This window comes from Macrotis lagotis, chromosome 4 (genome assembly GCF_037893015.1).
Source record: "Macrotis lagotis isolate mMagLag1 chromosome 4, bilby.v1.9.chrom.fasta, whole genome shotgun sequence".
Lineage (NCBI taxonomy): Eukaryota > Metazoa > Chordata > Mammalia > Peramelemorphia > Peramelidae > Macrotis > Macrotis lagotis.
The window spans coordinates 152,978,011-153,037,947 of NC_133661.1; the positions used below are offsets into that span (position 1 = coordinate 152,978,011).

The following is a 59,937-nucleotide window of genomic DNA, read 5'->3' on the forward strand; positions in this document are numbered from 1 at the left end:
GTCTATCAAAATCTCATCCCCCCCCACCCCCCCGCATCATCTAACTCCACCAATATACCCTCCAGGATAACCGCAACAGCTCTAAGGATCCAAGGTTATTTGAAAACTGTAGGGACTTTTCCTGTTGACTCTGCCCCTTTGGGTTCTTATTGAGTAGTTCATTCATTGGTTTCTAGGGTTCTTATAGGTTGTTCAGTCAGATCAAGACTTGATCCTCATTTTTCTCCAGGAAAACTGACAACAATAACAACTAATATTTATATAGCATTGTGAGATTTACAAAGTGCTTTACAAATATTATCTCATTTTTATCTTCATCAACAACCCCAAAGACAAGTATTATCATTATAGTTGAGGAAACAGGTAGATAGAGGTTAAGAACAAAGGGGCCTATCTTTTGATGAATGTTAGGTCTGCAGTTCCAGCTGGGTCATAGTCCTATGATAGTTTCTAGGCATAACTAGAAACTCCTATACTTCCTGCTTCTGGGCTTCATCTCTTCAGGGCCACTTAAACTACCATCTTAGCTCCAATCCATTAGGGTAAGATGACAAGTATATTGTGAGGATTTTACTTATTACCACCATACCTAGCTAACAAAATCTGGCCAAAGTTCCTTCCTTCCTTCCTTCCTTCCTTCCTTCCTTCCTTCCTTCCTTCCTTTTCTTTCTTTCTTTCTTTCTTTCTTTCTTTCTTTCTTTCTTTCTTTCTTTCTTTCTCTCTCTTTCTTTCTTCCTTCTTTCTTTTTCTCTTTCTTTCTTTCTTTCTTTCTTCTTTCTTTTTTCCTTTTCTCCTTTTTCTTTCTTTTTTGTTATTTTATTTTTATTTTCAAGTTCTATATTTTCTCTCTCTCATCCTGCCCCACTCATTGAGAATGCAAGGAATATGAAAAGCACCATTCATATGAAGTCATCCAAAACATTTCCACATTGACCATAATGCCAAAAATATTGAAAATTATGTTTCAATCTATGCTGAATTTATCAGTTCTCTCTCTGGCAGTAGATAGCATTTTTTGTCATTAGTCCTTTGGAATTGTGATGGATCATTATATTGATCAAAATAAAATTTTTTCTTTTCAACCTCTATGTCTAGGTGAAATTATCTAAGTTAAGGTCAGACCTTCTCCAAATCCTGTTTGATCTAGTAGGGAAATTAATTTAAGCCAAAACAACTGGTAAACTAAGAAGGCAAGGTTGTTACTTTCTAACTAACTGATCTACATTCCTACCTTTATTATGAAGATCTATTCTCAGCAAACCAAATATCAGAATAGGTAAGACCATGAGCATTTATATAGCACTTACTGTGTGCTGGGGACTGGGCTGTGCTTTATAAATTTTATTTCACTGGATCCTCAGAACAAAGCTGGGAGGTAAGTACTGTCATTATCTCCATTTTACAGTAGGGGAAACTAAGGCAATAAAAATAATAGCAATTATATATCACCTATTATGTATCAGACACAATGCTAAGCACTTTTCAAATGTTATCTCATTGGATCCTAGCAACAAACCTGGAAGATAAGTGATGTTATCTTCAGGTTACAATTGACAAAACAGACATACAGGTTAAGTTACTTGCCTAAGGTCAAACATCTAAGTGTCAGAGGCAGGATTTGAATTTAGGTTTTCCTGACTCCAGGTCCAGGGCTGTATCTATGTGCTCCCTAAATATAACTTCTAACCATTAGAAAAATCTTGCTATCTTTCTAAAGGTATGTTGAGGAATAAGTAGTAAGCCAATCTATAATATAAGATTTATATGGGCACTAGTGGCAGATGACTAGGGATGTAGGCTGATTTCAGATTGTGACAAGAAGAATGCCAGGTTATGGGGATGAAGAGAAGAGTCCAAGGGAGGTTCAAACTCAGGTGTACTAGACTCCAAGTCTAGTGGAAATCATTGAAAGTTTTTGAGCAGGGGATCAATGTGGGTAAAATGATATTTTAGAAGTTAAACTTGGTCATATACATTTATAAAGCATTAAATGGAGGAGGAAGTCAGGTAATTATAATAATGTGGACAAGAAATGAGGACCTGGTCTGTAGTGTGGGCACTGGAAATTGAAAAGAAGGAATTGATTAGACAGACCCTTCAAAGAAAGGGTCTATTGTTCCAACACTGATAGTTCTATACATCCCACGTGCCATTTTCTCTACTGGAATATAAAATGTTCAGTTTATACTTTAGGTCACTTATCTGACACAGCCAATATGGAATCTCTACATATATCAGACATTGATCCTTCTGAGCTGATAACTTGAACAGTGAACATCCCTTAACCTCAATGTCTGGCATCAGGAGATGAGTATTCACTCTCAGTTATATGTTGTTTTTTTCCCTCTTCTTAGAAATCAGAAGAAGAATTCTCAGGATAAAGAAGGAGTGGAAATCAGGACCCCTTGTGAAACCATAATCAATAAGGAGGAAATTGTGATAATGAAGGATGACAACAGCTTGAATATTTTAAAGGAAACACTACTCTCCAAAAACCAAAACCCAGAACAGGCAATGATTGAATTGAAAGAAAGAACTGATGTAGGCATTTCACCAGAGTCAACAAAAGCTAAAATCTAGTGAGATTATGGTGAACTGAAAAATGAAAATAAGGGAAGTCTTCAACACCAGGTTCCTACTTAGTGGATTACGTTAAAACTACCAAAGTTTTCTCAAAGACATCTTGACAGCCAAAGACATAAAGTAAACAACTATGGGCCAAATATTTTGTACTTATGCAAAATTAAAGGATAAATCACAAATTAAAATGCTGTTATTTTCTTTAAAAATACTTTATTAAAATGTTTCCAGAAGTGTTCAACAAAACTTGCATATGTATTCAAATGGTTAAATGCACACAGACGTGAAGAAAACTGCAATGAACTGTATGTACAGAGAGGCACAGCAAAGAGAATCCTGACCCCAAGGACATGTATTCCTGATGAGTCTCTTTCATATTGTCCTTAAGCTATAAAGGCAGGGTCAAATAACTTATGGGAAAATAAGAGTTTTATTGACAAAACCATGTTTTAAGGATCCAAGTTTTATCTAAGCACAGCTATGATTTGGCATAATGCATTTCTAAATCCAAACCAGTTTAGGAAATGGTACTTTGTATGTGTCATCAATGCATATTTTTAGTTCAGGGTGTTATTTCCCTTCTTTCTTTGTTATTTTTTACTAGTATGACTTCAGTGGGAGACTCTATCCTGAGTATGGCTATTGGAAGATTCCCTCTGGGGTCTGGAGAGTAACTGAAAGATAGTAAAGAATAAGGTGCTGGAAATGACTGCTTAAAAAAAAAATCAGAGCTTTATATATCCATATAAAATCAGCCTACAAACTCTCCCAGAATCTCCTAAGCAGAAGTGAGGGCTCTTCTTTCTTCCACATACCCTTTTCAGATTGTTTTTATATCTATGAGCTTTCTTGTTTTCCCTTCAAGTCATCCTTTGAAGATCTATTTTAACCCAAAAATGGAGGGGCACGTGCTGTGTTTTAATTAAGCACCTACTATTTGTGTGGCACCATACTGTCTGGCTCTTTATGGGTATGAATGATGAGTGCTCAGTGTGTGCCCACAAACCAGAGCTCCCCACACCATGGGCAAAACTCAACAGCTGCTCTTCCTCTGCTTCCACTAGGGGTCTCTGTGCTCTCAGGAACATCCCTCAAAATTCAAAGTATCTCCCCATCCCCACCCCCAACCCAGGTAGAGAATCAGAATCTTAACTTTATAGCAAACAGCATAGCCCCTGGCTGTATTTTAGGAACCACATCTGGCCACTATAACTCCTGAAGTGATGGAGGGAGGCAGGAAGTGGGGTGGGGGGCTGGAATAAACTCAGCCTCAAAGGCAGAGATTCCTCAAGTTTCACTCAGGGTGTTTGTGAGTTCTCTGCCTTTGCCTTCCATCGGCCCAACAACAGCTGTTATCCTCCAAGGTCACAGCTGTTAAGGTTGCCTTGGAAACTGGAATTACATGGATTGCAGGAACAACATCTCTCCTCTTTCTCTCTCTCTCTCTCTCACACAAACACACACACACACACACACACACACACACACACACACACACACCAACCTGCCCTCCTGACAAGGGGACTCTGAACTGCTTTGTGGGGAGCTGCCCCAATCAAGCTCAACTAATTCAGTGCCAATAACCCTGGAACTCTAAATCCAAAAGTAAATTGGGAGGGGAGGGCTGGGAGTGGGAACCAGTCAGTCGGGGGAAGACTCAGCCTCAAAGGACTGTCTCTTATCCTCGCAGTCCGAGCTGAAGAGCACAGTCCTATTGGCGGCCCCCTAGGAGTGCTCCCACCCTTACTACTCCCTTCTCCCGCTTACATCGTTGCTCCCCCTGGGATGGGATATGGATGGAAAGGATCTCAGAAAATCTTGAAGCCTTTTAGTAGGGTCAAGGTGGGAGCCTTGCGCTTGCTTTGGGCCCGGGATGACTTGACGGTCACCAGCTTGGCCTGGGCCACAGTTGGCATCTCCTTGTAGTTGACAGTAGAGAGGGTGTTGAAGGTGCAGCTAGGCAGGCCGTGCTTAGCAGTGAGAGGGGCCTGATGGAAAATGGACCTTTCCTCAGAGATGAAGAGGGGCCGGGTGGGGGTGGTCTTCTCTTGCTCCCTCCGGACCTCCCGGATGGCTTCATGGAATACGTGCTGCACAGCTTCAAAATCCAGGCAGGCAGAGACTTCATAGAACAGACACCCAAACTTTCCAGCCAGAGTCATACCCTCTGACTTGGTGACCTGCCTGATGCACAGAACAGAAAAGAGTGAAAATATTCAAGAGCAAACAGCCCTTCCCCAAAGGGGGGCAAAACCTGGGCCCACTAAGGTACCCTTCATCAGGGACTCAAAGCTCTAATTCAAGTGAGAACTCTAACTTTGGTCTAGACAAGGTCTTCTTTAGCTATATGCCTCTGGTGTGAGTGCAGACTGGAATCTTGGAGGCAACAGTACTGAAGAGAAAAGTGCTGGAGTTTGAGTTAGAAGACCTGTTCTGCTGCCGATTACTTATGTGACCTCAGTTAAATTACTTAATCTCTCGGGGCTTCAGTTTTTTCCTCTGTATAATGAAGAACTTGAACTAGATGATCTAAGGTCCTTTTGTCTCCAAATCTATGGATCCTATGAGTCTATTGAGGAAGAGGAAGAAAAAAGATGATTTGTGGGTCATAGATGGAGGTCACTTAGTCACACTTTCTCCTTTTTGCATATGAGGAAACTGAGTCCAATAGAGGGGAGGTGACCTAAGTTCCCATGGATAGAACATGGCATAGTTGGGACTTTAACATAGGATCTAATGCCCTTTCTACCAAATACACTACCTACATAGTTCTTAGAGTTCAAAGATGAATTGCCAGTGTCTAATTTATATCTAGGAAATGAGGGTGAGAATGAAGTGGAGGATGGTGGGAGAGGAAAAGAATTCAGAGATGCATGAGGAGGCATATATGAATTGATTCTGAGTGAAGCTGAAACCAGGAAAATAATATACATAATGACTATAATAATGCATATGAAAAGAACAACAAAGAAATAGTCCTCACAACTCTGAGCCTGGGAAAGATCCCTAGGAATAATGCAGCCCACAATTATGTGTAATTGTAATGATCAAGCTTGTCTCCAAAGGAGACATGAGAAAATGCACTTCCCTTCCTTCAATGGACAGATAAGGAAATATAGTGTGGAATACTGCAAAAGTTGTCAGATCAAAGTGATGGGTTGATTAGTTTTGCTAAACTGCTCTGTTCTTATTCTATGTCTTATTTTCAATAGTTGTTACAAGGGATGGTTCTCTGGCTAGGGAAAAGAGGACAATAATTTAGGAATGAAGATGTAAAAACAAAAGATATCTATAAAATAAGTTAAATATAGAACAGAGAGGCAGAGTTTATTTTATTTTATTACTGTTCAGTTATTTTTTAGTCATGTCTGACTCTGCCTGACCCCATTTGGAGTGTTCTTGGCAAAGATAATGGAATAGTTTGCCATTTCCTTCTCCTTTATAGATGAGGAAATTGAGGCAAAACAGGTTGATTTGCAGAGGGTCACATAGCTAGTGAGTGTCTGAGGTCAGATCCTGACTGGAGGCTAGATATTCTATCCACTGCACCACCCTACTCTTCTAATCTCTCCCTTATTTACCTCTCTATTGTATCCAATTCCTGAGAATAAGGACAAAGGGAAAGGGGAGGATGAGAATGATTGATGACTGACAACTGAAGCAATGATAGAAAAAAATCAGCTCAGACTGAACAATGAGTCTGACCTGAATCCTTACCACCAGCAAATAGGAAGGATGAGAGGACAGTAGGAGATTAGGAAGAAACAGTATATAACTCTCATTTGCACCTAATAGGCAACCTAAACATCTCCAGGGGTCTGATTTTGCCCCCAGAGAACAGGAAATGGTTCTGCTTCCTCTAAAATAAAGCAAACAATTCCAACTTTTCTCTCCTATTTTTTTTTTCATGAAAGAGGAACCACAAGAGCTATGGGAATAGGGTGGGGAAGAGGGAATGAGAAACAAGAGAGGAATGAGCAAGAGAAAATATTAAGAAACTGCCCCCAAAGATCTTTGGGCCAAGTTTTCAAGGTTAAAATTCCTCTGCCTGATGACTGAAGATTTCCATATGCTCATCCTATATGCTTCCCAGCCTAGGAAAGATCACTAAGAATAATATGGGGATGATGTAGACCTGATTGTAGAGAAGAGAAGGAATAAGAAAGAATAACCGAAAAGTCTTATGTCATCTATCACTTGACATCATATTTAGCCAAATCTGGGTGTAGAGGGGTTTGTGAGCCCGAGAATGGGCCTGCTGACCCACTAACCCTTGTTCAACAACAAGGTCTGAGATAGGAAGGGGGCAGGGAGGTAGACTGAATGAGTGCCTGCTGTTAGACTGAAAAACAATCTCTGCCAAGAATGTGCCCTGACATCAGAAATTCCTTCCTTCATTCAATGAGCATTTGACATGTTTGGAGCAGAAGAAATCAGAGGGAGAGGAAGAGATCAATAGAATGACCAGCTCTGAATGAAATGACCTCAGTTGTATCCATTACTGAGACAGGATCGTTAAACTGAAAATAGATATCTTTATATCCCACATGGGCAAAGCAAAGTTGACTCCTATTATATGTGAAAGCCAAATGGCCCCTGAGCTGAGCTGGTTCATTAGTGAGCTGGTCCATTAGTGTGTCAACACACACACACACACACACACACACACACACACACACACACACACACACACACACACACACACACACACACACACACACACACACACACACACACACACACACGGGGAAAATAGAACTGTGACAACCAAGAGTCAGAAACCAGTTAAAAGAAATTCAGAGGATTCTAGAATTCTAGAGTGAAGGCAATCTTAGAAATCATCTAGCTTGCAGTTCTTTCCCAGTATAGAAATTAATCCCCTCTATAATATGCCTGAACAATAGCTATGTAATTTAGCCTTTCCGAAAATGCTCCAGAGAGCATAAATTCATGATTTCACGTGGCAGCACATTCCCTTTTAGGACAATTTTAGTTGCTGAAAAATTCTGCCTTCTTTCCTCCCTCCCTTCTTTCTTTCTTTCCTTCCTTCCTTCCTTCCTTCCTTCCTTCCTTCCTTCCTTCCTTCTTTCCTTCCTTCCTTCCTTCCTCCCTCCTTCCCTTCCTTCCTCTCTTTCTTCCTCCCCACCTTCATTCTTTCCTCCCTCTCCTCATCTTTCCTTCCTTGTTTCCTTCCCCCCTCCTTTCTTTCCCTTCTATTTTTCTCTCTTTCCTTTCTTGTCTTCCTTTCAATTTTCTTCTCCATTTCCCACCCATTCTTCTTCCCTATTCCCTATTCCTTTTTTTCTTTTTCTTTTTTTTTATTGAGTTAAAATTCATCCTCTTGTGTTCCCACCAGTTGGTTCTAATTCTGGTCTCCCCAGACAGGAAAAGCACAGTACCCTGGATTAATAATAATTGTCATTTACATAGTACTTTAAGCTTTTCAAAACAGTTAACAATGTCTCTTCTGATCTTTACATCATTAAGCATGTGCTGGGATAAGGAAACTCAAACTGAGATCTGTCCAGGGTCATAGTTAGTCAATATTTTAAGCAGGATTTTAATTCAGGTCTTGCTGTACCTCTAGGTTCAACATTCTGTTTCTATGTTACCCTATGCTGCCTTTCCCAAAGCTACCTTTTATATGAGATTGCCCTTTCAAATATTTCAAAAGAGTTTTAATAACTTCCTGCCCTTAGACTTCCTTCCTTCAGACTAAACATCTCTAGTTCCAACAACCATTTTTCACAGGACATGATTTTTAGATCTTTTTCCAACTTCCTCTGGATGCTGCTTATTTTTTAATGTCTTTGCTAAAAGGTGGAATCCAGAGCTAAACATAATACTTAAGATATGGTCTGATCAGAAGAGAGTGCCAAAGACTATTATTTCAGAGAAAGTGAGGTATCAAAATGGATAAAGCACCAGCTCAGGAGTCAGGAAGATATAGGTTCTATTCTGGCTTCAGATTCTTACTAGCTGTGTGAACTTGGGCAAGTCACTTAACCCATTTGCCTTGGTTTCCTCATCTATAAAATGGGAATAATAATGGCACCTGTTTTGCAAGGTTGTTGTGAGAATCAAACAAGATAATATTTGTAAAGTATTTGGCATTTCTAAATGCTAACATTATCATTGTTGTTATTATCTCTGATCAGAATGCCATACTTCTAGCAATAAAACCTACGACTGCTAGTTGTGGTGTTTTTTGGTATGTCTGTTTTATGAGGAAATCAGGGATAAGTGACTTACCAGGGTCACACAGCTAATAAATGTCAAGTGTCTGAGGGCAGATTTGAACTGAGGTTCTCCTTAGTCCAGGGCTGGTGCTCTACCTACCTGATGCTAGTTTTTTTTTTTTTTTTTTAGGTGACTGCATCATAATTTTGGTTAAGTTTGAGGTTAACTAAGATACCTTAACCCTTTTCACATTCATTCAATTCTGGGCACAAATTGGATTATGAACCTGAGATCAGGTTGGCTGATCCATGAATTCTTTTTTTTTTTCCTTAGGATTTTTTGCAAGGCAAATGGGGTTAAGTGGCTTGCCCAAGGCCACACAGCTAGGTAATTATTAAGCGTCTGAGACCGGATTTGAACTCAGGTACTCCTGACTCCAAGGCAGGTGCTTTATCCACTATGCCACCTAGCTGCCCTTGATCCATGAACTCTTGATCAGCCATAAGCCCTGGAAAGGGAGGGGAGCAGGGAAGTGAAATAAATGAGTAGCACAAGGCCAGGTTTTCCATTTTCAAACCTGGGTGATTGACTTTTTGTTCTAAATTCAGAACTTTACATTTCCTCCAAAAGATTTGTGTTATTGATTTCATTCAAGAATTTTAGTCTATCAATCATGATTTCAACATCTGTATTATCAGCAATCCTTCATAACTCTAAGCTATCTACAAGAAATGTTTCCATCTGAAAATTTGATGGACATGACTTCCCTTCTTGACAAAATGGGGGATCACTGTACTACCAGCACACCTGATTGATGTGTTAATTTTCCTGCCCTGTTTTACAAAAAAAAATTCTCTATTGCAAGATTCACTGGTAGTGGAAGGGGAGGGATATATTCAGGAATAAAGATAACAAAATAAATGATATCAATAAGAAGTTTAATTTGATGGGCATGCCTGTTTACATCCTTATCAAAGTCACTAATAAAGTTGTTGACCAGGAAAGGACCAAGATAGGAGAGACTTTGTCACTTGTTACCTATGTGAGTTTGGGCAAGTTACTTCCTTTAACACGTCTTAGTTTCTTAATCTGTAAAATGAGAGGCTTAGATTTTCAGCTCAAATTTTATGTATCTATTTAGAAAAGAGCTTTGTAATGCTTTACTGGTGACCTCTCTGGGTTAGGGAGTAATATCTCTTATTTCTGGAAAAATCCTTAGAGATTGTTGGATTCAGAGGATAGCAAATTATGTATGTGACCCATAGGCCAAACTCAACCTGTCATCTGATTTTGTACAGCTGGTGAACTAAGAATGGTTCTGACATTTTTTTTTAGGTTTTTTCTTTTGCAAGGCAATGGGGTTAAGTGGCTTGCCCAAGGCCACACAGCTAGGTAATTAATTATTAAGTGTCTGAGACCGGATTTGAACCCAGGTACTCCTGACTCCAAGGCCGGTGCTTTATCCACTACGCCACCTAGCCGCCCCATACGCCACCTAGCCGCCCCTGTTCTGACGTTTTAAAATGCAATTACTGTTCATTGTTTACTCATATTCAACTCTTTGTGACTCTATTTGGGGTTTTCTTGGAAAAGATACTGGAATGGTTTGCCATTTTCTTCTCCAGCTCATATGACAGTTGAGGAAGTAGGGTAAAATGACTTGCCCAGAGTCATACAGCTTGAGACCAGATTTGAACTTAGAAAAAGAAGGAATCCTGACTTCAGGCCTAGTAGTTTATCCACTTGGCCACCTAACTTTCCTTAAAATACAATTTTAAAAAGTCAACTTAAAAATGTACAAAACCATCCTATCTCACCAGCTGTACAAAACTAGAGGGCAAGATGGAGGTCAAATCAACCCTTGGTCTAATTTAGTTTCCTTTTGTTTCCATGAGGAAACAGACCTAGAGAAGACTGACTTGCCCAAAGACCATGTTAAGTAGCAGACCTAAAATTTAAACTCCAATTACCAACTCCAAATTTTCTGTTTGTACCGATACAATGTAGCTGTCTCTTCACAGAAAGCCAGGTGGCAAATCTAATAGTACCATCTATATATCCTGGAGGATAACATGATAGATTTAGTAACATGCTTGGCTAAAATCAAGTTACACCCTGTCTATGGCATTCTTCATCCACTAAACTAATAATCCTTTCCTAAAAGGAAAGTGAAGTCATATTGCATTATTCCTAAAAGTCTGCAAGGTTTCTAAATAAGTTTTTTAAAATTTTATTTTTTATTTAAGGCAATGGGGTTGTGACTTGCCCAAGATCGCACAGCTGGGTAGTTATTAAGTGTCTGAAATCGGATTTGAACTCAGGGCCTCCTGAGTGCTCTATCCACTGTGTCACCCAGCTGCCCCTAAATAAAACTTTTAAAAATTTGACAGAATTTTCAAGCTCTCTACTTTCTAGTTTCCAGGATGCATTCATTTCTTCCTTTTGCAGACTAGAACAATATTAATGCCTTTAAACATACAGCATATCTTTGCATTTGCTACAATTTCTTCCCCTGGTCTGAGTTTGGTTTTTTTTTGACTGAGTTTTTTAAATTTATTTTTAATTTATGAATCTTTTTCTAAGGCTTGACTATTATTATTTTTATTTATTTTTAATTTATGGAATGATTTCTTAAAGATTACCTACAGTGGCTCTGGGAAGTGTATTTGTAGGCTCCTGAAGCAATCTGGGACATAACTTGTCTAGACCCAGAGATTTAATCCCATATAAGGTGGGGTTCTCATTTCTTACTTGTTTTCTTCCATACTTGATCAGTAAATTTTTTCATTAGATTACTTAGTGTATCTTTTCCAGTCAAAAGAACTACTTATTTGACAATTGGGTTTTAGGGGCTCAAATACTCATAGTAACTAGCAAACATTGAGGAGGTGGGAAGCAAAATGAATGAATGAATGAATGACTATTAACTCTCTTGGGGCATAAACATACTTCTGCTCCTTCTCACCTCCCTGTCAGCACCTGGGACACTTGGAGAGGGTTTTGTCCACCAGATTCTTTACAAAGAGAGGCACTATAGTATACAGGTATTTACACTCATAACTAGATTTTATGCCCTTTGATTTTTTTTGACTATACAGTAGACATGGTGAAGACAGTTACCTCAACTATAATCTTGGATTTCCCTGTCCCCTCCCTTCACAACATTTCTGCCTCATATGAGCATCATGTTAAATGCTGAGTTGAAGTTTCTGTATTGGATTTTTATCTTCTTCAGATGGTAGAGACACTGCTATATAGCTACAGCACTAACCTCCTGTGCTCAGTGGCCCTACCTACCTAAAGTGGACTCTGTTTGAAGCAGACAGAACTGAAACAAAGGGTTCTGCTCCTTGCCTTGTCTCCTAGGTGGTAAAACTCTCTGTCTGAATGATGAAGAGAGACAAATAGATTATGGGTCCATACCGGTACTGGGCCATGTCCAGCTTGTTTCCCAGAAGCAACACAGGATAGTCATGCTGAGTCTCCTTTGCATGGTGGGCGATGATGTCCAGGTATTGACTACAACCTTCAAAATTTCGTCTGTCATCTATACTGTAGACAACTAGGAAGGCTTGTGCCCAGCTAAGGTAGCGCTTACAGTTTCTGGGAACATCCTGGGGGTGCAAGAGAAAAGCAGATGAGACATGAGGTGGTCTCAGGTCTCAATCCTAGATTAGAAGGGGCCAAGTCCTGAGTTGCCCCTGTCCTATCTCTCCTCCCTTTGGGCCTTTGTACATTGTTCCCCAGCTGAGACTATTTCAAAGGGACATTTGAATCTGGATTTGGCTTGGCATGAAAAGGGCTATTGTGCCTTTTCCTGCCAGAGAAGAGCAGACACCAGATCCTGAGGGCCAGCAGCCAAAAGCTCTAATGTCACTAACCCTGAGACTTGGCCATCCATGGACTTCGCTAGGTGGCTGACCCATTTGTACATAACTGCCTTCTTGGAAATCTTGCTTGGGGCAGACAATTTGCAACTTTGATTTGTTTTAGGAATATTTTCAAGATTTTTATTCACAAAGTCCCTTTGAACAGCACAGAAAAGAGTTTGACTGCAGAATCACAGAATCTTGGAGTGGAGAGGGATCTCAGAGGATATTGAGTACAATCCACACCTGACCAAGAATTCCCTGAGAAATAATTCATTTGGACTCTCACTAAATTCCAATCAGTATTGATCAGTTTGATATTCTATGTAAATCATAAAGGGACAGATTAAGTTCTTATAGTGGGCCTTAAGCTTTAATGTAATGCTCATTACTTGTTTACCAAGGCTCACTTGAGCAAGAATGAGAATGCTGACAAAGATATCTCCATTCTGTTTTACTCAAATTAGGTCCAAACCCAGCATGGGTGAGATACCTTGATGCTTTGGAAAGTTCCCCAATTTATTTATTTAGGTTTTTTATTTTTTATTTTTTCAAGGTAATAGGGTTAAGTGACTTGCCCAAGGTAATCATTAAGTTCTCTGAGGTCAGATTTGAACTCAGGTCCTCCTGACTCCAGAACTGGTGGTCTATTTACTATACTACCTAACCCCCCCCCCAATTTATTTTTGTACATCTGGACTATTCTCTATTGTCCAGCACAAGGGAATGATCATCTTTTGATCACTTAGTGGAGATGCCCCATGCTTCACCCAACCTGTGACCCTCTCACTCCCCTTACTGATATGTCATTTTTGGTCCTCAAGGGCAAAGTCTATCAACTGATGAGATTTGATATTTTGCCTTATCTCTATGGAAATGCATCATGCTTTGCCCTATATGTGAACCCCCCCACCCAATCCCACACCTGCTGATATGACACTTTTTGACCCTCAAGGACAAGGTCTATCAAATTGATGAGATTCAGTATTTTGTCATGCCTCTTTTGCACATTTGGGAATCAAACCCTATAAAAACAAGGTTCTAGGAAGAAGGGGGCATCATAGATCATGAGGAATATCTAAAGTTCACTTAATTAGAAGGTACTTTAATAAAGTACCATTGTCTCAGAACTCAAAGCTCTGCCTCAGTCTCTTTTATTATGGGTTGGACAATTTTAATACCGACACCCTACTACAACATATTCATCACCCCAGTGAGGTCCTCTCAGAGGATCACTGGGGTCTCTAATCATTCAGCCAATATTCCATTTAAAATGGCATAGAACTTTAGAGTGGAAGGGGCCTTTGGACATAGACTGGTAGAGATGGGAGGGCCCTTAGAACATAGAATGCTTGAACTTAGAACATTAGGTCTCAAAGGGCCAGAATATTCAAAGGTAGAATGTCAGACCTGGAAAGGGATCTTAGAGACCTTGTAATCCAACTGTCTCATTTTAGTAAAAACCAAAGTCCATAAATTATGTCATCACAGCATCCCCAAGGTGACAAAGAAAGAGAAGGAAACAGGTATCTGAGGTTCAGGTAGGGTCAATATCTTGTTACTTATGTCACATATGTGGTAGCTGAAAAGGACCAGCCCCTGTGCTCTGATCACCACTATAGCTAACCCCCAACATTTCACCTTGGGTATGAATTTTGTGATAATTTCTCCCTCTCACTCCTTATCCAGGACCCAAGGCTTCTTAGAGGATGGGGGAATCAAATCCTGGTTTAGTCATTTATTGTCTATGTGATTCAGGGTAAGTCATCCCATTACCTTGAGAAATATGAGTTCCCTTTAACCAGTGACTGTCCACAAAAGGTCTAATGACCTCACTGGGACTTGCTTCTTCACCTATAAAATAATATGCTTGAGGAGCAGCTAGGTGGCTGAGTGGTAAGAGCACTGTCCCTGGAGTCAGGAGGACCTTATTTCAAATCCAGCCTTCAGACACCTGATACTTACTACCTATGTGACCTCGGGCAAGTCACTTAATCCCAATTGCTTCTCCCTTACCTCACAATAATATAGTTTAATTAGTTAAACTATATCAATTAAATCAGTTCTAAGTTTCCTTCCAACTCTGAATTTGTTGTTCAGGCTTCAGCCACACTTAGGACAAGCCAGTACTCAGATGAGGTCTTCAGCATTACCTGATCTGCTGTGTCCATCACTCTCAGCAGGACTGGTTGTTGGTCGACAGTCTCTTCTGAGGTATAGGTGTCTTCTGAAATAGAGAAGTATTGGGCATATCAGTGTGGGAAGGTGGGAAGGATTGTAAGGAGGGAAAACCTTTACTCTCTTGCTTTCTCTCATATGTTGATAGATGCATTTCTTTGGGGTGTCATCCAGTCACTGGGTCTATGGGACTGGAGCCTGATGTTTTCTGTTGATATGAGGTTACCACTTTTCAGTCATAAACAGGTGTTCTGCCTTACTTGTATCTCTTCAGAAAGGCCCTAACAGCCATGCCAACTAGAAAAGGAATTTTCACACCAGGCATTCCCTAACCAATAAAATGATAGGCCCTAGTCCAAACTAAAAGGGTCAGTCCTGCAAGAACTTCTCAAAGGTTCACATCGCTACCTGTCCTGCCCTATCACCAAGAAAAATCACACCACGTGACATCAGGCTCATTTCCGTTGAGCAAAGTCCTTTCTGAAAGTGATTCCATGCATTCAAAAGGGTTATGATTTCACACCACCCCCCATTGCTCTTGAGACTCCAAGCAAAGTGCCCTTCAGGTCACTGTTTGGACTTGCGTGATGAGGGACTGAGTCAGGTCCTGGAAAAAACACAAGCTTTGCTAACATCCAACATAAATCATTAACAATCCTCATCCGTGACCTGCTTGGGGGCTTGTATAAATAACTGTGATTATTTGACAAGAAATTCAATGGAAAAAATGCCCCCAAATACTTCACTATATTTGGACCAAGAACAGCTGTCCTTAGATTTTCACATCTCATTCAGTTTGTTTTATTTCCCTGCCAAAATGACCCAGTTAGCTCTTCTTCGACCTCCCAAACACAGGCAAGGTGCTCTGTGCAGTCTCAGCAAAGACACTCAGCCAACCCTGTTCCGAGATGCTTATTTCTCCATCCCTCCCAACATGCTCAGGGAGAAAGAGGGGAGAGACAGAGACAGAGACAGACAGCAGCAGAGACAGACAGAGGCAGAGAGACATAAAGAGACAGAGATAGTGACAGAGAGACAGAAACAGAAACAGAGTAGAGAGACAGAGACAAAAGTCCATGGATGAACCTAGACCTAGCATCCAGCATCTGATCATAGATCTAAAGATGAAAGGTGTCATGGAAACAATGTAAAGGCTAACAGACTGCCTTCCATGGGGGGTGGGGGGAGGGAAGCAAGAATGGGGGGGAATAGTAAAACTCAAAATAAAATCTTAGAAAAAATTAAAACAAAAGACACACAAAAAGATGAAAGGTATCTTAGACTCCCACCCCATTTTACAAATAAGGAAATCTGGACTCAGGTTGATAGAGTAGACCAATAACAGTAGCTCCTTCTCCCACCTCCAACATCTTTTAGTGGACATTATATCACATTCATTTAGCACCAAAAGCCATATAGTTTCATTTTATTCTCACAATTCTGGGAAGTAGGGTTTTTTTTTTAGCTTCATTTTTAGATGGGGAAATAGAGACTCAGAGTTAACTAAGTTACTTATCCAGGGAACGTACTTCAGACACATCTAGTATTTGAACCCCAGGTCTTCCTGACTCAAAGTCCAATGTTCTCTCCATCAGTCCATAACAAGATCTATGGGTCACCTGACTCCTCCTGGTCCCAGGAGCTTCCAGTTTCATTCCTGCCAGTCTGACTCCTAGCTGATTTCCCTGCTCTGGTCTCTATTGACTCTAATTTACCCTATATAATGTACATCATCACAGATAAATTTTTCTTTTGTTTAGAACTTAAGCTAGAATTTAGAGAACACTAGAGCTTCTAATAGAATGTCAAAACTTATCTCCCTCTTTCTGTTTTTGTCGTTGTTGTTTTTCATATGAGCTAGATTTGAATTCAGAGTCAGCATTCTATCCACTGCACCACCTCACTGCCACCTTGCTTCTCCTTCTGCCTCTCTTCCAAGGTTCACGATTTCATTTCCACCACTGGAACTTTGCATATCAATTAATCTATTAACAAGCTTAATATATACCAGACACTATTAGATCCTAGAGTACAGACAAATAAAACAGTCACCGCCCTCAAGAAGCTTACATTTTCAGGGCAGCTAGGTGGCACAGTAGATAGAGCACCAGCCAGGGAGTCAGAAGTAACTGAGTTCAAATCCAACCTCAGACACTTAATAATTACCTAGCTGTGTGGCCTTGGGCAAGCCACTTAACCTCATTTTCTAGGGGTAAAAGAGATAATATGTGCAAATATAGCTTGTATACATAAGCTACATCCAAATAGTTATAATTTTGGTGGTAAGGGCCCTGACACCTTTTTTTGGGGGGGGGTAGATTAGGAAAGGTGATACTTCATATGAACCTTGCAGGAAACTAGGGGGTCAAAAAAAAGATTTTAGGTGGGGGGGGGGGGAGAATGTATTCCAGGCATCTCTAAGAACAAATAGGAGCCAGTAAAGAAAGTCCTGAGGTATAAGGCCAGATTGATGGGATCATTGAGTATTTGAAAATGGGAAAGTAAGTTGAGATCTGGCTGTGTAGGCTTTATATGTCATAAAAAAAGACTCATATTTGATTCTAGAGGTAATGGGCAACCACTGAAGTTTATTGAGTGGAGGAGTGCCATGATCAGGCCCCCACTTTTGGAAGCTGTGTGGACAATGGAATGCAGTAGGATGAATTCTAAGGCAGGGAGACCAATTAGACGACTATTGCAATAGTTCAGGGGAGAGGACCTGAATTAGGGTACTGGTCATAGGGAGAGAAGTTATAGATTTTGAAATGACACAATTGAGTAACTAACTGGACATGTGCTCTGAGGGACAGTGAGGAAGTGACAATAACATCAAGGTCATAAACCTTGGCAACTGGAAAGATGATGTCTCCTCTCTGATGTTCCTTTCTTTATTCTATTGCATCTATTGCATTCATTGTCCCTTAAGGCCCAAATCAAAATGAAATCCCTTGTTTGCCAAGAAGCATTTTATGAGGATTCTAAACCCCTGATCTTTTCTCCAGGCCTCTGAAGAACTGTGACAACTTACCATCTCTCCATACAGTTTGGGTTGTTTTTTTTTTTTTTTTTAGGATTTTGCAAGGCAATGGGGTTAAGTGGCTTGCCCAAGACCACACAGCTAGGTAATTATTAAATGTCTGAGACCATATTTAAACCCAGGTACTCCTGACTCCAGGTCTGGTGCTCTCTCCACTGTGCCACCTAGCCACCCCTCATACAGTTTGGTTTTTGATTAAGACCATGGAACTTCAGAGTCAGAGTAGTCATTGGAGGGTCATCCAATCCCCCCCTCTCCCCCCTCCCCACCATCTCATCAGCTCCCATGAACCCAAGGATTACCTCTCCATAGATGGCCTCCAAACTTACACATCCAGCCCTCATATTTCTTCCCAAATCCAGGTCTACATCATTAAGTACTGCTGGATATCTTCACTTGACTTGACTTATTAGCATCTCAAACTCAACATGTTTTGAACAGAAGGTATTATCTCCCCTTCTTCTCCCTAAATCTACCCCACCTTCAAATGCCCCTGTTTCTATTCTATTTTACTTCTCTTTTATTTTACAGTTGAGAAACTTGAGACCCAGAGACGCAAAGAAATTTGACCAGGGACCCATGAGTAACAGTTAGAATTTGAACTCAAGTCCTTGACCTCCAGAGTCACTATTCTTTTCCCTATACTACTTCATCTCTCTGTTTTCTGATTTTCTTCACGTGTTTGTTGTTTTCTAGCTAGGATACAAGTTATCTGAGGACAATGAAATGACCTTCTGTTTCTCAGTTACCAAATCATATTTTTGTTGTTGTTGTTCAGTCATGTCCAACTCTTCATGACCACATTTTGGGGTTTTTTGGCAAATATATTGGAATGATTTGCCATTTGACAGATGAGAAAACTGCAGCAAATAGGGTTAAGTGACTTGTCCAAGGTTCCACAGCTAGTTAATGTGTGAGGCCAGACTTAAACAGTCAGGAAAACTCTGGCTGTACCTTCTATCCACTGTGCCATGTATTGTATATGTGGATGTATTTGTATGTATGTGTATAAACACATACATACATATACACTTTCATATGTTACTATCACCTACTGGGGACTCTAGGTGGTACACTGGCTCTGGAGTGAAGACTGAAATTCAAATCCAACCTAAGTCACTAATTCTGTGAACCTGGGCAAGTCATTTAACCTTAATTGCCTTCAAAAAAAAGGAAAAAAATCATTTATTAGCAAAGTTTCTTAAAGTAACATTAACACTGCTTCTCAAATTTTCATGATCTTTTCCCTACAGAGATCTCCCACAAGTTTTTGAAAGCAGAAAGCAGATAACTATCCAAAGAGTCACAGCTCTTCAGAGATGACTCAGTGGAAAAAAAACAGACTCTAATTCTGGCTCTTTATGTTTTGGGGCAAATCGCTCAGCCATATCAACAGTTTCCTTAGCAATGAAATGGGTATAAAAATATTTCCCCCTCCTTTCCTTGTAAGGATCCTGTGAGGATCTAATAAGATAAGTATAAGTTATTTTCAAGGATACAGAATCAGCAGTGTCAACCAGCTTACATATCTAGCCCACAACACTCGAGTAGGTCTTAATCGGATCAAAATGTAATTGAGAAATATTCAACACAATAAATAAGAGTACAATAAAACATAGATAGTATCACAGTTTAAAATTCAGTCACCATTTGATTCACAGGGATTGTAGGCATCTCTTCAAGACTACAAAAATTATACTGATCTGCATAGATGGAAGTAGTTTCCATATAGGAAGATCCCTTTACAGATGACATTATAAGTTCAACCCCCCCCCCCCAAATTCTTATTCCCTTCTTCCAGGAGCTCAGTATTGGGAAGCAAGGACCCTGGAGCAGCTCCCTGCACCCTCCTGCTGAGCAAAGGAAGGCCAGAATGTCAGAGGTCCCCCTCCATGTTGACATGCCAGACAGAAGCATCATGGTATGGTGCTGACTTCATAGAGGACACAGGAGTACATGCCCAGGCTGAGAAAGTCACGGAGTCAGGGGGCCAGGATCAAAGTCAATATTCCCTCCCACATTCCAGTGCCTCATTCCCTTCATTCAGAACTCCAGACTTAATTGTGAAGCTCAAACCACCAAGGACAAATAAGACCTAGCATAACTGAAATCTGTAACTATGATGGGAAAGGGGACTTTTTTTCCTCAAAGAGAATGACTTAGATAAAGTTGACTCTGCCAAGAGTCTCATCCAATGGCACCCTTGCTCTCTTGCCCAGCTCTGTCCTAGGTAGAGGTGACTTGCTTCCTCTCCTTTCACCTCTGGCCTTATACAAAAGAACCCTTATATTGCTATTCAGGTCCACCCTGGCCAGCAATAGCATGGTCACACTTTCATTAAAATGTCCCAGGAGGTACTCTATATACTGCCTTCATATTTCCTCCTGTTTTCCCTTCCACCTCCCTGCCTTCTCCAAGCAACAACCCATATCTGGACCTTCTCCTTCTCTTTCCTTTATCAAGGTAAGGACACAAGCTTATTCCATGTCCCATTCCTTTAGGTCCCTGCTCTATTAATTAATCTTGAACAATCAATTATCATCTCTAGTAAATAAGAGGGTTGGAAGACGATTACTAAACTACCTCTCATACTAAACATTTTGTTATTTTCTAATTCAGACTACTGTTAATGGTGACTAATAATTAAAAACAATTTCTGGCAGGACCACTTGAATCTCACATCAATGAGATTGACATTATAGGTATTATCCTCATTAAAGGGCTAACACACTTTCCTCAGGAAACTGGAACACACTTTAAATATATCAAGAAGAAGGTAGAATTTGGAGGCAGGAGGCAGGAGAACCTGTGTCCAGATCCTACCTTTAATACCAACTATCTGTGTGATGAGCAAGACACTTCATCTCTACATGCCTCCCAGTATTCCCTAGAACTTATCTACTAAGTTATAAACTTTCAAAGATGGGTTTATTTTGCCACTAGTAGACAAAATATTCACCCAAATAAAATTAACAAAATCACAAATCCTTTCTTATATTCATTTTTGATTCAGAACTTAATAACTTGAAAGAGAATTCTAATAGTGGGAATTTCAGGACCAATTAAAAAAGATATATGGTATGACTATGAAGTCAAGTGACTGATTTTCTTGTGTGGCTTGTAAATTAGTTTGGGAGGAAATTTCACAGGAGGAACAAAAATGTTAGTAGTGATGGCAGCACTATTAGGATAATAAATGGAAGGAGAAAGGGAGTAGGCCAGAAGTCCTGGGTTCAAATCTCAATTCTACCATTTACTCTCTGTGTGATTTTTGGCCTCAGTTTTCTCGTCTCTAAAATGGGAGGGGGTTATAAACAGGAGCTACCATTTCCTACATAAGATTCTCTGAAGATCATATGTTGATTAATTTAGAGAAGATTACCTCTATAGCTTTGATCTTATAACATACTTATCAATAATGGCTACAAAGGGCTTTTGTTTTCATCATCTCATTTGATCCTGACAATAATTCTGTGAAACATAGTTCTATATTCATAGGATGTTAGAACTGCAAGAGGGCTTTGGGATCACTCAGTCTGACACCCTCCTTTTACAGTTGAGGAAACTGAGATTCAAATATTGAATAACTGGCTCAAGCTAGTAAATAACTGGGTATGGACATTACTTGGAAACTCTATGGTAGCCCTGAGTATACAAAGACCAAAATGACAAATAGTACCTACCTTCAAAGAGCTTACATCTAGGGAGATGGCAGTTCATACAATAGTTAAATATATAAATTAAAACATGTAATAAAAAGGAGAGAAAGCCCTAACAATTAGGAAGGTCAAAAAAGGATTTGGAGATGGAAATAGCAAACTATTCAGTGCTTTTGGCAAGAAAACCTCAAATGGATTCATGAATAGTTGAACATGGATGTGACTGAAATGATAAGAGGAGGAAGAGAAAAGGAAGAAGAGGAAAAAGAGGAGGAAGAGAAAAAAAAGAGATTCCAACAGGAGTTATCATCTGAACTAATCCTGGAAGGAAATTAAGGAGAGAGACAAGGAAGGAGGCTGGAGATAGTCAATGCTAAGACAAGCTGTGAGAAGTTTGCAAATCAGTCACTTTGGCTAGAAGATAGAGTATATTACTATGTGAAATAAAACTAGAAAGGTAGACTGGAATCAGATTATATAGGGTTTTAAAAGCCAAACCGAATTTGCATTTTATCCTCAAGGCAATGGAAAGTCACTGAAGGTTCTTGAGTGGGGCAGTGATGTTGTAAAATCAGATCTATACTTTAGAAAGATTATTTTAGCTGTTATGTAGAAAATGGATTCAAGGGGAAGTAATGGTAGAAGCAGAGAAAGCAAATAAGCTATTGAAGTAGTCCAGGTGAGAGGTTATGAGGGTTTGAACCAGAGTGATGCCCTTAGGGAAGAGAGCGGATAAGCTATGAAAAGGGCAGTTGATATTGAATTGATTAGAGTTGGCGATCGAGTGAACATGGTAGGTGAGTGAGAGAAAAGTTAAGACTGATTCGGAGGTTGTAAATCTAGGTGAGGGGAAGTGTTCTCAGCAGAAGCAGGGGATTTGAAGGAGGGGTAACTTTAGGGAGGAGGGGGTGGAGATAATAATCTCTGCTTTGTACATGTTGAATTTGAGATGATAAATTTGAGACTATCTAGTGAAGGTGTCCAGCAGGGACTGGCAAGGTAGAGCTGGAGTTGTGAAAGATTAGAAGTGGAATGTAGATCTGGTAATCATCTGTGGGATAAATGGATTTATGAGAGTTGATGAGATGACTCGAAGGGTGGGAAGGTAAGAGGGAGAAGAGGATCCAGGAAACACCTTGGGGGGGGGGTACTCATAGTTAAGAGGTAGGACATGGAAGATGTCCCAGCAAAGGAGCAATCAGAGACTTAGAACTGCAGAGAGAAGTGTCTGAAAACTAAGCAAGGAGATATACTAGAGAAGGGAGTAGTCAACATTATAAAAAAAAAAAACAACTCAAGGGAAGTCAAGGATGAAAATGGAGAGGGAGGATTTAACAATTAAGATAGTATAAACAGTTTCTATAGAGTTAAGGACCTCTGTAGAAGTCAGATTGTGGAGGATTCAGAAACAAGATAGGTGAGGAAATAGAAGCTATGGTTGTAGAGAGACAACTTTCTCCAGGAATTTGGCTATAAAAGGGAACAAGGATATAATATGATAGCTGAAATTTCTGAGCATCAGTTTTCTCATCTGCAAAATGGAAAGTTTAGACAAGATGATCTCTTAGGGTCATTCCTTAAAGTCCTGTTCTTTTTTTTTATTTTTGGTTTTTGTAAGGCAACAGGGTTAAATGACTTGCCCCAGGTCACACAACTAAGTAATTATTAAGTATCTGAGGTCACATTTGAACTCAGGTCATCCTGACTCCAGGGCTGGGGATCTATCCATGGCATTACTTAGCTGCCCCCAGATCCTATGGTTTTTAAATCAAGTCTAGTGGTCTTTAAACCATTAAGCTTCTCCAAGATCATACTCATTTAGATATATAAATTCTGATATGGTTGTTTTTTTTAAAAAAGCATTCTTCTTACTGTATAGTTTGTCTTATATTTTAAAAGCAAAGTCTTTCAGTCTTTAAAAAAGGCCCAGCCAAGGGAAAGAGAAGTTATACAGGTGCCAACACTGTCTGTGAGGTAGTTTGTTCCTTCCTCAAACTACTAATTTTGGTGAATTAATTTGTTGATAGGATTTTATAGCTGGGAAGTACCATTTACTTCAACACCTTCATGTTATTGATGAGAAAATTGTAATTCACTTGAGAAGTGAAATGACTTGACCAAAGTCACATAAATTAAGTGTCAGAGTCAGTGCCTGACCCCTACATCAGTTAAAGATTTAGAGTTAGAAGGGAATTTAAAAATCACATAGTCCAACTTTCTCAGTACACAGGTAAGGAGACTAAGGAGGACAGAGGCAACATGACTTCCTTGATTGTAAAATTATTAAGCACAAGGATTGCTTCCTTTTTTGCTTTTGTGTCTCCTATACTTTGCCCTGTGTGCCACACAAAGTAGCCATTAAATGCGGCTGATTGATAGATTGCCTAAGGTCTTTCAAATAATAAAGTAGGAGAGCCAAGATTTGAATGGATGTTCTTTGATCCCTGAACTAGTATTCTGTCTACTACACCCACTTTATCTTGATAATGCACCCTTCCTCCTCCAATCTACCTTTAGGGATAGTCTTGGGGGTGGGGTTGGAAATCAGGTCTCATTGGGGACTCAGGGATGGAGCTACTGTCAAAAGGAACAAGGGAAGAGGGAAGTGATAAATGAGCATCTTACCCAAATTGGGATCATATTCACTGATAAACCGCTTGGTCAGAAACTTCACGGTCAAAGCTGCAAGAGGCAAAAAACAAACAGATAAAGATGTTTTTCCAATTTTTTCCTGCCATCTTAGGCTCTTTTCCCTGGAAGTTGGCACATGAATGTTTTTAGAGAAACAACCAAGCATTTTGATCCTTGCGACCACTCACTCCCAAACCCCACTTCCCTATGATAGAAAGTCTACCTCTCCAGGGAGAAAAAGAGATAGAGAAACCACTAAAAAAGATTTGGCACCATTAAGGTCCTCAACCCACTCCGAAGGAATCAACAACAAGAGGATTACATGTCCCCTGTAGTAATACTCAGGGATTATAAAAAACAGGGAATAAAACACCAAGGGCAAATGATGGGTAGTGAGAGTTATGTAAAATCTGGACAAGCCAAGAAGCTGTAAGTCTCCCTAGTCCTTTACTTGGAGAAACATAACAGGGAAAGAGTTTATTGTCCTTAGAGAAATCATGCTGGGGTGCTCAAGTGGGAATTTGACTCAAATTTGCAAAGGGACCAAAAAGAAAAGATAAAAGTTGGAGATATAAAATCCCTCAGGAGGGTTATAAAACTTCTATTTTCCTCAGTTAAATTCCAGTCTGTGGTCAAGATAGACTGATTTTAAAATTCTCATCCTTCCTCCTTCCCAGGTCCAAATTTATTGGGGTAGAAATCCAGACTATTGAAAATCCCAATAGGAGTGTTTTTATTGTATATTCAATAAACTTTTTGGAACATAAAATTTTGGAATGAAATTGTCAGCATATGAAGTATATTTATCATTTAGCAAAGTCAACAGAGGTTTGTTCTGGATACTGAAATCAGTCATACAAGGTCAGATGTTAGCCTGGTCTCTAAAAAGAAGTAGTCTATTTTCTTAACTAAAAGTGGTTTTTAAGTGCTTCTTAAAACTCTTTCCCAAGATTTGAAGGCTCCATGATTTTTGCAAGCTACTCTTTAGGGAATTTGAAAATTTAAATTCTTTCATTAACATAACTGCTGGCAAAATAAATGATGCTGTCTTACTCTGTCCTTAGTTAACATTTGATTTTCAATGCTAAGAAGACAATCTCTTTCTATTTTAAAAAAATGTATTTGTTCTGCCTTGCCACAACAGGCAGTTCTCCAAAAATACAGAAAGGACATTCTCTCAGATAGGCAAAGCTGCTAGTGAGAATGAAAAGAATCCTTTTTGCAGAAAAGGGATTGGGGCTTGACCTATCATTGTTGTAGAAAACTTTCTAATGATGAAATCAATTCAGGGTAGCACTTTCCCTGAAAATTAGTTTTAGAGAATTGCCTAGAAGTTAAATGACTTGTCCAGAGTCACCCAGTCAGTAGGGATCAGAAGATTTGATCCAGGTGACCCAGGGGGGTATAATACCATGTCTGAAGGCAGAAATCCCTGAAATCAACTAATGCCTTCAAACACTTGCTAGCTGTGTGATCTTGGACAAATCACTTAACCTTTGTCTGCCTCAGTTTCCTCATTTGTAAAATGGTTTGTTATGAAGATAAAATGAGACAATAATTGTAAAGTACTCAGGACAGTGTCTGAAACATAGTAAGAGCTGTTAAATGTTAGTCATCATCATCATCATCATTATTAGTCCTGAGACCAACCCTCCATACACTATACTTCGCTATCTACTTTTCATGCTTCTGGGAAGCCAGGTGCCACTTCTCTTCTATACTAGGGCAAAGATTTCAAAGCTGCAGTCTGCTAGCCCATCACAGGTCCAAAAGGAAAAAAGGACCCAATTAGGTCTAAGTGGAATCATCCACTAATCATTGACTGGGCCCAACCAAGTTGTACAGGTGAAAACAGACCAATGAATGAAGTCCTAAATTCTTTTTTTTTTTTGCAAGGCAATGGGGTTAAGTAATTTGCCCAAGGTCACACAGCTAGGTAATTATTAAGTCTGAGGCTGGATTTGAACTCAGGTCCTTCTGACTCCAGGGCCAGGGCTCCATCCACCACACCACCTAGCTGCCCCAAAGTCCTGAATTCTAATCATTATTTCTGTCTGTCATAGCTGCTTTAGTTCCATTTCCAAATTCCAGTTCAATTTATTTACTTTTCATTTATTTATTTATATGATAATTATATATATATATATAAAATAGATATGTATTTATTAAATATCAGTTCCTTGAGGGCAAAAATTGTGTTTTTACTTTTCTTTGAATTCCCAGAAATTATAACACAGCGTCTGGCACATATTCATCACTTAATAAAGTGGGAAAATAAAGTGTTTAAAAAAGGTAGGATGCTTGCTCTCCAGAGATTTTCAGTTCTTGGGGAGAAAAGATAAACCAAGATAACTAAAATCTCTGTAAATAATAAAAGCATTAAAGAAAGAAAAACATGTTAGATAAGAAAGTCCTATGGAAGAAGGAGAGACTGCTTCTGCAAGAGTGAAGAGTTTGTATTTCTCAAAACCCAGGCATTCTGCTTCCATGATTTCCCCTCCTCTCTCACTATCTTTCCTTATCCCCTTAACATTGGTAAGTTATTATGTGTGTTCCGTTATTATTATTAACATTATTAAGGTGATGGTGCTACAAAAACAAAAAATGAAACTGTCCAGGCTACCTTGGTCAGATCTGCTTTAGAAGGCAGGCTATATCTCCCAAGGGATGGGGATGGGAGAGCAACTGGACCATGATTTCCTTGTTGTAAGGAACTTCCAGATAAGGCCAATCCTGGGCAGCAATTTATCTGTAATTCAGAGAATTTCCTAGAGTAATGAGAAGTTAAATAACTTCTCCAGGGTCACACAACCAGGGTGTATCAGAGATGGGACTTGAACCTAGATCCTTTCCTAGAGCAAAGAGAAGCTAAGTCATTTTTCCAGTCACACAGCTAGGATGGATCAGAGATGAGGCTTGATCCCAGATCCTTCCTATTTTGAGGACAGCTATAGAACTGACTCTCCAAGATGCCTCTCTAAATGACTGATTTTCTCATTGTCCAGTCCTGTTTGTCTCCCCAGGACCCTGTTCTCATTGGTGGACAGAATTATGTGCATTTTGGAGCTCTGAGCTTGGCGGGGCCTGCTCAGGTGGCTCCACCAGGTGTCATCCTTCAGATCCTAGGGGCAGGGAAGAATAGAAGAAAAGAGGAAAGCCATCCTCTGTCCACTGGGATAGAAAAAGGTGTGAAAGCATCCCAGCGGCCTGCCAGTCAAGCAGAACACAGAGGAACCGACTCTTCTGTCTACCTGCTGGAGGAGCCCCGGGGGGTAGGCGCTCAGCAGGCCTGTTTTCTTCCCCTAGCCCACTCACCAGACTTGCCGGCTCCTCTGCAGCCCAGGATGGCCACGTTAACGTCTGGGATGGAGCTGTGCAGCAGGCGTTCAGGACCAAGGTTCCCAGCCCGGGGCTTGCCAAACACGGACGACATGACAAGTCCGGGGTGCAGGGGCCCCTGAGGCCGGAGGGCCGCCTCTGGGAGAATAGCAGAGGCCCACTCTGGCTGGCTGACCGACGGCCGCGGGCTCACCTGGAAGAGGCGGGGAGGGAGGAAAGAGGCCAAAGAGGTAAAGCCAGCCTCGGCTGCCAACGCTCCCTGGAGCTGGCAGGTAAAGGCGACTCCCCTATTAGCCGGGCAGCTGCCCGTCTGAGGTCAGCCTGTGGAGAGGGGAGAGCCCGGGACACGGCGGGCCGAGCCAGGACACCGGGGGCCGAGCCCGGGCCTCAGATGCGCAGCTCACGCGGGGGGGGACCTCCCCATCTCCTTCACCTTGGCTGTCTCGTGGCAATGGACGTGGCCCCCGGGCTCGGGGCTGCGGCTCCAGCCCCTGCTCGGTGCTGCCTGCCCCGTCCCTCTCTGGTGTTGCTGCGGCCCTCGGGGAAATGAGGAGGAGGACCCGGCAGGCGGAGTCAGCCTCTGAGCTGCGGCCAGACTCCTTGTAAGGACTGCAGACTCCCCCCTTCGAGGGGGGCGCATCTCCCAGAGAAACCGGATGAGAGTGTTGGGGAGGGAGGAGATCATGGTGGGTTGCCCTGACTTGGTAAACCTTTAAGGAGAGTTATTGTTCCCATTTCACAGGTGAGGGAACTGAGACCCAGAGACGGGACCAAAATCAGTAGAATTGGAATTTCTCTTCTCATTCCCCCAGTCACACTAGTCTGATTGCTCCAAGTTGGGCTGGTTGCAGTGAGAGGTGGGGTAGGAGTGAGAAGGTGTGAGAAGGAGGTTAGAAAAGATCAGGGCTCCCTCATTGCAGCCAATTCCCTTGAAATAGAAAATCGAATGACTTTATTGGAACCTTCTCATGGTAGAATTGGAAGAGATCAGAGGATCTAAGTCTGCCATTTTACCTGTGAGGAAACCAATCTTGGGAACACAAAAGAACCAGAGGGGGTGAGGGTGGGATGTGAGTCTGAGTTTTCTGTAAAGAACTCTTCTTCATCCAAAAAAGAAAACCATTTTCCTGGACAGAGTTACATGAATATTTATAGAATCTAACTCTGTCTCTGGGAGATCATTACAAACTATCTGGTTATTAAGACTGTAAGGTGCTGGGAGGAATGTGTTTATATTTCACTGTCTGGCTGGGTTAGCTTAAAAAGCTAATAGCCAGGGGTTTTTCCTTTGAATTGAAGGAGGAGGGGAAGTAAGAATTAATTCCCATTTGGCTTTCAACCAACTCTCCTTGAGCAGAAAGATGGACTTGGGCTTGGATCTTATAAATTTGCATTGGGCCCTGCCAGTGGAGAAGGTTTCACAACAAGAATGCCAATCCAGAAGTAATATGGTCCATTGATTTGGAATACTGGGGATCTGGCCTTGACTCCTGGTTCTGTTATTTGCTACCTGCCTGGATAGTAAATACTTCTATTACTTATATGAAGCTAAGTGGCATAGAGAATAATGTACTTACTAGACCTGGCCTCAAGAAGATCTCAGATTAAATTTTGCTTCATATACTCATTAGTTGAGTGACCTTGGGCAAATAATTTAAATTCTCAGTCTGTTACTTTATTTGTAAAATGAAGCTAATAATAGCACCCATTTCCCAAATAAGTCTCAAATACAACTCAAATAAGATAATAACACATGCAAATAGTGATGCCATTATTATCTGGATGTTCTTTGAGTCAATTGTTGGAGTAGGAGATATTTAAAAGTTGATTCCAATTCTAAAAGTTAACTGCACAGGAAGGTAGCTGACCTTTTAGTATTAGCAAGCTGGGAAAATTGAGTTGGTCTATGAGATTTGTTTGTTTGTTTGTTTTGTGAGGGAGAATTAGAACCAGGAAGCTAAAGCTGCTGGGTGATTTTGATTCTGAGTCACTGAAAATGGTTGCTAAAATTTTTTCTGGCAATCAAAAAACCTCTGATTCAAAAGCAGGGAGTGTAGACTGGTCACCAAACAAACACAGCTGATTATATCCTTCCCCTAGGCTGAGGGCTTGCTCATGAATCTGGGGCAAAACTATACTGTGCTTCCTTGCCCCTACCCCATTTTTGCTAAAGAACAGGAAGAAGAGAGTTTCTTTAGGAAGGTATAGGATCACAGGAAGAGGTGAAGGAGAAAAAGGGAGGAGAGGGGGGAGAAGAAAGAAGAGGAGGAGGAGGAGGAGGAAGTGGAGGAGAAAAAAGGAAATGCAGGAGAGGGAACAGGAGGAGAAGGAGAAAGAGAAGGAAGAAGAGAAGGAAGAGGAAGAGATCAAGGAAGAAGAAGTGACTGTCAGATGACACCAAAGAGATTGGGGGACCCAGTTACAATTAGCTGGACCCTTCTTCACATTCCTTTCCATTACATATATTGGTTCCTTCCATGTGCCTACCCACACTGTTCCCTTTCTCATCTTAAACCCCACCACTCTCCAATACTGCCCTGCTTCTCAGGGTAAAAGATTCATTATTAATGTAGCATTTGATCTAGGTAGGGGGGAGATATCCAGATAAATAAGATAAATAAGGTCCTTGCTACAAAGAACTTATAACTAGCTGTTTGATCTTAGGTGAGACATTTAACCTGGGACAGCTTAGTGTTGTGAGGATAAAATAAGATAATATATAGTATATAAAGTGTTTTTTGAATGTTAAAGTCCTATTTAAATGTTTGCTATCATTATTAATATTATGAGTAGGAATGAAAAATTGTAAATACAATTAAGAATAATATAAATTAGAATATTAAAAGTGAGACAGCTAGTGGGGCAGAAGAGGGATAAAAGGCTGGGTCTACAAATGAGTTCAAATTAGGCCTCAGACATTAGTTGTATGAATCTGTACAAATCCTTTGACTTCCTTTTGCCTTAGTTTTCTCCTCTGTAAAATGTTGCTAATAATAGCACCTCCCTCTCAGGGTTGTTGTGAGGATCAAATGAGATTAATAATTGTAAACCACTTAGCACAATGCTTACACATTTCAGTCATATCTGAATCTTCATGACCCTATTTGGGGTTTTCTTGGCAAAGATATTGGATAAGTTTGCCATTTCCTTCTCCAGGTCATATTACAGATGAAGAAACTAAGGCCAATAGGGTTTTATGATTTTCCCAGGGTCATAACTAGTAAATAACTGAGACTAGATTTGAATTCAGATCTTCCTCACTTCATGCTGGGTGCTCTATTCACTGCTCTGACACATAATAAGCACTATATAAATAGTAACTTATTATTATTAAAGAAGGGACCTTGAATCACTGCTACTACTTCCAAAATGACTTCATTGACTCTAGACTTTTCTCTCTTTTTTTTTTCACTCCTTTCTACAAATCTTATTGCTTTCATCATCTTATTCCCCTTCCCCCATGGATCAGGCTGCAGGACCCGATGTTTGGAGTTAGAGAAAAGAGTAAATTCTGAAGGAAAGTTCCCTGAATGTGTACATCCAATCTTGTGGTGCTCAAGGGAGAAGCAGAATGTCTGCATATCCGTTACCCCTGATCTTTAAAGAAAGCATGATCCTGTGATCTGAAGGCCAGACTGAGAGGCAGAGGATCTGGATTCAAATCTCTCTGATAATAGCATTGGGACCTTTGGCAAGTCACTTTACACTTGTGCAGTTCAATTTTCTCATCTGTAGAATGAAAGAAATCTTTTAAGATCCCTTCTAGTTTTCCATCTATTATTATATGACCCCTTCAAGAGGAAATTTATTGGGTAATTTTCCCAGTGTCTCCCATAGTTCTTTAAAGTGGGGAGCAGGGTGAATGCTTAGTAAATAACTGTTGATTCAGGGAGTGGGATGCAATTTAATTTAAATATTTATTTGGTTTTTTCCAATTACATGCAACAGTAGTTTTTTACCATTTTTTGGCAAGGTTTGAATTTTATAGTTTTCTCTCTCCCTTCATTCTCTCCCCCATCCCGATAGAAAACAATCTAAAATAGGTTCTACATATATAACCACACTAAACATAGATCTATATTGATCATGTTATGAAAGAAGAATCAAATTCAAACAGAAGAAAAAATTAGAGAGAAAAAATGACATAATACATATGACAACTTTAAAAAATTGAAAGTAAGCTTTGGTCTGCATTTAAACTCCACAGTTCCTTCTCTGGATATGGGTGATATTTTCCATCATAAGTCTTTTAGAATTGTCTTTGATTATTGTACTGCTGAAAAGAACAAGTTCATTATGGTTGATTATCATTCTATGCTTCAGTTAGTGTGTACAGTGTTCTTCTGGTTCTGCTCATTTCACTCAGTATCAATCCATATAAGTCTTTCCACGCTTCTCTGAAGTCCTATCCCTCATGATTTCTTATAGAAAAATAGTGTTCCATCAAATACATATACCATAATTTGTTCAGCCATTCTCTAATTGATGGACAGTGGGAGTTTTAGAGCTGATAGCAATTTTAGATGGCAGTTTTAGAGCTGATAGAATCTTTTTTTGTGTGTGCTTTTTTTTATGCAAGGCAATGGGGTTAAGTGACTTGCCCATTTGAACTCTGGTCCTCCTGACTCCAGCGCTGGTGCTCTATTCCCTTATATCACCTAGCTTCCCCTAGAGCTGATAGAATCTTGAATATCATTTAGTCTATTCTTTCATTTCACTGATGGGGAAACTGAGACTCAGAGAGGTTTAATGACTTGTCCAATTCCACTTGGTGACAGAAGAGAGATTGAATCCAGGTCTGACAGCTTGCAGTTCAGTGCTCTATTCAATATAGTAAATATGCTGCCCCTCAGAAGCCAGGATAGATGGACAACAGGAAGGTTGGACCTCATTCAGAAATTTGGAACATTGGACATAGTTCTAAGCAGATGTCAAGGCTGACAGGGATGTAGATGTAGTAAGAAGGTCAATTTATTAGCATTCAGATTATAGAAGTGGAGAAGGACAGGAGGAGAAAAAGCAATTGGGAGCAAAAGATGTGGCTTGTGGGTTTGTGGTAAAGGGACTAAGGTTGAGGAAGGAATAGAGGAAGCCTCAGTTGTCATCGGGGTTATACAATATCATAGGATTATGAAGAGGCCCTAGAAATCATTCACACTCCTTCTGCTTTCCTGGTCAGTTCACTCCCAGTAACTAAAGGTGTCCCAAACGGTTCTGAACTGGGCCCTCTCCTCTTTTCCTTCTGTATTACTTCACTTGGGGATCTCATACCCATTTAACTTAATTGCCATTTCTATGCTGACAGTTCTCAGATCTACCTATCCTGCTCCAACCTCTCTGCTGACCTCCAATCTTGCATCTCCATTCAGCTTGAAATGAAATGCATGTCCAGGAGACACCTTTAACCCAACAGCATCTAGTATTTGCAGGCAGTCTCCCATCCAAGAACTAAACAAGGCCTGAGACAGATGAATTTGAGTATATTCAGAGTAGAATGCATCTATAGAGCACGAACCCTGGAGTCAAGAGGACCTGAGTTCAAATTCAGCCTCAGACACTTGGCACTTACTAGTTCTGGGACTTTGAGTAAGTCACTTAACTCTGATTGTCCCCCATCCAGGACCATCTCCAGGTGTCCTAATTCATATCTAGTCCCTGGACCCAGATAACTCTGGAGGAAAAAAAGTGAAGCTGGTGACTTAGCACAGTACCCCTTCACTCAAATCCAATTCACTTGCTTGTCATGGCATCACCTCTCTGATGTCATGGTTTTTTTTTGAGAATGAAAGACCAGCATCATCATTATCAAAGAGTAACACTATCCTCATAAGTCCTCCAGGCTCATAATCATCCTGGATTACTCATTATTTCACCCTCCCCCCAATATTCAACCTATTGCTTAAACCTGTTGGCTTCACCTTTGCAATATCTCTCAATACCTCTCCTTCTTTTCTTTGATACTACCATTAGCCTGGTCTTCATCACCTTAAATTTGGATTATTGCAATAGTCTACTAGTTGGTTCTGCCTACCTCAAGTCTCTCCCCATTCCAATTCATCCTCCATTCAGCTTCTGTCTCCCTCCTATTCAATAAACCCCAGTGATTCCAGGATCAAATATAAAACACTCTGTTTGATATTCAGCCACCTCCTACCTTTCCAGTCTTCTTACATCTTGTCCCTCTTGGATCCAATGATTCTGATTGTTCCATGAATCATCCACTTCCTTTCTCAGCTCCAGGTTTTGTCTCCAACTGTCCCCCATGCTTGGAAGGCCCTCCCTCCTCAACTCTGCCTGCTGAACTCCCTATATTCCTTTAAACCTTATCTAAAAATCCATCTTTCCCAACCCCCTCTTGATTCTAGTGCCTTCTCTCTATGGATGGTTTCATAATTATCCTATATAGAGTTTGTATTTATTTGTTGGTTTGTTATCTCTTTCATTAGATTGTAAGTTCCTGGAGGACAGGGTTATCTTGTCTCTTTTTGTATCCCCTAGAACTTAGCACTGTGCTTCAAACACATATATCTGCTTAATAAATGTTGGTTGGACATTTTTAACCTATATCAAATAATCTGCTTTCTCAGTGAGGGAGATTGGGGTGGGAGGGAGAGAATTGGAAACTCAAGGTTTTAAAAGTGAATGTGGAAATTTGCTTTTGCATGTAACTGGAGAAAAATAAAATAAAATTTAAAAAAATAAAAAAAATGTTGGTTAATTGATTGATAAAATCTCCTCATTTTACAGATGATCAAACTAAGGTCCAGAGAAGGGAAGACATTTGGCCATCACTCAGATAGTAGCTGTACCATAATTCTAATTTGGGGCCAATGACTCCAAATCTGGTGCTCTTCATTACTCTGCATAGCACCCATGTCTGCCTGTGACTTTAGGGGAGGTGGACATCCTATTTGGACAGCAAAGGTCAGGGCACCAGGGACTCAAGGTCATTTGAAAAGAACATGTGGGTAGAGTCTCTGGGTCTGGAACGTGAACTGCAAGGACTCAAATGATCATTCTGAAACACACACCAGGGAGGAATGTGTGGGAACCAGCCCAGGCAAAAGCCAGCTGCCTCCTGGCTCTGAGTCGGGTCCTGGGTCTCCAGGCTATTCTTGCAACCCCGGAATTGAACCGACACTTGGAAGCAGAGACCTTGTCTGCCTTATCAGTCTGGGGCCAGGAGCTGGGACTCCTCCTTTTCTTCTCCCCCAGAGCCTGAGGAAGGGAGGAGGAGAGAGGTAGGAGTTGTAGAAGCTGGAAAGTTAGCCACTCCCCAAGGGATTCCGTATCGATAACACAGAGAAAATTCAAACCAGCTGCTGGAGGCCTCTGTAGGCTACAGAGGCCTCCTCCTCCTTCCCCATTCAAATCTCTGGCAAAATGCCAGATGAGAAAAAAGGAGGGGTTTGCAGAGAGTGGTGGGAAAGAAGGGACTCCCCAAGGGGGGCGGGGTAAGAAACCTATAGGAAAAGGGAAACCCATCCTGAGCTCAAGCTCTTGGAGCTCCCCAACATGATTCACTACAACAGAGAGGTTCCCATAACATGATGACTTATTTCAGTTACAGAAAAGAAAGAGGTTGGCTACTTAGGGACTTGTGGGATGGTGGGACCTTCACAGGATCACCATAGTTCATCTGATCCTTATGGAAGTGTGAAAATTAGATACTGATCAATTCATCCAGATATTGTGCCTTTGTTTACATTTCCTATGTTCACCAGAGATTGATTTATAAAACCAAAATGACATTTTTTAATACTTTAAAAATTTTGTTTATTTTTTTAGTATATATATATATTATATATATGTGTGTGTGTGTGTGTGTGTGTGTGTGCATGTGAGAGGCAATTGGGGTTAAGTGACTTGCCCAGAGTCACACAGCTAGGAAGTGACACATGTCCGAGGCTGGATTTAGACTCAGGTCCTTCTGACTCCAGATTGGATGCACTATTCACTGATCCTTGGTTGCCTGAAATTTAATTTTTTTTTAATGGAGATGAATGGAGATGGTAATATGTCACTTCCCTATAAAAGGAGAGGAATCCTCAGGAAGCCACAAGACTCTTAGGCCTAAAGCTGGGAGGGATTTCAGAAGACATTCAGCCAAGCTCCCTTGTTTAGTGGTTAGGTGACTTGTGCTAAGGTCACACAGCTAGTAAGTCTATGAGTCACAATTTGATCTTAGGCCTTCCTAACTCCAAGTTCCAATCACTGCTATCTGTTTCTATGCAGAGAATATTCCAGTTATATGATGAGCTTCTAGAGAAGAGGGGCTAGTTTTTGCCTTTCTTTGAATTCTCATTGCCTGCCATATAGTAGACACTTAATAAATGCTTATTGCCTGACTGAGGATATAAGGAGAGGTTTGATTTTTGGTTCTTCCCCAGCCTATGGTCACAGATCTTTGTCTTCTCCCCTGCTCCGCCCCCCCCCCCCAAACATTCACAAATCTCTAGTGCCTATAGGGGAGTTCAATCCTGCCTTTATTCCAGGAAATGTTTAGGGACAGACTCTTCTCTGGAGCTAGGGATGAGGATATTGGTTAGAGACTGAGAACTTGACTCAGACGTTGGATCTGAATAGAGAAAATACGCTGGAGTTTCCAGTATGGGACAGTCTGCAGCCCTGAACTGCATTCCTTATAGCATCAGGAAGCAATGTCCCAAAAAACAGTGATTAAGCTATAGATAGGGATGCTGGAGGAATAGCTGATGACCAACAATCTTGGCCTCCAGCCATTCTTTAGATCCTCCTTCTCTCTCGGTCCCCAGGGTCTCTCCTTTATCCTTTCTATTCCTGGCTCCCTTCCTCTGGGAATCTGTCTTCCCAGGCTCATGTATCTGACTTATGCCCTCTCCTTCAACTCCCCCTCCACTCCCAGCCCCAGCTGCCTCTCCTTGCTGCTGTGTTTGCAGTGGGGGTAGGTAAATTGGAAGCTCCTTAGCTGCCCCTTTTCCCATATTAGAGCCATTAGAACAGTGAAGAGATGTTGCTGACTTGGGGTTCCCAGGCTAGTTCCCCCTAACCCTAGATTCCATCTGCCTTGGTTGCTGAGTCAGATGGTGAAGAACATTGAATGGAGCTGGATCCTGTCCCTCTTACATCAGTAACAATGAATATAATGGATTTAACTATGTGTACTTGGAGTCAGACTGACTTAAATTCAAATCCTTCCTCAGACAGCTGTGGGACCCTGGATGAATTCCAGCATCATGGATTTTGAGCTGGAAGAAAACTAGCCCAGCCTCCCCATTTTATAGATGAGGAGACTGAGAATTGCCCAGGATCATTTTTCTGAGCCTTAGACATCTCATCTATACCATGAGGATAATCAAGGAATCCAACAAACAGGGTTGTTTTGAGGATCAAATGACATAAAGAAGATAAAACACTTTGCAAGGGCTGTATAGATGAGATGAATGATTTGCTGCTTTGGTATTACATTTTTTGAAGCTCTTCACATCTAGTACTTCATTTAATCCTCACAACAGTCTCAGGAGTTAGGTTTTTAATTATTTTTCAGATTGAGCCTGAAGTTCAGAGAAGTGGTGACTTGTCCAAGACTGCATAAAGAGTAGCAGGGTCAGCACTCAAATCTGTCTTCATTAAAAAAAATAACAAATCTATGTATTAAGAATTTTTTTTAAAACATCATATTCAATTTCCAAAATACTCCTTTCTGGTCTTTCCCCCAGCTTTCCTTGTAACAAAAAGGAAAAAAAGTTAATCAAAACCAACCAAGGCAAAAACCCAAGTCTGACAGTCTATGTAAGATTCTACACCACAGCCTCCCACTTTCCAAAAGAATCCAAGTCTATTGATTCCTAGTCTAAGGTCTTTCCATTATATGAGATTGTAGGATTATTGGACAATAGATTTAGAGCTGGGAGGCATCTTAAAAGACATCTAATTCATGTGACAGATTGCCTACAACCCTCCTGGGTGGACTGTACCAGATTAAAATGTAATTGGGAAATATTTTACAAAAAAAAAATTAAAATACAGTAGAGGAATTTCTAAGTCAATATGGGGCCTGCACAGTTCCTTTATGCGTAGTTAATGGCTCCAATTTCTATGAGTTTGACAACCAATCTGTGATCAACCTCTTTATTTTACAGATGAGAAAATCAAAGGATTTCTTTTATTTGGTTGAATCTTCTTATTCTTCTTGCCTTCTCCTCTCCCAGAAAAACAACCTGGCCCTTGTGATCAGACTTTCTAGACACTCTACTATCTGAGGAGGGAGAGTTTGCTTCCACTTTCACCTTTTGTGAGTGACCGACTAGACAGAACTGTCTGATGTTCTCCAGGTTCCCCTGCTCAATCTCTGCCTCTTGCGTTTATGGGGTCACATGAGCAGGGTCTATCTTTAGTCAAGGAACTATTTATATTCCCACAGGGAAGTTACTTCATTGCCTGGAAATCCCTAGGAGAGGGGTGGGAAGTGGTCAAATCAGATTGAGACCCTCCCTTTGAGGGAAAAGCTATCCTGGCCCTCATCGGTGGGTCCTGACTTCACCCCACCCTCTTTTCTACAACCCCCACGATGCAGTCAGTTCTTCCAGGCTGTGTCCAGGTCTGGGTAGGGGGACAGCTCTTTGCAGCTGACAAGGCCTTGCTGGTGGAAAATAGCGACTTCTTCTGTGGCCTGTTCCGGTCAGGGATGCAAGAGGCCACCCAAGGTGAGATCCACCTTGGGGTGCTGAGTGCGAGTGGCTTCCAGACCACATTGCAGGTCTTGGGTGGTCAGCGGCCAGCCCTGGGGGGTGAGGAGGAATTGCTTCAAGCTGTGGAATGTGCTGCCTTCCTGCAGGCCCCTGCCCTGGCCCAGTACCTCATCCACAGCCTCTCCTCAGACAACTGCGTGGCATTGTGCGAGACTGCATTTGTCTTCGGCCTGTGGGACGTGTTCCACCGAGCGGCACTCTTCATTCGAGATGGTCCCTCGGAGATGGTCAATGAACTGTCCCCAGAAGTGCAAGCCTACGTGGAGGCCCTGAGACCCAGCAGTTTCGTGGCTGTTGGTACCCACACACCCACTCCTGAGTACCTGGAGGATATGACTCGAACCGTATGCTACCTGGATGAGAAGGAGGATGTGTGGCGGACTCTGGCCTCCCTGCCGGTGGAGGCCAGCACCTTGCTGGCTGGAGTCACCACATTGGAGAACAAGCTCTATATCGTGGGTGGAGTCCGAGGGGCTAACAAGGAAGTTGTGGAGCCTGGCTTCTGCTATGATGCTGACCAGGGGACTTGGCAGGAGTTCCCCAGCCCCCACCAGGCACGCTATGATGTTGCACTCGTTGGCTTTGAGGGCAGTCTCTATGCCATTGGGGGAGAGTTCCAGAGGGTGCCACTGAGATCGGTGGAGCGATATGACTTTGCCTCTGGCTGTTGGAACTTCATAGCTGACCTCCCCCAGCCTGCCGCTGGGGTCCCTTTTGCCCAAACCTTAGGCCGCCTCTTCATCTGCCTATGGCAGCCTGCAGACACCACGGCAGTGTATGAGTATAAGACTCGGACTGATGCCTGGCTCCCTGTGGCATCCCTGAGGAGGTCCCAGAGTTATGGTCACTGCATGGTGGCCCATCGAGATAATCTCTATGTGGTTCGTAATGGACCCTCTGATGATTTCCTTCATTGTGCCATTGACTGTCTGAACCTGACCACGGGGCAGTGGACGGCCCTTCCTGGTCAATTTGTCAATAGCAAGGGGGCACTTTTTACAGCTGTGGTGAGAGGCGATACAATCTACACTGTCAATCGGATGACCACCCTGCTCTACAGCGTTGGCAATGGTTCCTGGAGGCTGCTGAGAGAGAAGGCGGGTTTCCCCAGACCTGGCTCACTGCAAACCTTTCTTCTCCGGCTGCCTGATATGGCCCTGGCCCCAGAAATCTCCTCTCCAGAGCTATGACAGGTTAGAATTTTGGAGAAATCCATGGGACTGAACTCAAAGGAGTCCAGCATTCTTGAATTTGAGAAGGCTCCTGTGCCAATACTCATGGTCACTTGTCCAAGCAACCAAAAGTGGAACTTTTTCTTCATCTAGTTCCATTGAGGTTCATATAAAAAGCTACAAAGAGCCCCTAAATACCACTCAAACCTCTCTAGCTTGTCCTGGGTCTGGTCGTAGAGGTTGTTGTCATGTCCCCCTTTTTCTTCTCCCTGCCAGGGGTCCTGTCTCCATTTAGCCTACAAAATTGGGATGCTAAAGCCTAGGATATGTTTCAAAAGAGATCTGGCTTTGGAGCTGACTGACCTGAATTTGAATCTCACCTCTGTGTGATTTTGGACAAGTCACCTACTGTCTGAGTGCATTGATTTCCTCATTTATAACGATGAGGAGTTTAGATTAGGTGACTTCTGAGGATACTTTCAGCTCTAAATTCAGGAAAGTTTTGAGGATCACTGCCTCACCTTTGGACTAGTGGAAAAGTTGCTTACCACCACTGAGTAATGAGGATAGCCACCTTGACCTACGTCTTGGGATCTTGGTGCTTGGATGTTGTGGCTGCTACTAAGTAGTCATTTATTGAACACCCACTGGAAGCACAGTGCTAAACTAGAAATGAGTTTCGGAGAAGATAATGCCTGACCACTAAGCTTACAATCTAGGAGAGGAGAAACAGCTAAAATTTATGGAAAAAACCGAAAGAACAATGCAATGCAGTATCCAATTAAGTGTTGAATTGTGCAATGAGGATAAGGGCTGTAGGAGTTCAGGGGGAAAGGAGCTCACTATGGGATGGAGTGGTCAAAGATTTCCTGGGTGTCGTGGAAGACAAAGGATGTAATAGGACAGGTTGGTGAGATGTGGGGAATAATGGGAAAGGAAACACCAAGTTGGGAATGAGCCTGCTGTGAAAAGACAGAGGGTTTGTTAGATAATAACGGTGGCTTTCCCCAGTCAACTCTGTCCTTGCCCCAAGAGACACCCTTCTTCCTACTCTCTATCATAGACTTGTAGGGCTAGAAGTTACTTTGATGACCATCTTATACCATTCTTCCCTTCTACAGATGAAGAAACTTGGAGGAAGAAAAGTTAGTTGCCCAAGATAACAAAAGTAGCAAGTGTTGAATGAATGAACCAGTGGAAGGAGCACTCACTAGAATCAGGAGACGGGTTCAAATTTTATCTCTGATATTTATTTCCTGTATGATTTGAGAAAGTTATTTAGTCTCTTTTGGCCTCAGTTTCCTCATCTATGAAATGAGGGGAATGGATTAAATGACTACTGGGGTCCCTCCTTCCAACTCTAAGTCCTTTGATAATCCCTTGAATTGCAGTGGACAAAAAAAGAGTTCCAGAATCTGTATCCTATAGGTCCAGGCCCCCACCTCTAGCTGGTGATTGCATAAACTTTCAGGAATCTGCAGATGGTAGCTTTTCTAGCAGGTAGGATTTTCTTTCTCTGTGATGGAGTTGCACCCCCTTCTGCCAGTGGCCTCAGATCTGCCAGGGAGCCAGTCACAATGGATCTCTTCCCTTCCAAGCTGTACATGATTATAGTGGTAGCAGGATAGGGGCTAGGAGATGGTGGGATGGGGGGAAGAGTGGCCAGAGAGCAATGCCAAGAAAAACTGGGAAATGTTGAGAGGAAGGAATGAGGAAAATAAAGTGCTAAACAATCACTCCAAAGTAGTTAGAAGGAAAAGAAATGGCCTGGGATCTTCAGAATGCAGAGCATCTTGGTCTGAAGAATAAAAGGTTCTTAATATTTGTGTGCTTTTTGTGGTTTTTAAAATGCTTTCATGTTTCATTATCTCACTGGATTCTCCTATGGACCACTTAAGGGGATAGAAACTGAAAGAAGGAGAAACTGAGGCAAAAAAATGACAAAAGAGGGACTAGCACCCAATTTTCCTAGGACAGACTCCTACTGGTGTTTTTCCTCCATTAACCTGGAGTCCATGAACTTGTTTCTTAAAAATATTTTAATGACTATATTTTCATACAAATGTATTTTGTTTTATATATTTTAAAGCATTGTCCTAAGAAGGGTCAAATAAACTTCACTAGACCATCAAAGGAGTGCATGATACAAAAAATTTTAGAATTCACTTTATTGTCTTGTATTAATTCTGAATATATAGCTGATGCTTTCAAAAATGTTAGAGTCAGGGGAAAAACCCTTTCTTAGTTGTGATTTGGCCTGCTCTTATTTGGTGTCCTGAGGACTCATTAGTGCCTGGACCATCAGCTCTTTCTAGAATTCTTCTGCATGAGCAAAACAAACCTATGTGTTATTGTTGTTGTTCAATTGTATCTGAATCTTTGTGATCATCTGGACCATACTGTCCATGAGGTTTTTTTGGTAAAGATATTGGAATGGTTTGTTATTTCCCTTTCAAACTGATTAAGACAAACAAAGGTTAAGTGACCTATCCAGGGTTACCCACTAGCATCTAAGGTCATATTTGAACTCAGGTCTTCCTGACTTCAGGCCCAGCACCCTATACACTGCATCATCTAATAAAGCTAAAGTCCTACCCTTATCATCTGACCAGTGCACACCATCCCTGAAGACTGATTAGGATCCAGACCTTCCTAGACAGCAACACTTTTCTGTCTTATATGTCCCAGACACTCACGGGGCCTTCTCTGTGCCAAAAGACAATGGGGTTAATAGATCAAATAAATCAAATTAAGCAAATAATGTGTTCGCCTCTCTCCCTTGTGCCTTGTGCTAAGCCAGTTGAAATGTGCACATCTCCAAAATACCCTTGAAACTACAGTCTTTTTTAAATGTTATTTTAATTTTTCCAATTACATGCAAAGATAGTTTTCAACAATTCATCTTTTTTGTTAGCTTTTGAGTTCCATATTTTTCTACCTCTCTCCCTTCCCTCCCTACTCCCCATGACAGTGAATAATTTGTTATAGATTATATATGTACAATAACAACATATATGTTTTATTTCCATCTTAGTCATGCTGTGAAAGAAGAATCAGAACTAAAGGGGAAAAAGCTATGAGAAAGAAAAAAAAAACCATAAAATAAGTTTAAAATGGTATGCTCTGGTCTGTATTCAAACTTCATGGTTTTTTTCCCTCTGGATGTGGATGGTATTTTCCATTAAAATGAAACCTATAGTCTGACAGGAAATTTGGGACCTCATCAAATCATAACACAAAAGGATTCTCTTATTCTGTCTATGTGCAGGGCCCTCATCCCCAGAACAACATAGAACTTAGTCTAGTTCACCGGCTCAAGTTATATGTAGACAATGCACAAATTCATTCTGTCTCTGGTGAGGTTTCATTTCCTCTTCTTACTTGTCTTGACTGACATTTTTCTGAATCTTGAATCAAGTCCCAACTGGGAGAACACAGAACACAAAATGGGGAAAGGAAGGGAAGGGAATAAACATTTATATGGTGACTGTGCCAAGCACATTTTTAAAAAATAAATGTTATTGCATTTGATCCTCATAATATTGAGGAAATGGAGGCAAAGGACATATGATTTGCCCAGGGTCACAGGCTAGTAAGTATCTGAGGTTGAATTTGAGTTCAGGTCTTCCTGTCTCCAGACTGAGTAGTCTATCCACCACATTTCCAGCTGCCTTTGGTTCTAGAAAGGGGGTTAGATGTGGAGTTGGAAAACCTGGATTAGAATCCTGGATTTACCTCTTACTATTTATAAAACCTTGGGCAAATCACTTAATCTCAGTTTCCTCATCTGTAAACTAGGGAGGTTGGATTAAATGCCTTCTATAGTCTCTTCTACAATCTATGAACCTATGCATCTATTTTTTAATTTTGCCTCGAAACCTGGAAGCCTTTCATCAAGTAAAACATATGTGATTAGAAATTTGGAGGCTCTTGCCAAGAGGAAAGAATATAGGCTTAGTCAGTAATCAATTCCAGGGCTCCTTCCTATTCTAACACGAGTATTATTCCCTTGAGTGATGGAAAGAAAAATGAGGAGATGCTCAAAGATCCATGAAACTTGCCAGCAATTTGAACTCAATAGAACTCTCAACATTTTATACTACCCAACCAAATTCACCACTAGAGTCTAGAATTGACCACCACTGACCACTGGAAATCATGCAACCTCTTAGCCACTTCCAGGACTTTCAACTTAGGTAATACAACTCTAGATATCTCCAAAGACCCCCCCCCCCATATCCAGAGAGATTCATCAAAGATTATCAGTAGAAAATTATCTTAATTTACTTTCATATACCCAGATAAATAGTTATTAGATGACTCATTATCTAATAGAATTCAGTCCAAAATAAATCCATTTTGGATACCATATGAGGATCAACACTGGAAAATTATGAAGTGAGTGAAATCTGTCTCCAATATCTTTTTTTCCATCTTAGAAATGTGCGTGTCTACATGTAGCAACTTCTCCTATTTCTGTTCAATTTCTTCCTAGGAAGATCAGAAGAGAGACATAGAGGAGAGATATGTGTCCGTACAAAGCTTTTGGTTGTTATTGTTGTTTGCCCTTTGTTTTTATTATTATTTTAAATTTTATTTTATAAAAAAAACCTGTCATGTGCACAGCAAAACATAAGAGAGCATTCATAATATAAAGCAATCCATTTTGATTTCAAAAAAGCTTAATATGGGGTGGCTAGGTGGCACAGTGGGGTGGCTAGGTGGTGCAGTGGATAGAGCACCGGCCCTGAAGTCAGGAGTACCTGAGTTCAAATCTGGCCTCAGACACTTAATAATTACCTAGCTGTGTGGCCTTGGGCAAGCCACTTAACCCCATTGCCTTGCAAAAAAACTTAAAAAAAAAGCTTAATAATAAATATTATACAATGTGTTCAAAATTGTCCATCTTTTCTTAGTTTTGTAGGTTTTCTTCTGTTCTCTGCTGTGTGCTGTTGTTTTTTTCTTCCACCTCCACCAGGAATGGCTATAATTTAGTATGGCTATATTTAGACATACACACGCACACACACACACATATAATATACTTATAGACATATATATATACATACATACTTATATATACACATACACATATATATATGTATATATATATATATATATATATATATATATATATATATATATATGTATGTATATGTTCTTCCTTTTTGAAGAAGACCAATGACCATGATGTACTGGGTGATGTGTTGACTTGTTGGACTTAAGAGAGGCAGAATTGCACAGAGTTGTTAGAATATGACTGGTGATGGCTTGGAATGCCATGAATGGCTTTGGCATCTTTGATGTCTGACAAAACTCTAAGCACTCCACAGTACTGTCTTCATGGTGATTGGAACAAATTGTACTCATCTACTTCATTCCACCAGGATGTCTTCATATGCTTGGTTTTGGTATTATACTGGGGAGAAGGAAAGAAATAGATTGTTAAAGGCATTTGATTTTCTGTGCTCCAAAAATAGAGTTTAATTAGCGAAGCAAAAATGGAACCCACCTAACTAGATCCAAAGACAAATCAAGAGTAATTAGATCAGAATTTGAAAGATATTTTTGCCTGTGAACCTCAGGGTGTCCTACTTCCTTAGCCTCTGACCACTTTGGGACCCTAACAATGGTATTACACTCAGTGGTATTCCTGGATTCTTTGGGCAGTTTCTACCAGTATGAGAACTCGTTCCAGTGTATTGGACCAAATTGAATATTCACTTTGGGCCAAATTGGGACATCTAAGACTCAGAGACTAAAGTCATCCTTGGTGAAGGGTTGGGTGGGGGGAAGAAGAGTATTGGAGATATATAGTTAGGTTTCTCCTAGCAGTGGGTATTAAGACAGAAGTCTGGACAGGAAAATGAAGGGTCAGGAGAATATGACAGAAAGTAAGAAGCAAAGAACCAAACAAGCAGGCAGCATTAGAGGAACTGATAAGAAAATGCCAGTCTCATATAAAGGAACTATGATTTGGAGTACCAGTCCCTGGAAGAACTGTGAAGAACAACATTCTAATATCAAAGGAACTGAGACAAAGGGTGAGACGTCGAATATTGGACTTAAGTTTGGGGAAACAAAACCAGGACTCAGTGAATTCAATGAGGGCACAAGGTCACAAAATCATTGGATTTAGAACTAATCCCCAGTTGGGGATCACCTATTTTGTCTTCTCTTCTTATTTTTAAGGATTAGGAAATAGAAGCCCTGAGAAATAAAGTGATTTGTCCAGGGTCACACAATTAGGTTTAAAATGAGATTTGAATTCATATTCTCTGGTTTCAAATTCAGTGTTGTTGCCAGTATGCAGAAAGTCAAAGTTCACAAGAGGAAAAGAATAGAAGGGAGTTTGTCTCAGAAAAGGGAGAATTGTTCCTCCTTTCCTTTCCACTTCTCTTTCTGCCTCCCAGCTGCTAAATTTAAAATACTTCAGGTTCCAAAGTTTTCCAACTTGAGGAAAGAGTCATAGATTTAAATGAAGTATTTTTTTCCTTCAAAGAGACTTTTACTGGGGGGGGAGGGGAATGATGTGCATAAAGTAAACATAACCTATATATAAGATGTATCGATTGTGAGGGAGTGGGTGAGGAATACTCATAGCTGGGGGAATCAGGAAAAGCTTCTTTTAGAATAACACTCAAAATGAGCTTTTAAGGGAGCTAAGAATTTCAAGAGATGATGGTGGAAAGAGAAAGTTCCAGGCACAAGGGAGAGCTTGAACAAAGGCCAGAGGCAGGAAAAAGAATACCTTGGATTGGGAACAGCAGGTAATCAATCCAGTTTGTTTGGAATGTAAAATCTTGTATGAAGAAGTAATATATAATTAGATTAGATTAGAAAAGTAGATTGACACAAGGCTTATGAAAAATCTTTACATGTAAAAACAGAAATTTGTATTTCATCCTGGGGGGGAACTGGGAGCCACTGAACGTTCTGGAGCAGAGGAATGATGTGGTCATAATTGTTCTTGAGAAACATCACTTGGGCAGCTGTGTGGAGAATGGATTGAAGAGAAAAAGACTAAAGTCAGAAAGAACTATTAAGGAGATTATTGCAAGAAGTGATAGGGTCTGAAGCAAGGTGATGGCTATTCTCTGGTCCTGGATCTGCTATCATGTCATTTCACATCTTTGACTCCTAGTTTCTTCATTTATATAATAAGGACTTTTCTAGCTCTACATAATGTGATTCTATCAATAGTTTAGCCAACCTGCCTGATGGGGGTTTCCCCAATTCGTTGTGTCTGTATTCACAACACTTTCATTTACCAAAGACGGACACAAAATATCTTGGGTCTTCAACTCCAAAGTCCACCCACAATACATGTGAAGGATCTACTCATGGTCCCTTGAAAGGTCCTTAATGAGGAGTTCCAGCTATTTCATCATCATCAGCAGTTTGGCAATACAAGGAACCAGGAAACTCAGAACTGAATAGATTCTCTGTTCTGATGGATGGGAGACAGGAAGACCTAGGAACTCAAAAGCTTTCCTACGATGTATTCATTATCCTTTGAAGCATTGCTATGGGGATGATATAGATCCAGAAGAGCTCTGCTTATTTTCTTTCTTGCTCTGAGTAGCTGTTTTTTTTTTCTTTTTACATCATAACCATTTTGTTATAAATTACTGTCACTTCTTAGACGCCAAGGGAAATTAACTGCAGGAGGAAATTCAACCATCAGCTTGCCAAGGCTCCATTTGTCACCCTTACTGACTAAATCATCTTGGAGCCCCGAGACTATGGGATGCACGAGCCTGTAAACACACACTTGTGCCCAGCTCATGTATCAGACATTCCAAATGGGGATGTCAGTCAGACAGTGTCTATTATGCCCATCTGAATCCCCACAGTAGCACTGTCTGCTGGAACAGGGTGGGAGGGATAAAAATAGGCTGTTCCTCTTCAAGGAAGTGCCAGGTGTTTTATAATTTGCAAAGGATAAGAGGCCCCTTTTTAACAATGCCAATTTAGAAGGGACCATCGAGATCATTTCGTCCAGAGGTTCTTAACCTGGGGTTTAAGAGCACATTAGAAAACATTTTAAAATATTTTATCACTATTTATTAAGTAGTATTATTTCATTATTCATTATTAAACAGTTTTATTTTATTAATTAATAAATTATTAGATAGTAAATGTTTATTACTATTGCATTATAACTGATTTCCTTTATAATTCTATGTATTTTATTTTATGTGTTTAAAAATGTGATTATAACTCTACCATACTCCAAAGGGGGTCTAAGATACAAAGAAGGTAAATAACCCCTTTTCTAGCCCAACCCAGCCATTTTACAGAAATGGAAACTGAGACCAATAGGGTCTTGGCCAGGATCTCCCAAATTAACCTGTGGCAGACTTAAAGCTAAAATCCCGATGACTGCCAGACTGCTCTTCTTTTCCTTACATCATATCATTTTTATTTTGAGAGATTTCTATTTTGGGGAACACCAATACTTGCATTTATTCTCCTATCCTGAAACATCTTTATTTGAGATGGGATATGTGAAATCCCTTGGTTCTCTGTAGTCTAGAGGCTTTGTCAGGGACAGGAACTCACTCTGTAACCTTGGGCAACACACTGGATTTTTCTGGGACTCTCTGCTCAAATGTATGATAAGGTGGTCAGTTTAAATGATCAGTAAGGTCACCTTCCAATTTTTTTTGTTGTTCAGTCATGTCTAACTCTTCCTGACTCCATTTGGAGTCTTCTTGGCAAAGAGACTGTAGAGATGGAGCATTTAGGTATTGCTCAGATAGAGCCCTGGCCCTGTAGTCAGGAAGACCCGAGTTCAAATCCAGACTCAGAACTTAATTACTTACTTAGCTCTGTGACTTTGGGCAAGTCACTTTAACTCCATTGCCTTGCAAAAAAAAAAGATACTGGAGATGTTTGTCATTCCTTCTCCAGCACATTTTACAGATGAGGAAAATGAGGTAAACAGGGTGCAATGACTTGCCCAGAGTTATATAACTGGTATGCATCTGAGGTCAGACTCAAATTCAGGCCTTCCTGACTTCAAACCCAGGGCTCTAATCACAGCTCCACCTAGTTGCCTTGCTTTAGCAATCTATAATTTCCTGAATCTTTGTTTTTAGGACTCCTTCCCCCCCCCCCCCGAAGAAAAAAAAGGAAGGTGTTCTAGGGTCTTTACATAATAGGGGCCCTACAGCATAACACCCTTAACACAGTACATCCCCAAAAGGTCAGATTTAGTTCCTGTCAGTCTCTGTCATCACATCTGAAGAGATCTAGTCCCATGGGGAGTCAGCAGCAATGTTAGAAAGAGCAAAGATGGCAATTCTTTCCATTTGATTAGGGCAGTCCTCATTACAAAGCATTCTCACTTTCATTTATCTCATTTAATCCTCACAACATTGCTGAGGTAGGCTGGGCAAATTAGTTTTCCTATCATTAATAATGACTGTAATGAGTCATCTTGACAGAATGGGGGAGAGGGGGAAGAATGACAAATGAAAGACATAGGAACATAACGGGAATTAATTGCCTTGGTCTCATAGCCTCTGGCACATGATACAGTGGAAAAAACAATGGCCAAGAGAGTGTTAAGCTAGGAAACAAGAAGACCTAGTGTAAGGTCTTTGTGCCTGCCTCAGATACTGTATGACTGGGCAACTCACTTACCCTCTTGGGGCACTCTGAAGACCCCGGTCAGCTTCCTAAGATTCATCTAAGAAAAAAAATCTCGAGTAAGAGAATTTAAACTCAAATCCTGCCTCTTGTGCTTTTTAACCTTTATGATCCTGGACAAATCACATAACCTTCCTGGGTCTCAGCTTCTTCATCTGTAAAAAAGAAGGGGTTGGACCAAATTACCTCCCAGAATCTTGCTGGCTCTAGTTCCATGATCTTGGGTATGTCTGAGGAAATAAGGAAAGACACAGAAGGTGTGTTTAGGATACAGATAGTGCCGATCATGTGACAACTGCATCATTGGTGTTCTCTGTGCCTCTAGACCACCCCGCAGCTGATAATACAACAGCCCATTGCCTCATGCTCTCCTCCTCCTCATCATCATCATCTCACACATACACACACACACACACACACACACACACACACACACACACACACAAAACAGCAACAACAACAACAGATGAAAAACCATTTAATCAGAGAGGTTTCTAGAGATGCCTTGTCTTGCCTCAGTAGGTTCTCTCCTGCTCTTTTTTGATAAGCACAGTCAATTCTCCAGGAGGAGGACCCTTTGGCAACACCTGTCCAGAAACTTGGATTAGTATTGTTTTTAAAGGTTCCCTTAGAGAGGGAAAGGAAGTGTCCACAACTACATTCCAACCATATCAGTTGGCTGCTCTAGTCCCTTACCCACACCCCACCACTGTGGTAACACCAGAACCAAATGGTTACTGCACAGTTGGGTTATGGGGATAACTCAGAGTGCTGGGAAAAAATGTCAATTTTGGCCCAATTTTCATAGTCTGATTGCACAATGATGGAATTGAGAGGAATGTCTTATCAGATATCAGAGAGCTCAAGGGGAGAGGGTAGGGGAGGTTCATGTTTTTGCAAGCATTTGAATTTTTAAAAAAATCTGGCATTTACAAAACTTAAGATGAGTAGTTGGAAATAGAAACAAAAACATAGTCAAATGTTCCTATTGGAACATGTATGTTCACTCCAGGGAATGAAACTTCAGGTTTTTTTTTTCCTCAAAGCATATATATTCAAGAATCAAACTCCAGCTGGAAAAGTCCAGCTGGTATCCCAGGCTCTCAGAATAGGACTGTTTAACTTTTATACCCTGGGGTTGCACAGCCCTGATGACCATTCTCAGCTCTGAGGGAAGGGCCATGGTCTGGAGGAAGTAGGGAGGTCCTAATCTTGGTGACTAGGTGTGGTAATTTACTCATCCTCCCTTTAATCAATAGCTTCAGCAGGTTAATCTTATCGGTGTAAGAGTACCCCAGCAGGTAGCATAGAATCAGGAAGACTTGAGTTCAAGTATAGCCTCAGACATTTTAGTTGTGTGATCCTGGACAAATGACTTAACCTTGCTGTTTTAGTTTCGTCCACTGTAATAGTTGTTGTGAGGATCAAATGAAATAATACTTGTAAAGTCCTTGGCACATAGTGGACAATTAATACTTGTTTCCGTCTCTTCTTCTCTTATTCTTTCCTTCCCTCTTTCCTTCCTTTTTTATTTCCTTCCTTCCTCCCTCCCTTCCTTCCCTAGTTCTCTCAGAATAAGTTTTACTATTCAAGCACTCATTCCTTCTTCCCTTCTTTCCTTCCTTCCTTCCTTCCTTCCTTCCTTCCTTCCTTCCTTCCTTCCTTCCTTCCTTCCTTCCCTCCCTCCCTCCCTCCCTCCCTCCCTCCCTTCCTTCTTCCTTCCCTTTCCCTCTCTCTCCTTTCCTGGAACCATGGAAGTCTGTGGTTTGAGGGGAGCTGGTAAATGCCTCTGCTGATATTTAGATTTGATTTCCTCTCATGGTAGGTCAGGAGTGAGGGTAGCATGGCAGCAGCAGAGAATGGTATTGCTGTTGACCTTGTTGATAGCAATGACCATAATGATGAGTGACAATTATAATGACACCAAGGAGAGGAACAACCACAGGGACAGTGATGCAAATAGCTATTGTGTGGAAGACATCAGTAGCAAAGGTGGCATACAAGGACAAAGATGGTGCAATACTAGAGGTTTGGGACAAGGACAATTACATCACTTCCCTTCTCAATCCCCAGCATCCCTTGTTACCTCTGCTCTCGAGTTTGAAGGACTTCACTTTATATTCTGAGAGGTATGAAGAGAGGAGAGAGGGAGGGGAAAGTAAAGGAAGAACATTCCTGGAAAGAAGGAAAAAGAGAGAGATAGAAGTAGAGAAGAGGAAAGAGACTGAAGATGAATGGGGTAAGAAGGAAAAGGAAGGGGAAAGGGAAGCTGGAGAGAGGTATCTTGGGAAAAGAAAGGGAGAGAAAGAGGGAGAAATGGGGAGAGGATGGAGAATGAGGGTTGGGAGACAACTGAAGAAGAAAGAAAAGAAGCGAGCTACCTTTTATCTAGAGTTGCCACACTTGTTCCAAAGCCATTTCCACCCCTAGGAAGGACCCAAACTCCTATTCCCTCTAGTTTTGTTGTGTTTTATCTTAGTTCCTCTAACATTTCATCCCCTTCTTCTACCATATTGGTTAAAAGCAACTTTTGTCAATTGATAAATTGACATGAATTTATTAGATTCCTCTTATGTACCAGGGATTATGCTAGGCACTCGAGATGCAAATTCAAAAGCAAGATAATCACTAGTTCCTGCCCTCAAGGAGCTTAACATCCTTCCTTGGAAACTGCTGCCTTTTCAACAGCATTCAGGTGGGCTTCCTAAGAATCACTTCATGATACTTATTTGTCTATCCCAGTTACCCTAGTTTTTCCCCTTAGAAGAAGTTTTAATATTCATGTGCTCACACAATGTAATACATATCCATCCCCCATAGTTTGCTCTTGAATTTCTTTTTCCTCTGTCTTTACTCATTCAGTGATCTCATATTCTCTCAAGGACTTGATTTCTGGATATTACATGAGCATTTCATATTCAATGTATTCAAAACAGAGTTCATTATTTTTCCCCTAAAATCTATCCCTCCTTTTAACTTCCTTATTTATTTCATGGATACCACCATTCTTTCCATCATCCAGGTTCACAAAATGGAGTCAACACGGATCCTTCACTCTTACTTAGCTATATTCAATCAGGGGCAAGTATTATTGATTCTACCTCAGTATCTCTTTCATCCAGTCCTTTCTTTCTACTCATACTACAAGCACCCTAGTCCAGGCCTCTATCACTTCTCATTTGAATCACATCAATATCAGTCAAATTGGTCTTCTTATATTCAGTATTTCTCCTTTCCAATCCATCCTGCACAAAGATGCCAAACTGAAATTCCTATAACACAGATTTGACAATGCTAATCCTTGACTCAAAAATCTTCGGTAGCTCCCCATTATCTTTAAGTTAGAGCACAAATTCTTATTTTGGGCATCTAAAACCCTTCACCACCTGGCTCCAGGTTACTTTTCCAGGCTGATTGCACATTACTGTCTCTCATACCCTCTCTGTTCCAGGCACACTGACCTCCTTGCTGTTCTTAGGCTGTTCACCCTACCTGGAATATTTTCTTCTATCTCCTTGAAATCCCATAACTCTTTCCAAGATTCAACTCAAATTCTAGCTCCTTCAAGAGGCCTAACTTCTGATTTCCCCAATGACTGTTCACTTATTGTCATGCATTTGTGTCAGAGGTTATATATCCTGTATTTATTTATTTATTAATACATTATAACTTCTTAGTAGATTGCAAGCTCCTTGAAGGCAGAGAACAGTGACTAACTCACTTTTGAATTTGCATCTCGAGTGCCTATCATAATCCCTGGTACATAAGAGGAATCTAATAAGTTCATGTCAATTTGTCATTTGACAAAAAGTCACTTTGGACCAATATTGTAGAAATATGGGGAGAGCTAGGCTCAGAATCAGGAATACATGGCTTTCAGTCTTATCTCAGACAATAGTTAGCTCTATGGAATTGGATTAATCTCTTAATGAGGTTCAGTTTCCTCATCCATAAAATGAGAACCATGATACTAGTAGCACCTGTCTCTCAGGATTATTGTCAGATGAGATAGTGGATGTGTAATATGAGAAATGGTCAATAGGGTCCCACTCCTTCAAGCCTTTGCAGTATACTCTGTTTGAGTTTGGTGAGACTCCTTCCAGGAATTTTTGATAGAGGGTTTTCCCTTTCACTTCAAAACAGGTGTTATTTACTGTGTGATAAGGAAAAGTCTTTTAATTGACTGCTGAGTCAAAACTGATTGTGAAAATTTTTCTTTCTTTTTAAAATAGCTTCTACTTACTACATTCATTTTCTTTAAATTTTGAGTTCAAAATTCTCTTCCATTCTCCCATCCCTCCCCCATGCATTGTGAAAGCAAGAAATGTGATACCTGAGTGTGAATTCATAAAGGCTCCAATGGAGAAACTCAACCTCAGACGGATGCTCTCTCATCTGGTTGCTATGGAGCTATAAGTACATGACCTTATTGGTTTTCAGTATCTGCTGTGTTTCATTTTCCTGCTCTTAGATAATAAATGGACCAGGAGGTGGAATGGACTGTGCTGTGACACTGTAAGCATCAAAAGGTTGAGTTACCAGAGGTTCGGGAACTGGAACTGATAACAGTTTGTCTGCAGCCAAGCCTGGTGAGGAGCCAGCCCTGAGGAAACAAACTGTTCAACCCAGCCCAGCCTCATATAGACTTGGCAAGTAAGGAAGTGGCTTGTCCATCAGCAACACCACCCCGAGAAGTAGTGGGGAGAATGGGGCTGCCATTTAGTGGGGAGAATGGGGCTGCCACTTTAAGTTTGATCCCAATCTTTCCAGAAACCAAAGCATAGAGGACAGAGTATTTTCCGGTTGGGGGTAGTTGTTTGGGGGTAGGAATGTGTTCTTGTACTTTAGTTCCTATCATATATTCTTAGGAAATAATCTTTTGTAAAAACTAATTGATGTTCAGCTATGATACTGAGGAGGCATCTACTGGTCAAAATGATATTAGGGAAATACTGAGGAGATAATCAGTTAACTAATATTGGGGTAGAAAACATTGGATAGGGCTTGAAATAATAATAAAGAAGTACCCATTGTCCCTCAGGAGTATCCCTAGAAATCTTAATGAAAATGGAGCAATAGTCTGCTCTGGGGACCTGACCTATTTAATGGCATGATAGACTGGGAGAATAAATCAAGAGCTCATATGAGCTACATATGGAAAGCAATATTCAAACCTCAAAGTGCTATATCAGTGTGAAAACCTGGAACAAAATGGTTAGGAATCCCTGTTGAAAGAGTTGAGTCACCCATGAAAAGGCTCCAATTCATTCTATTTTCCCAGGAATTCAATCTTTCTCCAGGTGCTGTGCTCTGGGTTCAACCATTTGGGGACAATGTTTCCAACAATGCCTGAGCTCGGTCTCCATGCAGTTCTTTTCTTCTCTTATTTCCTTTGAGCCTTTCCAAGATTCTCCCTGAACCCCTAACTATTCCTGAAGTGTCCCTGGGGATGGCACTTGGAAATGCTGAAGTCCTTTCCTCTAAGACAGTCCGTCAACTGACCTCCCTGCCTTTCCTACCATCCTTCATACTTAGCAGCAAGCAGTAAAATTTGTGATAATGTCTACACATCACTTCGATGACTGCTAGTTGTCGCCTGCCTTAAATCCAAATATCTTAGCAAGATTTTTCTGCAGTGAATTTCCCTTCTCTCCTCCCCCAATTTTTTCCCACTGTCCTTAACTCTTTCCATGCCACACCACAATGAGCCCAATAAATCTTATATCAACTTGTTCATTCATGTTAGCTAGGCTCTGTTGCTCACCATCTATTTGAACTTTCATAATATCAATAAATAATAATAACAATAATAATTCATATATCAATATTTGTAATACCAACCATGAGTGTCCCAAGGGTCTGTCCTTTGCTCTCCTCTCTTCTCCTTCTATATTATTTTTCTTGGATGTCTTGCCATTTGTCATGGATTCAATTATCATCTCTGTGGAGATGATTCACATATCTATTTTTCAGCTCTAACCTCTAATCTCACATATCCATCTACCTATTGGCCATCTCAAACCAGAAGTTTTGTAGACATTTTAAATTCAACAAATCAAGGGCAGAACTTTTTGTCTTCAACCTCAAATCCTTTCATCTTCCTAACTTCCCTATTTCCCAGTCACCCAGATTTGTAAACTCCCAATTTTTCACTCTCTCTCTTGCCCTCCATATCTAACTATGGACAAGTCTAGTCATTTCTATCTTCATAATATCTCTCTAGTATATACTTTTTTCCTCTCACTTGACAATGCTACCACCCTGGTGTAGGCTAACACCTCACACCTGGACTATTGCAACAGTCCCCTTGCCTCCAGACCATCTTTCAATCAGCCACAGAAGTAATCTTCATAAAGTGTAAGTTTGACCATTTTACTCATCTACTCAACACACTTCTTAGTGTGACTCCTTAACTCCAAAATCCTTTGTTTGGCATTTAAAGCCCTTTACAATCTGACCATTTATTACCTTGCCAGTTTTCTTATACTTTACTCCCTTCCATGAACTCTTTGTTGTTCAGACATTTTTTAGTGTCTGACTCTCCTTGACACCATTTGAGTGATATGGGTGAAAGTATTCTTATCTTCATTTTATAGATGAAGAAATTGAGTTTCAAAGAAGTGAAGGGTCTTGCCTAGGGTCAGTTAGTAACTGGTGTCAGAGCTCATACTCAAACCCAGATGTTCTAAGATATTTCTGCTCTATCACCCAGTTCCTTGACAAACTAAACCTCTGTTTCTTCAAAACTATCATTAAAAACCTACCTTCTGCCTTAACCTTGGCAAGATCTGCATACACTGTTTACAACCCAGTCATGTTGTAACCAAAGTGCAACTTGACTAGAGAAAAACAAACTAGAGTCATAGTCAAGAGACCTGGGCTCTCCTTCTGGCTCAACAATTGATTTATTATTTAATCAACCTTAGGCAAGTCATTTTTTCTTCTCTGTGCCTCAGTTTCTTTATTTGTCATGGTCCACCTTTCTCGCATCCACTATGTAACTCTTTATTGCCCTCTGGCAATAGCTATTTTCCATTCTTTGTATAATGATCTGTTATGTATCTCACAGTGACACCATAATAATAAAGCATTGGTATGAGAAAAATAAGCCTTTATTTCTGGAAGATTTGGGGGGTCATTAAAGGACTTTTGCAATTTCCTGAAAACAATCTTAACTTACTTTCCTTCTGATTAATTCCAGGTTCAACTTGTTCCTTTATGTTGTTCCCAGAAATAAATCCTAATGACCAAGATCTACAAATCAAGGATGGAAACTGGACTATAAATAATCTTTATCCAGTTGGTTTTTCCTGTGTGGATGACCAGGCTTGTCTCTCTGGGGATAGTTATGGATCTCTTTTAGGAGGTTCTACAATGTCTTGAGAAAGTATCTTGTGTTCTTTTGCTGATTTTCTTCTTAGCTTTCATATTATGAGCTTCTTGAGGGCAAGGGCTACATCTTTTCCTTCCTTCCTTTTTTCTGTACTCTTTGATATGGCTGATGCATTTACAAGCTGGGCCTACCAAGAGTCTAGGAATCAAGATACCTACCTTGGAATTAAGACTATGCCACCACTGTATTCACTCTTTAGTTTAGGTCAAATCATTTCCCTGTCTCTGAGCCTCAATTTCTTTCTCTGTTAAAGAGGGAAGCTAAGTGATGCAATGGATAAGCACTGTCCTTGGAATCAGGAGGAAGGGAATTCAAATCCAGACTTAGACACTTACTAGCTGTGTGACTTTGGACAAGTCACATCTAGGGCCATCTCCAGTCCTCATGATTCATATCTGGCCACTGAACTCAGATGACTCTGGAGGAGAAAGTGAGGCTGGTAACTTATCATCACATCCTCTCACTCAAATCCAATTCATGTGCTTATCTTGGCATCACCTCTCTGATGTCATGATCTTCAAGAATGAAGGACAAACATCATCATCTTCATCATCATCATCTTCCTCTGTTAAAAAAAGAGGTGTCATTGAATGTTCATGTACAACTTTTAGCAGACTGCTACCATGGGGAGGAGAGTGAGAAGGGAGCGTGGTAGAAAATGTGGAATTCATAAATTTGCAAATGAATGAATGTTGAAAAACTACCATTGCATGTAATTGAAAAATTTTTTTTTAAAAAAATGGAGGGCCTCTTAGAGAGGGTCTTTCAGGTTCCTTGTAGTTCTAATGTCCTAAGACTGGGGTTCCAGAGGTCTTTTTGTGGAAACGGAACTCCTTAATTGCCCCCAAATCATTGCTTAGAAAACTAGAGCATCAGCCACATTGCCCAGGTATGCCTTGTGGCCCCTCCAATCCTGTACCTGAAGGGTATGACAAGGTACAGTTTGGGGGAAACTGAGATTGTATCTTGCTTCTCTGCTATTATCATCTTTAAAATTGGAGGATACACCCAAAGACTCAGCTTTTGTCATTCAGAAGCATGACTAAAGTTTTCTTTATTATATTTTCAACCTGTATCTGCTAGCTAGGCGATGTGTTCCATGGATTTACTTGTTTACTTATGAAGAACAATTTTTAAAAACTTACCCTGAACAATTTTAGGGGATTTGTGATGGAGAATACTGTCTGTATCTAGAGAAGGACCTGTGGAGTTTAAACCAAGTACAAAGCTTAATATCTTCAATTTTTTAAAAGTTGTCTTATGTATTATATAAGTTTGCTATCTCTAATGTTTTCTTTCTTCCTTTTGGATCTAATTCTAGTCTCACAACAAATTCAGTTTTGACCTCTATTTATCATGGATGGAAATGTAAAGCCAAATCAGATTGCCTTCTACTGAGGGAGGCAGCGAGGGAAAGGAGGGAGGGAGAAAAATTGTAAAACTCAAAACCTTGCAAAAAAATAGATTGGTAGAAACTACCATTGTATGTAATTGGAAGACAAATAAAATATTTATATAATGAAATAAATAAACATATTTACAAATAAAGAAAAAAAACTTGCCCTGAAATTCTCCTTCAAGCTTGTACTCTGTCTCTACTATTCTGTGATAAGCAAGCCTATGTTCATCCATTTGGAACAGTTAGATAACATTGTGGTTAGAGACCTAGACTTGAAGTCAAGAAAACCTGAGTTAAAATCCACCATCATATACTTATAAACTGTGTGGCCCTGGGCCAGTCACTTAAACCTCTGTTTGCCTTAGTTTCCTCAGTTGTAAATAGTGGATAATAAAGGTTATTGTGAAAGTCAAATGAGATGATGTTCATAAAGTGATTATTGGCACAGGGTCTGATCTCTAGTAGCAAGAACTTAATTGTTTCCTTCCTTCCTATTCATATATATATCCTGATATGGAATTTGAGCCTTAACTTCTCTCAGTTTTCATCTTTTTTTGGTCTGAAGAGCCCCAGGCTTTTTGCCTCAGTTTCTGACACATTTCAATCATTTTTTTTAGTCATGTCTTACTCCTCATGACCCCATTTGGGATTTTCTAGGCAGAGATATTGGAATTGTCATTTCCTTCTCCAGCTCATTTTACAGACAAGAAATGTTATGAGACTGGACTTGAACTCAGAAAGAAAAGTCTTCTTGACCCCAGGCTCAGGGCTCTATCCACTGTGCCACCTGTCTTTCTCCTTATATGTAGTAACTGCTTAATAAATCTCTACCCCATCAATTGATTTATTGATCTATCACCTCCTTTCTATCTAGTCACAGACTAAAGGATAATAGACTTACTGTAAAAAATCTTGAAGTTCGTTTACTTTAAACATTGAGGAAAAGTTAGCGATTGATGAAGCTTGAATTCAAAATCAGATTCTCTGGCTGTAAATTTAGTTTTCCTTCCAGTAAATGAGAAGATTTAGAGTTAGGAGGAGAACTCTGAGATCTAGCCCAATGTGTTCATTTTATTGAAAAATAAAATGAGATCCAGAGAAAAGAAGTTCACACATCTAACAAGCAGCAGGATCATGATTTGAACCCAGAACTGTTGATTTTAAATCTAGTGCTCTGTGTACAAGGTTCCCAGACAGTCTTTATTCACTATCACATCCTTCTTTATGAGTTGCCCTTCTCTAGCTCTGACCTTTGTTTCTATAAGGATAGCACTCAGATATATATCTGTACACAGTTCAGCCATATGTCAGCTAATCAAGAGCATCATCATTTTACCAGACGTGATCCATCAGTCATCTGGGATTATTCTTCAGAGCTCTCTGTTGGATCCAGCCCATGTCTCCCACTCTTACCTCTCACTCTCCAATGTCTCCCACTCCATCTATGACTCAACTTGGACTGGAAACCTTTATTTTTATTTTAATCAAAGGTTAAAAATTTCAAGCTTTAAAAAATGAGATGACATCACTTTGGCCACAGCCAAGAAGATGCAAAACGTTGGTCTCCCAAGTGGGGTCTCCTTATAAGGATGTGTTCAGAAATAAGAACCCGGGGGAACAAATCAAAACCACACACTGAGAAGGGGAGAGTGAGCTGACTAGGAATTTATGTGACAAAAGCTGTTGAGGAAGACTGGCTTGATGAATGTGGGGGAGGAGGAAGGAGGGGTTGGGTAGGATGAAATTGGAGAGGAAAGGCTTGGCACCTGGTGGGGGGGAAGGGGAGAGTATTTTGAGGTGGAGAGGAGAGTTATTAGCTCTGTAAGCATGTTATTGTTGTTCAGTCAAAGTCTGACTCTCTGTGACTCCATTTGGGGTTTTCTTGGTAAAGATACTGGAGGGGTTTGCCATCTCCTCCAGCTCATTTTATAAATAAGGAAACTGAGACAAACAAGATCAAGTGACTTTCCAGGGTCACACAGCTAGTGAGTGTCTGAGACTGGATTTGAAATTAGGAAGATGAGTCTCCACTACACCATTAACTTCCTGAAGCGTTAAACTGCCTAGCAGAGCTGCCACCTGAATGCAGAAAATGTAGGTGGTTGTTTGTCCA

At 40.6% G+C, this 59,937-nt stretch overlaps 2 protein-coding genes and 1 long non-coding RNA gene across 4 annotated transcripts; 2 read left to right on the forward strand and 1 right to left on the reverse strand.

Annotated features, from left to right (window-relative positions):
• Window positions 1-818: 818 nt before the first annotated feature.
• Window positions 819-27,995, reverse strand: RASL12 (RAS like family 12). 2 transcript variants are annotated; one of them, XM_074234402.1, is made up of 6 exons: window positions 27,907-27,983; window positions 27,450-27,666; window positions 24,129-24,185; window positions 14,783-14,856; window positions 12,184-12,374; window positions 820-4,764 (listed from the first exon to the last, which is right to left on the reverse strand). In XM_074234402.1, exons 2-6 carry the CDS (start codon window positions 27,565-27,567, stop codon window positions 4,389-4,391), a joined length of 816 nt encoding a protein of 271 aa, XP_074090503.1. In that variant the 5' UTR covers window positions 27,568-27,666; window positions 27,907-27,983; the 3' UTR covers window positions 820-4,388. The 2 variants fall into 2 exon arrangements, with proteins under 2 accessions (XP_074090504.1, XP_074090503.1); XM_074234403.1 differs by lacking the exon at window positions 24,129-24,185 and having other exon boundaries at window positions 819-4,764; window positions 27,450-27,995.
• Window positions 13,993-20,811, forward strand: LOC141521634 (uncharacterized). The gene is made up of 4 exons (XR_012478029.1): window positions 13,993-14,170; window positions 14,319-14,388; window positions 14,730-14,843; window positions 19,646-20,811. It is a non-coding gene; the product is annotated as an uncharacterized LOC141521634 (long non-coding RNA).
• Window positions 27,996-37,889: 9,894 nt separating the features above from the next.
• Window positions 37,890-42,348, forward strand: KBTBD13 (kelch repeat and BTB domain containing 13). The gene has a single exon (XM_074231933.1). The coding sequence runs from the start codon at window positions 38,023-38,025 to the stop codon at window positions 39,391-39,393; it is 1,371 nt and encodes a 456-aa protein (XP_074088034.1). The 5' UTR covers window positions 37,890-38,022; the 3' UTR covers window positions 39,394-42,348.
• Window positions 42,349-59,937: the final 17,589 nt, after the last annotated feature.

What these genes read in the sequence shown, in the direction of transcription:
- KBTBD13 (XM_074231933.1), top strand. Translation starts at nt 38,023, where the DNA reads ATGCAGTCAGTTCTTCCAGGCTGTGTCCAGGTCTGGGTAGGGGGACAG.
- RASL12 (XM_074234402.1), bottom strand. Translation starts at nt 27,567, where the DNA reads ATGTCGTCCGTGTTTGGCAAGCCCCGGGCTGGGAACCTTGGTCCTGAA. An exon ending in CAGAGGAGCCGGCAAGTCTG is followed by an intron (nt 24,186 to 27,449) that starts GTGAGTGGGCTA and finishes TGCCTCTTGCAG; the next exon opens with CTTTGACCGTGAAGTTTCTG. An exon ending in CTGGACATGGCCCAGTACCG is followed by an intron (nt 4,765 to 12,183) that starts GTATGGACCCAT and finishes TCTGTGCATCAG; the next exon opens with GCAGGTCACCAAGTCAGAGG.